At 33.7% G+C, this 72,089-nt stretch overlaps 1 protein-coding gene across 1 annotated transcript; it reads right to left on the bottom strand.

Moving 5' to 3' along the window:
- Nucleotides 1-36,853: 36,853 nt before the first annotated feature.
- On the bottom strand, nt 36,854-42,895 carry LOC126972046 (uncharacterized). The gene is made up of 4 exons (XM_050818622.1): nt 42,657-42,895; nt 41,827-42,019; nt 40,724-40,842; nt 36,854-38,036 (listed from the first exon to the last, which is right to left on the bottom strand). Exons 1-4 carry the CDS (start codon nt 42,864-42,866, stop codon nt 37,893-37,895), a joined length of 666 nt encoding a protein of 221 aa, XP_050674579.1. The 5' UTR covers nt 42,867-42,895; the 3' UTR covers nt 36,854-37,892.
- Nucleotides 42,896-72,089: the final 29,194 nt, after the last annotated feature.

The following is a 72,089-nucleotide window of genomic DNA, read 5'->3' as shown; positions in this document are numbered from 1 at the left end:
TTATTTAACTTTTCGTCATATAAAACAACTGTTGAAACGCTAATATTTATGTACATTGTGGTTTTTTATCTGAAGTAAACTCAGTCGTGTCTCTCAAACGCGTAGTGTATGTTCTACAGAGAAAATTCGTCATTGTTAATACAAGGATAGTATTTTCCTGAAATGCTAGATTACCGTGCCATTAGCTGTGGTTATTTGTATTGAAACGTCGGCTGCCTTTTCCATCTATTTCAACTTTAATCCATGTAGTTTGATAAATATATAAATTCCAGTTATAATAACATATGAACCCCAGTTTTTACCAGTGGGAGGCTCATTGCACAAGATGCTGGCTAGATTATAGATGCCACATCGGTGCCTATTTCTGCCGTAAAGCAGTAATGTGTAAGCATTACTGTGTTTCGGTCTGAAGGGCGCCGAAGCTAGTGAAATTACAGGGCAAATGAGACTTAACATCTTAAGTCTCAAGGTGACGTGCGCACTTGTAGTGCCGCTCAGAGTTTTTGAGGTTTTTCAAGAATCCTGAGTGGCACTGCATTGTAATGGTTCAGGGCGTATTAATTACCATCAGCTGAACGTCCTGCTCGACTCGTCTCGTTTTTTCATAAAAAAACCCATGTAATTTTATATTACGGCAAAATAATTCCTTACTACTTTTTCCTTTAATTCTTTCATAATAAGAATAAACACAAAATAGCTGTATTGATTGCACATTTTGGATTTATGTTAGCTGGTCCATGTGTCAACTCGTGAACGGGTGTTACTTATAGAGGTCAGGTAGACCTAGTGTTTTAGTTCATTAGTCATTGTATTTTTAAGATGCTATTTCTAATTATAACAATAATTACGACACGTTCACAAACCATCCTTACACAAACAATGAATTCAAGCTCTAAAGGTATGGTGATGCATCCCATATACGATAATTTATATATAAACTATTTATTCTTTATTAGTTTTGATAAAATATTTGATATTTAACACGCTTTTAACTTTGTAGACGATTAATATATTGGATGCAGCACCTTACAAACTAATTTATTATGTATGTTACAGACAATGTAAAATACTTTAACGATTGAAAAGAGTGCCCGTTGAGTTTCTTGTATGTTCTTCTCGCGAGCTCTACTATTTCCGAACATATGGTATGTTCAGTAATTTAAAAGAAATGTTTATAGTGATGATTCAAAAGCGTTTATTTGACTTTGACTTCACTTTAGGAAGTATTGACGACATAATTTGTCTAATTTGAAAAAGCTTAGTTTGTTCTATTATTTTTATTATTTCCTACATTCATTTCACCTTACAATCCATTCTAAGCTGTTATGTAGCTTTCATTTTTTAAATTTAATACGATTGAATGGTAAAAGGGATAATAAATCTAAACTAACACACAATTCGTGATACGTCGAGACATTGTTAGCGATCACACCCCATCTTACTTATGATGAAGGGTGACGCTTGAGATGTAACCACGGTTTGGACAATAGATCTGGGGGCAACAGGGCGATACATCACTGTCCTGTATATCCGGACAAAAATATCACTTAAATACCATTCATTGAACTCGTGAAATAGTTCTTTATGTAACAATGTATACTTTTTTTTGGGTGTTGGTTGTACTAATTGTCTTTAATAGTTCTGTTTCTTTCAAAAGGTTTCAAATTGTTATTGTTATTATAATAAATAATATTGTATATAATCTTCAACCAAATATAAATATTTTACAATTTTCACCTTCTACTCACCAGCACAAACACAGTCTACAAGCTAAGTCATCATTTTTCATACATGACATCGAACTTCTGCTCTCTCTTTTCCTTGGTCTTTCCTATGACCCCTATAACCAATGGGTTAGTGATACTGCCTACTGAGTTAAAGGTCCCAGGTTCGAATCCCGGTAGGTGCAGACATTTATATGATGAATATTAATGTTTGTTTCCGAGTCATGGATGTTAATTTGTATTTATGTATGTTTAAGTAAGTATTAAATATATCGTTGTCTTGCATCCGTAGTACAAGTACGTTTGGGGAAGATAATTTGTGTAAGAGCTTTTTAATATTATATTATAATATTTCCCTGCACGATGAGTATAATCAACTGATACTAATTATGAGGAATTGATTTTAAAGGAGTTAACTAAAACTAAATTTATAGTAATTTTTCGTCACATACATCCATCATACAAAGATAAGAAAGTCACCAATAATAATATAAAAAATATACAAAATAACACATTTGTTAAAACTATTTACAAAACCTCAATCACCTTACAAAATCCTATCAATTATTATTGATGTCAAATTCAAATCAATTCCTCCCAAAACAGATTAATTTTATTGTATTATTTGTGGTTTTAGAGTTCATTTGAAGGTATTATTGGGCTTCAAATGTATCATCTAAAATACCTCAAAACATTTTATTCATACGAATATTCTCACATTTTATTTCAATCTTATTTTATCTTTTTATAAGCATCCTACGTTTTGAAATCCGAACCATACACATATTTCAAACATCGCATAATAAAAATAAAACAAACGAATAACACCCTAATTACCATGAGATACCCAGTATCGGATATCCCATACGATACTCTGAAAAGCAACTGAATATTTTATAACGTAATTGCTAATTTTCTTTCAACATTTCATCTTATTTTTTTTTTGTTCATTGTTTAAATTCTGGATTATCCTCGTTTACCTGATGAATTATTATTGTTTTTTCTCTTGTTTCCTTCCGTAGCTTGTGCTCTAATTATTTCCCCTTCGATAAACAAAGGACTGTTCGTTACTTTTTTAATATGAAATGATGGAATGGCTGATTGAACGGTGGCTGAGTCGGAATAAATAGTCGCTTTTGTATTGTTATTTTGTTTGCGTTTTGTAGAGACGTAGGTAATTTGTTGGAATACTTTTGTCTAGTACAAAATGTTTGATTATGCTAAAAAATCAAGGGATGGGTATATCTTAAATAACTACATTAAAGTTATTCTATTTAAAACTGTAGACTTCGACTTGAGCTGAGTTGAAATAAATTGTCAAATCAAATCAAATCGTCAAATCAAATTGACGTACTTTTAACTAATACAAAATGATTGATCATGCTCTGTGAACGGCTGGATCACTTCGCGTTGCGTAGAGATGTCGCTTCATTGTGTGTCTTCTACCGCATTTATCACGGGGAGTGTTCCGAAAAGCTGTTTAACCTGATTCCTGCCGCCGAATTCCACCTTCGCACGACACGCCACAAGTTAGGATATCATCCCCACCATCTGGATGTGTGGCGATCCACCACATTGCGGTTTTCAAGGAGCTTTCTTCCACGTACTTCTAAGTTGTGGAACGAGCTTCCTGGTGCGGTGTTTCCAGGACGATACGACATGGGTACCTTCGAAAAAAGCGCGTACACCGTCCTTTAACGCCGGCAACGCTCCTGTGATACCTCTGGTGTTGCAAGAGAATGTGGGCGGCCGTGATCACGTAACACCAGGTGACTCGTACGATCGTTTGTCCTCTTTTCCATAAAAAAAACATAACATAGATTGTTAATAGTACATTAAATATTCGACAGATTAAACAAAGCTGTCAAATATTTGACAATCGCAAAAGCCATTACATTAGGCACAATGACAAGATCAGTATGCAAATAATACAATTTACATATTTAACATGTGATAGTCTGTGGCACGTGTCCGTTGACGTTTTACGCGGATTACATTTATTTTCAATATAAGTTGATTGGCTAAGCATTTGATGCATTTGAATTTGAAATGCGTTTAACTGATTGCTTTGCTTTTTGGTTTTTGAAGTGAATTTTTTTAAATCTCGCTGAGGACTTTATTGCGTCGGTTTTTAACGAGAGCAGAGTAAATAATATATAGCTGTTATTGCTTGGGCTTGCTCTAAACGCCATGATAATTGGAGTCCCTAAAACAATTCGTACGACTTGCAGTGAAGAATTTTCCCTTGGAAAGAGTGCGTGCTTCTATTGATAACTGGCCTCAACATTTAAAGCACTGTATTGCAGCCAATGGAGACAACTTCCGATGAGCTTTTTGTATTTTAAATTGTTATCTATGTTTTAAATTAACACACTGTAAAAGTTATAAATGTTATTTGCAATAGAATTTTTTTTTCTTTGTTTCAGTAATTATGGCAGGACTAGGTGTATTGTGTATTTTGATTCTTTATGATGAATAAAGTACAAAAAAGTTTTAATATTTATTATTCCATGATACTGTGTCACTCGATGATGTCACATTTTGCCCGTTTGTTTGACCCGCACTTACACGTCATCAATTATTCATGTTTTTTTTTTTCATCTTGTCGTATGTACCTATGTTGGACTATGTTTATTGCTATATTTTAATATGGTTGTAAAGAAGCTTTTTGCCACTTGTCAATGTATTGTAAAGTAAAATATTAGCTGAGCTGTTGCTCAAATGTTATACTATTAATATATATTTTTTACTTTCGCTTACAATTCCTATTTGAGAAAAATCTATAAAACCTTAAATATAGTGTTTTTCAATCATCCATGTGAACAAGACAGATAATTATTAAACAGACTGACAGACATTATTCTTTTTTAAACGAATATAATATATATATATTATATCCATAGAATCAGATACCCCATCTATCATTTACAGAAAGACAATGTCCCATAAATCAGTATAAAATGTTAATTTGTACACGAAAAGTGCGAATTAAATGTTTTTGTATTTTTTTTAATGTTAATTATTATATCCGTTTTAATAATTTAAAAATTTGCAATAATAAAGCGGTTATGTTAAAGCATAAATACGACCTTCATCCTTATCATCTACAACCGACTTAAAAAGGAGGAGGTTCTCAATTCGATTGGATTTTTTGTTTATTAATGTATTTACATCGATTACGCCGAGATTTATTATACGAATTACGTGGTTTTTGTTTAGTTTGATGCGAAATGTTTGCCAATTAGTTCCATAAAAATTAGACATCTTTTGGCCCAGTAGTTTTCATCATATGAATATTTTTGTTTTCGTGAATGATGTTATTATAGTTTGCGTACGGCATTTTAGGAATTTTCACTTATATTGATTATATATTATTACTAGCTGACCCAGCAAATGTTGTATTGCCATCATAGTTAACAATTGTAGTAAATCAGTTAAGTAACAAAGTTAAATAACTATAGGTAGCTAAAGTTAAGTTTGTTTTTACCTCCTGAGAAAGTCAGAAAGTTACAAAGATTTTAATTAGTTATTCATTTTAAACTATTCTTTCAATTTGATTACTGAATGACGGGGGACACATTAAAGAAAAAACAAAATTGTTGTTTTTATTTAATTCAAAATATTTTCATATTTATTCACCTTTTAAACCTTTTCTGGACTTCCACAAATAATTCAAGACCAAAATTAGCCAAATCGGTCTAGCTGTTATCGAGTTATAGCGAGACTAACGAAAAGCAAAGATTAACTATCATATATATAAATATAAAACCCGTGTCCCAATTGGTGGGTCTTAGCCTACTATTCAAAGCTAACAAACGTTCTTCACGATATTTCAGTGTCTCACAAGAACGTGAAATAGAGTTTCGAACAGCATTTTTTTCGGAGTCGATTATTTATTCCGTTCCCCTTTCATGGGATCTATATTGTCTGATATAATTATGACCTCATTTACCTAATATAATCTACAGAAACGCTACTGTAGTTTACAACACGACCTATTACAGGTAACTAAGAGGTGTATCAAGTCTTTATTAAGTTATTTTATACTTTTCAGTTTTTTGATGTCGATTTTTTTATACGTAAAAATAATTAAGAAATATGTTTTTGTTTCGTTTTTAACTCACTAACTTTTATTGCACATTTCCGATGGCTTTGGACTACGTTATTCCCGAATACTTACATCATTCCCTATTGACAGAAAAAAGTCTGTCGGGTAAGGTAGTACTATAAGATAATGAAATAAGCCAAACAGTTGAACATACAATACAATACCCATTTCATTTAATACTTTGTTCAATCGAATTTTCTTTTACTTAGAGGGGTCAAGCAAAAAAGCGATGACCACTGGCGCAAGATGTTGGAAGCAGTTTGTCTTCATTGGCGACAGGTTTATGGGTGGGGTGCGGTAAATAATATCACGGATATCATGCAACATTCATATAATTTTCGGGATACAGGCTGTTTCACATTTGGATTTCTATTATTTTCTTTGGTTACTGTGAGTGTTACACATTAAAAAAACAAAGGATTAAAACGCGTGAAATTGTAACTGTTTTTCATTAGATTTTTGTATAAAAGTTACATTTTTATTTTAGTTAACCCGACATTTCGAGACCTTTTCAGATCTCGTTTTCAGGGGGACTGCAGTCCAAATCTGATAATTTCACACAGTAATGCTTATGCATTACTGCTTCACGGTAGAAATAGGTGCCGTTGTGGTACCCATAATCTAGCCGGCATCCTGTGCAAAGCAGCCTCCCAGTGGTGCAAAGGAGCCTCCCACTGGTTAATTATAAAGTGAAACTTTTATAATATCATCTCAAATTTGATCGTCCATCTGTCACTGGTCTTATTACAATCGGCATAATTGTAGTAGGGGTGAAGTTGTACCATTAATTTCAACTACTGCTTTTAAGTCAGTTTGGCCGTGTGGTCTAAAGCGCCAGATTTAAGCGCGAGAGTAGGTTCGAACCCCACACCCCTTACTAAGGTTTTTTATCACATTATATTTTTATTTTATGAAAAATTATTATGCTGATATAAATATGTCATTTTGTGAAAAAAAAAAGTTTCACTTGTATCGTGGTTTCATAAATCTTATTTACAGATTTAGCACACCCTGTATGAAGCGATATAATTTCAACATCCTCCTGATAAAATTATCCTAGTATGGCGGACTCTAACGAGAGTTATTGAAGGGCCAGTAGACAATTTTGTCCAGGAAATTATTGACTGTGTTTTGTTTCTATCAATGTTTCGCCTTGGCATATAATCAAGTTTATCATTTAGTCACAAAGTGACCTCAAATGTAATTATATAATACTAGCTGACCCAGCAAACGTTGTATTGCCATATAAAGTAATTTAAAAAATTCAATAATTAAGATTAATTATTATTGGGGTAATTAAATAATTAATATTGAGGTATAGAAATAGATGCAACCGATTCACAGACCTACCAAATATATCTTACTACAATTATTATTGTATTCGATTGCCATCTTGCAGCCCTATAGCGGATTAGTTGATGGAACAGAATTATATATTATTTGCGAAACAAAAATAATTGTACATCGTAGACGGGCGAAAATTTGAGGTTGTATGTATTTTTCAATGCTGAATCATAATAAAATAAAAAGTAATTGTCAAAAAAGTAAAATAAATATATTTAGTGGTGGGTCTTTACCCTTATCATTTAGGGGTATGAAAAATTGATGTTGGCCGATTCTCAGACCTACCACTATGCACGCAATATATAATACAAATCGGTTGAGCCGTTTCGGAGGAGTTTGGTAACAAACACCGGGACACGAGAATTTTCGATATTAGATGTGTAATTTCCCAACAGCTAAGTACTAAATTCTTATTTTATTTTCTTATTAGTTACGTTAGGTAGAAATCTAAACAAATCGAAAAGTATATCCTTATAATTTTTTCCAAGTCCGTCTGAATGTATGTACCTTTAAGATTAGGGCATACTCCCAACTTAAGGGCAGGAAACGCATCCCTGGTTTTGCAGATGTCATTGGGCGATTGCCTCACCGCTTCCTATCTCGTAAGCGTCTTACCTGTTTGCCCCCTCTTATATAAAAAAATCTGTTCAGCCAGTGAAAAGACTGTTGGTACCAGCTTGTTTGCAAGGACAACAAAGGCATTTATTTTCTCAAAATTGATTCCTTTAGAATTATTTTTGATGTCATTTCTAATACTACCACAGCTTCAGAAACAAATGTCGCTCTGCGAGAGAAGAAGCGGCGCATGAAACCCTCCCAGCATTCTTTGTTTGCGCACTTTTTAATAAAATATACAATACAGTACTGTCATTGTTAGTGCTATAAAATAATTATAATCTAAAACCAGGCGGTCTGATCACTTAAATATTCAGCTGTGGAGTAGTAGGATTTACGGCAAACATAATGCCTAAACAGTGTCTAGGACTTTATTATTAAAGCTATTGTGAATCTTTTGTAAGGATAAAATAAAAGCGGCCAAGTGCGAGTCGGATTCGTCCATGAAGGGTTCCGTAGCAGCAAGTAACATAATATAAAAGTTCTTTTAGTTCGTTTTAACTTTGATAGTTAGTATGTTATATTAAGATAATTTTATAACGTATTAAGAAAACTACTTACTAGATCTCGTTCAAACCAATTTTCGGTGGAAGTTTCCATGGTAATGTACATCATATATTTTTTTTAGTTTTATCATTCTCTAATTTTAGAAGTTACAGGGGGGTGACACCCATTTCACCATTTTGGTCTATTCTATTCAGTTTAGAAAAAATGATTTTAGAAACCTCAAGAATAAGAACAATAAGACCTGCAATATATAAAGACCCCACACGTTTTGGGTTTGATGAAAAAATATTTTGAGTTTCAGTTCTAAGTATGGGGAACCATTTTTTTTTTCTATTTTGTGTGAAAATGTTAATGCAGTTCACAGAATACATCACTAACCAAGTTTCAACAGTATAGTTCTTATAGTTTCTTAAAATTTATTAAATGTTTTACAAAAAACGCTCAGATTGCAGATCGTATATACAGTCCGTAATATATATTTTTCTTTAAACTCATTGCAGAGCATTAGGTCCCCAAAGATGGTCCTTAAATTAGAAACAGTGTGAAAAACAAAAAAAAAATTGTAAAAAAGCGTATTTATTTATTCAATTCGCGGACTGACTTGGATTGTAAACGCTACAACCAATAGTACAATATTTGTGTTGATCATGAGGCTAAGCTGCAAATGGGCATTTATTTTACTGGTTTTCTTTTGTTTATTCAAAATATACATATTAAATTGAATAATTGTTCGGTTTAACTTTTAGAAAAATACTAATTCTATTAAATTATTTAAGAATAGAATGTTGCTATCGCTGAAAATTCAGAGATTTTAAACTCCAAAGTTTATTTTTGGGAAGCAACTTCCAAATTTTTTATTGGACATTTCAAATTATATATAAACATTCTATTCGGTTCAAATTTTTCTTTAACTCCATCTTTTTGTAACGTGTTTTTTGCGTAGGAATATTTTCATTGCGTTATGTTGTAATCGTCTCTCTAAGAAACCAATTTTTGTGGATATTGAGATATGACCGCGCCTTAAGCTTTGTATCTTTATTCATTATTATATCCGCTAGTATGTCTGTGTCTTGTTTATATAATATTGTGTATTCAAAAAATCCAAATATTCCATTGTTTATTTGTCATGTCTTTATAATTGTATTCTTTTGTGTTCTCAGTGATACTATTCTATATTCTAGAATATATCCAATATTGTAATTTTTTATATTTTATTTAACTTCATGTTTTACTATAGTGATGTATCTGTTTGTTTCCTTAATAAACAAATAAATAAATAACACCTCAGCTTTACAACAGTACAAGTGGTGTAAATACACACGAGAGACGAAAGTATCACCATAAAAAAAAAGAAAATCGGATCATAATATTCAATTACGCTCCCACCCGTGCGTTCATAATTTGATTAAATCTCTCTTTTACTTAAATTTGCCAGAAATAGTTACTGCATTTATTTGCGGGGAGATATTGCGGATTACCGAGTTTTGGGGTGAATAATATTTTGAGCAGTAATTCTATTACCGTTGTTATGTGTATAGTCTACTTGCTATGATCGATGCGTATTCAATCTATTGAATTACGCTTAAGGATAATTGGTGAATAATTTGTTATTTTTAAGTGGTTCCCATTACTAAACACAATATATTTATGCTAGACTCGAAAACACGTCTCTGGAGAATTAATACTTAGTACATCGTAAATCCGGAAAGCTCTGTAAAATCTTCTCGTCCCAAATACCGCAGTGTCTGAAGACGAAGGTTTTCATCCAGTCTGTGTTGCCAGTGATGACTTACGGTACGCAGACGTGGTCGCTAAATATGGGCCTTATGAGGAAGATCATGGTCACGCTGGGCAAAGAAGAAGACTATGCTCGGAGTTTCCCTGCGAGATCAGATCAGAAATGAGGAGATCCGCAGGAGAACCAAACTCAACGACATAGCCCAAATGATTGCGAAACTGAAGTGGCAGTGGGCAGGGCACATAGGTCGACGGAAAAATGGCCGGTGGGGCAGAAAAGTCCTTGAATGGCGACCACGTACCGGAAGACGTAGCAGAGCACGTCCGATGGTTTAAATCTAACCAAATCAAGTCAAAATCACTTTATTCATGTAGGTCAAGGAAATGACACTTATGAATGTCAAAAGATTTCTTTTCTTATATATAACTACCACCACTTCGGAAAAGATTGAGCTTTAATAAGAAGAAATGGCAAGAAACTTATTGCCTCTATTTTAAATCAATATTAATAATTACAGCTTCATCTTTTTTACAAATGATTTAAGTTACAATATATGTAAAGTGATGCAACAAAAAACTCAAACGTCAAAAAATTTACGCCTTACAAGAGTAAGGAAAACATTAATTAAATGTAAACTAATACATAAAATGGAGTTATTGAGTACAATAGATTCATCAATCCACACACACTGTAAATAGATAAAGGTATTTTGCGAGAATTATATTAGTGATAATAATAAAATAAATTTAATTTTAAAAACATGAAGCAACATTTCTGGTTATTGAATCATTCTACCACCACAAGTAACGCCCGGTCACTAGCGACACATGGGCTAGCAATCTCCTCCCTTGACCATATTTAAGAGAAGGCAACGACCCGTCCGATATCGCCGCCACAAGCAGTGACATTTAAGCGAGTATAATGAAATCTGTTTCGAGAACTACACCAAATAACAAAAAAAGAATATTCATCTACAAATTAAGCAATAGTTACTTACCAAATACCTCTACTTACGGCCGTACCAAATCTGCCCAAATGCTTAAGATATAACCAATCTACAATATTTACGCGGGATGTCTATAAGTAACCAGTGAGATCTATTGCATTCAGAAAATAATATTGACACACATTTACACAAATTATCTTGCCCCAAACTAGGCATAGCCTGTACTATCGGTACAAGACAATGATATCTATCTGTATATCTATATATATAAAAATGAATTGCTGTTCGTTAGTCTCGCTAAAACTCGAGAACGCTTGGACCGATTTGGCTAATTTTGGTATTGAATTATTTGTGGAAGTCCAAAGAAGGTTTAAAAGGTGAATAATAGGATAATGCTCGGAATTAAATAAAAACATCAAATTGGTTTTTCCTTTGATGCGTACCCCGTGGAATTTACTGACGCAACGGTTTGACAGTTATGCTGTGAAACAATTTTATTACAGCCACAGGGTGCATTACTACGAAGCAGTTCTTGATTTTATGATATATTATTGACAAATTAAAAAAAAAACATTATTTTATTTATTATATATAGAACAACGTCTGTCGGGTCAGCTAGTATTTAATACAATATACTTACTTAAACATACATAAATATATATAAACATCCATGACTCGGAAAGAAACATTCATATTCATCATATAAATGATGGGATTTGAACCCGGGACCTCTAGCTTAGTAGTCAGGTTCACTTACCATTCGGCTATATGGATGGTCATTAAGTTATCATTAATTTACTATTATCCAGATTCATAGTGCATGGATTGACGGACAAAAAACGAAGCATTAAAAACATAAATTTTTGCTATTTTTTTACGACCAAATAACTCTGTATATACTTGGTGTGACCGTTCATTCTTCCCAACTTCGCCGGACAGCCCATTAAAATGTTTGATAGATGACCAGAGGAGTAAGGAAGGCGTTTCTCTAAAAGTTAAATTATCATCCGTATCAATCATAGAGATGCTGTTGAGTCTAAGTTGTGTATTTTTAAAAGAAAATTGTCACAAGGAAATAGAAACAGGCATCATTTTTATTACAGTAAGGTGAGTAACAGCATAACAACATAACAACATTAGGCGATTATCTATTTAAAACAAAATTTATAGAAAGTCTGTAAATTTAGTTCACGAGCGATTTTTATGAAAATAAGGGATGAGGTGAGCAGGACGTTCAGTTAATGGTAACTGATTTTACTGCCTTGTAATGGGCAAGGCGTACTCTCAATTCTTGAAATACCCAAAAATTCTGAGCGGTACAATTGCGCTCGTCACCTTGAGACATAAGATGTTTAGTCTCATTTGCCCAGTAATTTCACTAGCTACGGCGCCCTTCAGAACCAAACACAACAATGTTGACACATTACTGCTTCACGGCAGAAATAGGTGCCAGTGACATTCATGTGGTATTCATGTATAACCTAAATTAATTGGCAATTTCATTTTGAATTTTGAAATCTGAATTACTCACGATATCATCACTGTAATTTTGATACAGATTAATAAATGGAACAGATTTTGAATGAGTTCGGTTATTCAATTGGAAAACTGACAAGAACCTTAAGTTTATTTATTTATACGAAATTATGCGTATATTTATAAAAAATAATGCGTGCGTACAAAGAACACATGACGGAAGTGAAACATGCATTGTCCATGAACCTCTAAACTGTACATGAAATCCTGGTACATATTGCTAGGATGACTCAGGATTTCAACCGTTATGAAAGACATTACTATCACCACTACAATATTTATGTTCTCCTGATGTCTATGTAGTAATACATCATTCGCATAACGTCAGAATATATTATTAAAGTATACTCGCATCATACATAAGACAATCTCTTCTACAGCTATGATCGCCTGGTATCAAAACACTGTTTAATGCTTCCTATCCCGTTTTCTCCCACGTTAAATTATGAATTTATGTGTCTCTGTCTATTTTTATTGTCGCGTTTTTCGTTTCATCGACTTTCAAATCACAAAGATGCTAAAGAAGTTCAATAAGTAGAGTTTTTCCAGTCATTCTCAGTTATAACGTTAAACATAGAATCCATAACTGGACGTAGTTCCTGAAAAACGTTCCAAGTTTAAGGAATTCGTGTTTTAAGTTTAATAAATATTTGTGCATTCCAAACATGCGGATTGGGCTACCAAGTCATGATGTCATTTAAAGCGTGTTACGGCTGCCATTTTTTGGCAATCCGTTAATATGAATCAAATGACCGGTTTTGTGTTCTTAACTCAATTTCGACATGATTGTGGCTTGAAACGTTTTTCTTAATTACGCCCAATTTTGAGTGTCATAAAATAAGTTAAATACGTAGTAAAAGAGAGTTTAAATCAATAAATTCTTGTGTGCGAATCTTTGTAATACCTTCCAATTAAAAGTTAACTAGCAAATAAAGCAAACTAGCGAATAAATCTACATTTTATTTCTTAATTAAGCCATTGCTTTCACCAATATCGTTTCTTATGGATTGTATTACAATCAAACTATATTTGTGCAGATTGTTTTGTAAAAAACAAAAATACATCATGCAAAAAATAAGTACGACTACACAAGACTGCTTCCTTTCATGCGTAAGAAACGATTTACAAAAATTGAGTGGTTAAAATATAACGTCATATAAATCTCGGATTCTATTTGCGATTCATAAATCATAAATACCTGAAGATGCGGTGTAAGGGTTGTAGAAGGCAATTTGTTATATGCCCACTCGTGCGAAAAGGATTCACGGATTGTGACGAGCGGTTTTAGCCTTTATTGTGTGGGATATAAGTGTTATATAATATGTGTACAATTTCTTGGTTTCGTTATTGTTACGCTCACGTGCTTTTGTTATACGATAAGGAAGTTGAAGACAATTTGGTTTGTGATTTTTTTGATGAATTATTTTCGATGGTATTGTAAACGTTTTATAAGTTTTATATTCGATACATTTCAGAAACTTGTTTTATGTTAACTATGAATATACTCGTTACAGTGCCGTTTTCAAGGAACTATCTTCCACGTAAATAAAGCTGTGGAATGAGCTTCCTTTTGCGGTGTTTCCGGGACGACACGACATCTGTACTTCCTTAAAAGCTCGCAACGCTCCTGTGATTCCTCTGGGGTTGCATGAGAATGTGAGCGGGGGTGATCAATTAACACCAGGTCATGCGTACGATCGTTTGTCCTCTGTTTACATAAAAATAATCATAAAAATTGTTATTTTAGTAATAAAAACACAAACATCCACGAATTCAATTCGTTTTCGAAGGTAAATATAAATAAATGATAATTTCAAGCGTTATTAAGCCCAATAGCAATCGTGCAACATATCGTAAACACAGATTGAAGCTTTACAATGTCCAATTAAAAAAGCGCACAATATTCGCTAATTAATTAACATTATTCTAAGCCTATCGTTACCCCTCACGGGGTCGGAATATCGTGGGGTAAATACAACACCATGGGGTAAAAATAGGTCATGCGAATATGTTGTTAATCTCTTTAATTAACATGGAAAATGTTCGATTTATCCATGGCTTTAATGATGTGTTAATCCTCAGCTCGAAAATTGAGGATTTTTCTTGTTGAAATATTGTACAATTTGAATTTATTCCCCAAGGGTTGTGAAATGAACGTATTTTTTTATTATTGTTTAATAAACAATGTGCTACCTTATATCGGTTTAATTAAAAACTAGCTGTTATCCACGACTTCGCCTGTGATTACCAGTATAACCTTATTAGATACTGTTTCAATGTTGCCACATACATTTTTACAAAATAATCATATATATCTCATAGTTAAGGCAGCCTTCTTAGAAAACGTTTCCGTTCGACAGTTTTTCACGAAAATGTATATTCATTTTTCGGGTAAATGTATATCCTATGGCATTTACAAATAATGTCTCTTTCTAATGGTAACAGAACTTTCAAAATCGGTTCAGTAGAATCAGATATTACCCTCTACAACCTCACAAACTTAACCTTAAATAAAGGGTGACAAATGCTACACATACTCCTTTTATATAAATAAGATATATGTACGAGTATTACTATTAACTGAGTCAGCTTTTAGCAGGTAATCACGGGCCGCACAGTTGTTTTTAACTCTTCATTTTATATTTTAATAATTTTTGTTACCTATTTCATTTAATTTAGTATTTTAATATTGTAATTAATACTGTGAATTGGACGTAGATTCTGAAAATCATTCCAAGCCACAAACATCTCATTGGAAGGAATTCGTGATTATAGTTTAATAAATATTAGTATATTCCATACACTTGGGTTGGGCTGCTAAGTCGTTATGTCATTAAAAGAGTGACAGTAGGGCTGCCATTGTTTGTCAGTCCGTGAATCACATGACCACTTTTGTGTTCTTAACTCGATTTTGACATGATTGTGGCTTCGAACGTTTTTCTGGAATTACATCCAATTGAAGGTGTGTGTTTTTTATTGCTATTAATTTGCTTTCTATTCTACTACCACATAATTGACTTCGATCAACTCGACTACAACATTCAAAATATATCATAAGAATTTTAGTTCAATATTACTTATATACCACTCAGAAAACTCCACAAAGAAATTGCATTTAAAAGTACCTTTAGCGCAGATTTACCAGCGACACTCATCAGAGAAACGCTCCACCTTTTAAAAATATACTTACTCTATTTGTTTTCCGAAAAAAGAAAATATGGATTTACTTCATTGACAACATGCTTGTCACTCTTTCTACTATTTCGGTATTGCATTATGTATACAAATTTTGTATGAACGATATGCATGTATAGATTGTTTTACGACATAAGCGGTGTTATTATAAAAAGAAAATTAAATATGGCTTAGACACGTGTTTTGTTAAACAGTGATCTAACTATAACAATGTCAGTAACCTAACAATAAGAACGTCTAAAATGGAGCTTATCTTTTTCTATTACAAAACAGTGTTTAGCTTGCGTTTATCTAAAACGTCATGTGTAAAGTGTACAGGAACAATTAAAACGGAACGAAACGCAATTTTTGTCAGCTGTCATCTATCTATCTTACCAGTGGGAGGCTCCTTTGCATAGGATGCCGGCTAGATTATGGGTACCACGACGGCGCCTATTTCTACCGTGAAGAAGTAATGTGTAAACATTATTGCGTTTTGGTCTGAAGGGCGCCGTAGCTAGTGAAATTACTGGGCAAATGAGACTTAACAACTTATGTCTCACGAGCGCAATTGTAATGCTGCTCAGAATTTTTGGGTTTTTTTAAGAATTCTGAGCTCCATTGTAATGGGCAGGAGGTATCAATTACCATCAGCTGAACGTCCTGCTCGTCTCGTACCTTATTGTCATAAAAAACGTATTCTTTAATTAATACTCGATTAATTATTGATGTGGCTTCGTCATACTTAGAAGAAGTGGCAATGATTTTGTAACTTACCGTCCGACAAACCCCACGCTGGCTTTTAGGACAGGAGCTTTTTACTTAGATTCGTGTGAACCGCTGTTTAAGGAATCACGTATTCTTCCATTTCCCTGTATGTAAATACGAAATATGTATCTTTGTCAAACAACATCACCATTTATTAAAAAAGCAAGAGATATTTATCTGAGAAATACAAGAAACGGTGACAGACTGGTGATTGCACACAATTTCATAATGCATCCTATGGAAAATGTAGCTATTACATGTGTATAAAAATATTTAACAAACTCCATCCAAGCTTACGCGTATTACCCGTCCAACGATTTAAAAAGGATCTTTTTACATGGCTTATAGATAAATGTTTTTATTCCACAAATGAAATGTTGACACATTAGGTTAAGAAAATTTATTGAATTAGGCGTTACTTTGCGGAAATCCATAATTATACAAATGATTTAAGTTTTTTCTTTAGTGTTAATTCCGCCAATATTTGTTTTTTAAAACAATTCGACACGTGTTTCGCCTCTACACGAGGCATCCTCAGGACGTGTTGTCTCGCCAAAATCTGGCACGAGACTAAAGTCTTGTGTTGTCTCGTGTTGTCTCGCCAAAATCTGGCACGAGACTAAAAGTCTAAAAGTCTGTATACATTAGGTTAAATTAAATTGACTTTAAAATATATATTAATTGTAGTCTTTAAATAATGACATTTAAAAATAATAATTATAATTTAAATTGACCTAAGTGCTTAAAATATAGAGTTTATTAATTTTAAATCAATTATAATAATAACTAGAATTTTGTTAATAACAATTTTGCATGCCAGAAATGGCCGATAACATTGATACATTAAAACTATTTACACCCATTGTTACATGTTTTCTAGCATAATAAAGGATTTATTTATTTTCCTTTAGTTGGAGAAACAAACCTACTTTAAAATCTTTATTTTTTCAATAAGTATCAATTATCCACACTAAATAAAGCAATATTACAATGCTTTTCATATCAAGAAAATTTAAAATTGAAGTACAAATAAGTACAATATGATCACGGCAGACATTTTCACGAAATCGTGCGATTTCCTAACCAAGTATTTGATTAGCTCAGGTGTTTTCTTGAAATTGTCGCCATTCACAACGTGATTACCATCCAAATGTTTTGTTACAGTGAAAATGAACCGAACCCATCTGTTTTAAACTTTTGAAGGGTCATTATATCGTTAAATAGAATAGCTGGAATATTATGTCTTTGGGGTTGATGTCGTTAAATCTCTTTGTAATAATGGTTTTCATTTAAAATTTTAATTGAATTTTAGACTCGTAAAGTTAATTTTCTTAGCTTTAATACGTCCATTGTTACTTTTAACATATGGCACCCATATATATGTATCCAAAGTTATGGTAGGTATATTCAGTAATTTTCACATTTTTACTAGTGGGAAGCTCCTTTGCACAGGATGCCGGATAGATTATTGGTACCACACGTCGTACAACTCTTTCAAGTTTTTTTATTACAAGATTTGTAATGTACCTAAATACTGAATTAAAAGAAACATTTATTATGTTACGACTAAAAGTTATATATATAAATAAAATTTTCTTTTCTGAAGATTTAAACTAACTTAAATTTAAACAATATATTTCAAGTCATCAAAACTGTCAGTCACGTGCTATAATTTGGCGAGTCAACATCTCCTGAGGATGCCTCGTGTATTGGCTAATACCGACAAGGACTATTAATAGAATTTATTGCAGACAGAAATAGTTTATAGAATATTCAATCTTCTTGTTACGTGTATTTTTTATATTTTTTATACTTACTGAAAAATAAAAAAAAAACAGAAATGAACGCTTCTAATAGAACAAAAAATATTTTCAGTGGATTTGTATAGAGAAACTCCATCTCCATTCTCCATTTTTGACACTAAGTTACTTTCTACTTTTTACTTCGGCTTAAATACTTTGTAGCTCAATGAAACGTCGTCCCATATCGTCCTAGCCCATCTCGATTTCAATCATTTCACTTTTACTAAAACTTCTCCAACTCTGTCGCCATCCTTATTCTTTCATTTTTCCTGTCCTTTCTTCTAACTTCTAGCATACTTCTCTCCATTTCGCGCTGACAAATTGAAAGTTTGTCACTTTGAGTTTTCGTAAGAGCCCAGGACTCGCAGCCGTAAGTGATTACTGGTAAAATACAGGCAACATTCAATAGTTTACTTTGAAGGTAACTTATAAGTATACAATGCATTAATTAATAATCATCAAACAGCAGACAAATTCCGTGATATCGTAGATATTAATTTCGCGAACGTTTTCACTTTGACCAGTCTAATCGAACAAACCGCACAACTTCACAAAGGTATCTAGAACAATACAATTTCAGAGGACAGCGAACAATAGAAGTTCATCAAAGAAGCCAAACAAGTAAGCTTGAGTGGTTCAAAACAAAACAGGATTTGTTTACAACATCATTTTCACCCCTATTGCGTTGTGATAAAAAACAAATGATTATTACTAAACTTGCGGATAATGTCACTTCACACATTTGGAAACGATGCGGTAAAAAACTTGCGGCAAACATTATTTGGTGTGGTTAATTTGTGAATTGTTAAGTGTATGATGATGTAATCTACTAGTGAGAAAATTTATTGAAGTAGGCGTTACTTTGCGGAAATCCATAATTATACAAATGATTTGAGTTTTCTTTAGTGTTAATTCCGCCAATATTTGTCTTTAAATAATTCGACACGTGTTTCGCCTCTACACGAGGCATCCTCAGGACGTGTTGTCTCGCCAAAATCTGGCACGAGACTGAATCAAGTGAGCCGGAAGCCGCTCTTGTTTAAAGACAAATATTGGCGGAATTAACACTAAAGAAAACTCAAATCATTTGTATACTAGTGAGGAGCTTATTAACACAGGATGCCAGCTACTCAAGAAGTCTACAAACCGTAGACTTGTATTGGGGAGGAAGTATCACTTAATAATATTTGAACGTCTTGATCTTCTGATTTTCTCATAAGATAATATGTTATTAATGTGACCAATTGGGTTCTTGTTAGCAAAAATTAAATTTATTATAAGCTATATATATACATATCGGAGCAACGCCTGTCACATGGTAAGAATCTTCGTGGTTGTCCATTGTTGTAGGCTTTTACTTTACTTTACAGCTGACATAAGAACGTGGTGTTCCCGGCATGCGCGTATGCACACAATCTTGCGCGTCTCGATGCTATCGTTCTTTTCTTACTGACTGCTCGGTACCCACTCTCTCCCGCACTCGCAGCGCACGCCTATTACACCCGAGCTAAGACGAATTCCAAATCATCTTTGTACGCGCTTCTTGTCTTGACGATCTTGATTCGACATATATAATGGCATTACTTATAGGTATGTACTATGTATCTTTGAATATGATTCTGACACACTTCAAGATGACTGATTTGTTTTAAATTTGCAGGATTTTTTTGCCAAATCACGATCACGAGAATAATAAATAATATCGGAACATTTTGAGTTGAACAAAAATTTGTGAATCGAAATGCAAAGAAACCTGTAGTAATTGTAAAAAAACACAGAAATATAATCCTCCCTTTAATAGTGGGAATAAAAGGTCTACTGGACAATTTCTTAGTATATTTTATTTAGTAAATAAGGTTAATATTAAGATATTTATCAGATTAAAGTAAGATTCTAATGAAAATGATATATCAGTTGAACATTGCAGAAAGTTTATTTAGTAACAACCGCCATTAATCCGCACACGCCAACCTGTGTGGAAGTGGCATATAACTGTGTTTTTAGTTCATTAAAGGTGCATGCGAGCGGAAACAGTCTCCGGCGGATGGCATTTCTGGGGCGGATTCACTTTGGCGGCGAGATCAATGAAGTGACACCAGGAACTGTGACAATATATTCATAATTCTGAAAGAATTTGGAGATGTTGTGTTTCAAAAATTTATTGAATAATATAGGAATTTGACGCTTGAATAATGCTTGTATATATATTATGAAGTGCTAGTATTCACTAGAACAGATGATAATTTTTTTATAATCTCTGATATCTGACGCAGAAAGAATAAAGCATGTTTCACGCAGCATACAACGGCATTTTGGGTAATAGTATGTATAATACGACTGTATAATAAACTACCAGCATCATTACCTGACCAAAACTTAAATATAAAAACTATTAAAAATAAAATTGAGGAATTTTTAGTAATGAAGAAATATTATTGGTGATTAGAATACTTTAGACATTTAAAGCTAACATTATTAATTAAACAATTTTTCATTTTTTACATTCTAATATATATTTTCATGGAAAATAGGTACACTTTTATGAATAATGTTGTTTGTTTTTCACTTGGAAGTTTATACTTAGAATAAGAATTATGCAATGCCTAATGTACCCACTCAATATACGCAAATAAATGACTTGATTTGATTTGATGAAGAAGAATCATAACAGCCTTGTCGACCTTTTAAATTCAAAATCCGGAAACCTCATAGATACGGTGCGGTCGAGGGTCGAACTGGGAGCTCTGTGGTGAGAGTCAATGGTTCAAACTATTGTGACACCGACGCTTCTTAAGTGTAGCAAGAATACTGGCAGCATTTTCGCGTTCGATTGGTGGTTTCATAGTATTTACCCAGATACATCCAGCCAGGATTATCCATCAGTAACTTAATCTTCGATACAACCTTGAAGTCTGTAATTACATGTATACGGAGCCAGTTCTGGAAAACACCCGTGCCAAGCTCAATTGGGACTGATCTATAATCATGGACAGAACTATCATTGCTAATAAGCCAAGTTGAAGCTGAATGTTCTGTTCGTCTCGTACCATATTGCCATAAAAAAGTTAGAACGTCAGGCATTTATTGTTGATATCACAGATGATAACCTCGTGAAAGCTGAGATAGATAAACTGTCGAAGTATCTAGAACTAGCATACGAGGTTAATGATATGCGGGATATTGATTCAACAATAATGGTAAAGGGTCATATAAGGAGGATAACCACCGGTGGAATTGTGGTGAACGTACGCCGGTCAGACTAATTTTTTTATCTAATATATAAAATTCTCATGTCGCGGTGTTTGTAGTTAAACTCCTTCGAAACGGCTTGACCGATTCTCATGAAATTTTGAGTGCATATTGGGTAGGTCTAAGAATCGGACAACATCTATTTTTCATCCCCCTAAATGTTAAGAGTGGTCCACGCCAAATGTTTTTTTAATATTTTTGACATTTTTTTTTAATTTGTTTGATTATGAGTCAGCATTAAAAAAATCACACAACTTCAAATTTTCATCCATCTACGATTAACAGTTACTTTTGTATCGCGATTTTAATATCGGCAATACAACGTTTGCTGGGTCAGCTAGTATTTATAGGTATATATATATATATATTTGTAATGTTTTTTTTGATACGTTATTTATATAAATGTACGAAATAAGATTATATTGTAATAAAGAGTATGATTATAAATTCAAAAATAACAGCAAAATTTACATCAAAATACCACATCTCATATTCATCCTACATTTTCTTTGATGTGCCGTTTCATAAACAATTAAATGTGGAATGAAAGCGTTCTTCCTCGGGGAATATCTTTGTCGGAATAATTCTCCAAGTTTTTTGCAGGATTGCAACGGTTCTAAATGAGTGCATGGTTTTTACCTTTTGATCATTTTCCCGGAAAATGACGAGTTTTATGTTGATTATTTCTGGATATTAAAACACATGTTTTATAATTATTAATAAATATAGTAGGGGTAGGAATACGTCATTTATTGACGATGCTTATGGCATAGTGTGACTCTGAATTAATAAGGTAGGGTTCCCCGGTTCGGATCTCCGGAAGTGAAAACATTTGAAGAAGGAAGAATGATCAATTATTAAATTATACGACTAGATGAGTCGTCAAGGCTATGGATTGCAGTTGATGAGCTGACATACACCTGACAGCAGTGGGAGGCTCCTTTGCACAGGATGCTGGCTTAATTATGGACACCGCAACGGCGCCTATTTGCAGCAGTAATGTGTAATCATTTCTGTGTTACGGTCTGAAGGGAACTATAGCTAGTGAAATTACTGGGCAAATGAGACTTAACATCTTACTTATGTCTCAAGATGACGAGCGCAATTGTAGTGCCGCTCAGAATTTTTGGGTTTTTCAATAATCCTGAGTGGCACTGAATTGTGATGGGTAGGGCGGATCAATTACCATCAGCTCTTGCTCGTCTTGTCCCTTATTTTCATTTTAAAAAAAAAACCGACCATTACGGGTCCTCAAGGCTATGGTTTGCAGTTGATGAGCTGACATTCGCGGAGATGGACGTCGAGGAAATCGGCAGACATTGCTTATTTATATTTTACCCAACAGAAACGGAAAAAAAGCATTGGGTACAATCCTATTTTAAAAACACGCCTAAGTAATGGCATGGTTTTAACTTTTTATTTTGATCTTCGTGGGGGTCTTCATAGGGGTCTTCGTAGGGTGGTCTTAGTGATTTAATAAAGTGTAATAAAAAAACAGGTGTTGTAAATTAGGCCACTTCTGTTCTCGTATTATCTTTCATAAAAATCGTCACCTTTCTGCTCCTAATAGTGATTTTCATAGTTATAACACTAGAAATAAGAAATTACTTGTAACTAAGTCTAGTAAGCTTCATAAAATACATAATAGCATTAAGGGTAATTTTTTATTAAAAAATGGCTCTGTCGTAGATCCTACTACTCCAAAGCTGAATATCTAAGTGATCGGACAGCCTTGGACTTGATTATGACAACTTTATGGTAATAACAACGACAGTTTTAAATTTTATTAAAAAGAGCGTAAAAAATAATGCTGGGAGAGTTTCATGCGCCGCTTCTTCTCACTCAGAGCGCCAACTGTTTCCCAGGCGGTTTTAGTGTTAGAAATGACATCAAAAATAATTGTAAGGGAATAAATTTTGAGAAAATAAATGCCTATTATGCCTTTTACACCTCATAAAAATATTTGAACTGATACAAAGTAGGAAATATTTATCCTAACACGTTTTTCCTACAAACTATAAAATTATATTACGAGCCTGATCGAGTCCATTCCTTGTCCAACCCTGATTTAGAGGCAGATTGTACCAATTTCCGTTCAACACATTTGTTATTCAATTTCGGATGTAGTGGGACCGCAAGGAAATGAAGGATAACCTTGTTTGTTCACTGAATGAGGTTTACTGGTTTGTGTGGCGCTTTCACAAATATTGTGTTGAAATTGCATCTTAACTGATTAATGGTAAATTCAATAGAGAAGTTTCAGGAAATAATATTAAATATCTGACTTTTAAGAATGTACAAAACTTGAGCAAAGAAAACTAATAGGACATGGGGTCTTCTGCTTTCCAGATCACCCAATGTCCCACCTGAGATATTATAGTCTTGTATATAGTGGTGAAATTTACCTTTGTATTCTAATGTTATTGTAGCTGTTTCTCATTAAAACACGGATAAAACTACATTTTTTAAATTGAAACCTAGCTAGATCGACTTTTCGCCCCCGAATTCCCCTGCATACAAAACTTTATGAAAATCGTTGGAGCCGTGTCCAACATTAGTTGATGACAAAAATTATATTATAGTACCTAGCTGTACTTAGCTTGTAACAAATGAATAAATAACAGTTGTACCTGAAATAAAAGGAAAGTAAAGTCAGCAGGTCCCCAAAAAGTAGTTAATCGTATTTAGAGACCGACTCAGAGCAGGAATTGCTTCATTTACTATTTTTATTTGAGTTTAGTGATGTGAGACGTATCGATAATTGAACTAAATAAAAATTAGTTACAAAACTAAGAACCGATTCAAGAGTTATTATGGCTATTATGTGTATTAAAGACATTAAAAGTTATTACTCGTGTTGTATATTTAATAAAAAAAATATTGGATTGTTTGTGCATAGCTTAAGGAAACATCTTGTAAACTTAGTTTATAAGTAGTACTTAAGTACTTAGTTTATAAATAGCTTAGTTTATAAATAATACCTATATATAACTTATTCTATATAAAACATAAAATTTATTATTTCTGTGCATGCTGTGGTTATTTGTAAGTAATCACTACATTTAGTACCTATTTTGTAGGTTTACTTTTTATTTTTGTGTGTATTATTATAAGTGTAATACATAAATAAATAAATATAAGATACCGGCTTTGATTGTACAAATACTTAACTTTTTGAACAATTAGTTATAAGTAACACTGTTTGTATGATTGTTTGTTGTCCTAAATAAAATAAAAAAATATAGCAATATTTTACAGAAGACGGCCAAGACGCTTCCAGCAATATTTCATTTGTTATAGTTAAGTAGGTGTTAGCTGACAGATTATCATATTAGTAGTGAATAATATTATGGAATCCGAATCGATATAGTAAGAAGACTAAAACGAACATTTTGAATGAATATGTCATAGTAAAAATACAACGACATAGCTCAACACCGTTTATCTATTTTAAGCAGTTAATTACTTAACGTGATAAAAGTAACTCTAATTTATATCATATACCTCAATAAAAAACAAAGTAGGTACTACCACTTCATTAAACATTAGAGCTATTTAGTCATAACCATACATACCCCTCTTCTTTAATATAATAAACTGAGTAACTGTGTACAAACACCTTTATGTCATATATGCACAGTATTTAATAATATAATTAATAAATTACTTACCCATCTACATCAGATTATCTGAGGGATAGACGATATTTATATTATAAGCATCAACCCGTAGTGGTAGCAAGAAAAGTTGTAAACTATCAGTTAGCAATTTTATTGCTTCAATAATTGGAATAAACTTATCGATAAAAACAAAATGAACGTACAACACTACGGATAATAAGGGCTATCGGTGTATTGAGATTAACTCGCTTTTATAGCACTGGGTTAGTGAGCATTAAATTTAACGATTGTTCTTCATAGTTGTGCAGCACTAAAACTTGCATGTTGGTTTTAATTATTAAGTTACATTGCGAGTTTATCTGACAATATTACATGCATCGTTTACATTTGGTTGTGTTATTATTATAATTGTATTTCATATAATTGCACTCAATATGATGGTCGTGATCCAATCCAAAGTTACCAGTGGGAAGCCTCCTTTGCACAGGATGCCGGCTAGATTTTGGGTACCATAATGGCGTCTATTTCTGCCGTGAAGCAGTAATGTGTAAACATAACAGTGTTTCAGTCTGAAGGGCGCCATAGCTAGTGATTTACTAGACAAATAATAATAATAAATCTTTATTTGTTGCAAAAAAAATACAATTTTGCTTAAAATTACCCTCGACCCCCAAAATAGGACGGAATGAGACTTAATATTGTCTCAAGGTGAAGAGCGCAATTGTTTTTTCAAGAATCCTGAGCGGCACTGCATTGTAATGGGCAAGGCGTATCAATTACCATCAGATGAACGTCCTGTTCGTTTCGTCCCTTATTTTCATAAAAAAACGTTTCTTACATTAGTAGAAAGTACAGATTGCATCTCAGTTTGTGATTTCTCTTCGAGAGATAGGATTGTTTTTTTGTAACCATTACTATATTTATTTCCTACTAGTTGACCCGACAGACGTTGTTCTGTATATAATAAATAAAATTTTTTTTTTATTAATTTGTAAATAATATTTCATATCATCAAGAATTATTTCGTAAAATATGCACCCTGTTGTTGTAATGAAATTGTTTCACAGCAGAACTGTCAAACCGTGCGTCAATAAATTCTCTCATAGAAAATATGTCCATACGAAACAAATATCGGACGACGGGGGACAAATCAAAGGAAAAACAAAATTGTTGTTTTTATTTAATTCCGAACACTTTAATATTTATTGACCTTTTAAACCATCCCTGGACTTCCACAAATATTTCAAGACAAAATTAGCCAAATCGGTATAGGCGTTCTCGAGTTTTAGCGAGACTAACGAACAGCAATTCATTTTTATATATATACTAGTGGACCCAACAGACGTTGTCCTGTACACACGTCTTAAATCTGAAAAATCGGTCCAGCCGTTAGGAGGAGTTCACTGACATACACATGAGCAGGAGAATTATATTATATGGACGGAATTGAGAATCTAAACCAATCTCAAATTCACTGAAACAAACAAAAAAATTATCAAAATCGGTACAGCCGTTTAGGAGGTAGTTTAATTGTGAATCTTAACCATTCTCGAATCCACCTGAAGACACACACCAATCTTAAATTCACTGGAACACACAAAAATATCATCAAAATTGGTGCAGCCGTTTAGGAGGTAGTTCAATTGTGAATCTAAACCATCCTCGAATCCCCTTGAACTCACACAAAAAATTTCATCAAAATTGGTCCAGCCGTCTAGGAGGAGTTCAGTGACATACACACGCACACAAGAAATATATATATATAAAGATTATTTGTTTTGTATGGACATAATATTTTCTATGAGAGAATTTACTGACGCATGTTTTGACAGTTCTGCTGTGAAACAAAATCCATTATAACAACAGGAGCATAATATTTTACGAAATAATTCTTGATGTTATGAAAAGAAACAAACAAATCCATATTAAATAGTATTTTATTTCTTTTGTACAGAACAATGTCTATCAGGTCAGATAGTTAAATTATACTAAATATACGATATACTTTTATTGCTAGTCATGCTTATCCTTTGGATACTTAATTTGTTCAAACAAAACAAATCTTATAACTATACTAGCTGACCCGACAGACGTTGTTCTGTAGATAATAATATTATATATATAAAACAGTATTTATATATTATATAAATACTGTTTTATAGGAATTTGCCAATAATATTTCAAAACATCAAGAATTATTTCGTAACATATGCTCGTTGTTGTTTTAATGAAATGCACAGCATGAACAGCAGAAATGTCAAACCGTGCGTCAATAAATTCTCTAACAGAAAATATGTCCATACAAATAGTGAAAATAAAATTATTTATGGATCCGAAATCGAAATAAAAACAATCCTCTCTCTCAAGTTGGACCAAACTGCACTCCATGAAGTAATCTCCATTTAAATCTGTTCATTAGTTTAGGAGTCCATCGCGGATAAAAAACGTGTCACGTAATTATATATTTATATTAGATTTACAATACTATGAGTACATAAAATTAAAACTATCATTACGTGGAAGCGTACCAAGAATACTGGCAGCATTTCCGCGTTGGATAGCTAGGCTGATACGTTGACCGAAATAGCTGCCAGCGCTTGGGTTTCCAGTAACCTTATTGAGGCGTGAAGATAGTATTTTGAAAATTATCCGCGTCTCTGGGCCCCACGGGCCAAGTGTCTCGACACCAAACAAATATCTAAACAACTACATGCGACTAATTTTGCTCATCATTAAGCCAGACACCGAAACAGCCAAATTACCTTTACACCCCATTACCCCATGATGAAAACCCTCGTTTTAATGACATGTATCACACACATACTTTAAAAAACAATTATCAGTTCCATCTACCCCCAAGCCTTGTGGCGACTAATTAGTCGCTCGAGTAAGCTTCCATCGCACGGTAGTCGCTAGCTTGATTAAAAACCGCCCGGAAATCAGAGTTGCTCTGAAAGAGTTTACTTGACCGAAATAATTGTGTGTCACGAATGAATGGTATTCTTTAATGGTCTTTCGATATAATATTATGATAGGTAACGTCGAGTTATGAAAGATCGGAGGAAATGAAGCTTAAAAGGGAAAAGTATCTCTATTTTATTGACGTTGAGTATTATTTTTGTACCCATATAGCCCAGTGGTTAGTGACCCTGCCTACTGAGCTAGAGGTTCATATCCCAGTAGGTGCAAATATTTAAAATGACGAATATGGATTTTAGTTGCCGTGTCATTGATGTATTCGCTGATATATCTTTAAGTAAGTATATTGTATTAAGTATATCAATATCTTATTCTCATAGTACAGGATATGCGTAGTGTAGGGCAAGATAATTTATGTAAGAGTGTGTCAATATTAATTATTTCAAAGATATAGTTTCCATTATCTGGATTGCCAGGTTTTCCAAGATTGTGCAGCTTCTCAACGCTCTCAGTTCAAATATCATCATCAACCATCTGCAGTTGAGTCTGGTCCTTCATTTTGTCTAATAAAGAGGTAAATTTGTTCAGCTGTTTTTTTATCACATCATCATGATCATCAGCCAGAAGACGATGACTATGGGCCTGATGAAAAAGCTCAAGGTCGCTCAAAGGGCAATGGAGATAGCTTGGAGTTTGAGATCGAATCAGAAGTGAGAAGATCAGCAGGAGAACCAACGTCATCAATATAGCCCTGATGATTGCAAAACTGAAGTGGCAGTGGGCAGGGCACATAGCTCGATGGACATATGGCCGTGGGGCAGTGAAGTCATCGAATGGCGACCACGTACCGGATGGTCCGATGATCTGGTAAGGATCGCCGGAGTAGGTTGTATGAGGGTAACGCAGGACCGTTCGTCATGGCGATTTTTGGGGGAAGCCAATGTCCAGCAGTGGACATCCTCTGGCTGAGATGATATGATGAGTGCCTACGTATTGACAGTAAGTAAGAGCCCTCGATTCTTTGATCCACGCTTTTCTTAGCCCACGTTAGACTTTCATAGATACAATGATTAAGGAAATAGTTTTGTTTGACATTCATTTTTTCAAAATATACGGAGCTACTGATAAATTGCAATTTTGGAATTTGAAATTATTTATTTGCCAATTAAGCCAGCTCACCACACCTCACACCCATTTAACCGTAACACTATTGCATCTATATTCTGCTTCAGAAATAAGTTTAGCAATAATCATAGTATGATGGTAAATATTGCGACCTTATGTTTTATTTTCTTTAATCCTTATTTTCCAGCTATGTACCGAACATAAAAGAAACCGAGATGAGAATGCAATTAATGCCGTAGAACCTATTGAAGATCAGGAACAGGTGCCTATAAAGTTCTTTGAATAAAGACACAAAATCGAATAATAAAATTAGAAAAGTGCCCATGGGACACGCCCTCCGAAGTCAGCTTTACGATCCTATTATAAAATGCTCTTTACGGGAGATTTTATTGCTAAAAGACTTAGGTAATTTCACGAGATGAGATCTGGAGTTAAATAGCTATTAAAACTTTTGAGCGGTTTGTGAATTTCGGTCACTGTTCGTAGGGTTTAAGGAATTAGATATAATTCGAAGTACTAACTTATCACGAAGTGGACTATCAATGTTATTTAGAGAAGATATGTGTCAGCAATAATATAATATTGATTACTTGATGTGTTAAAAAGCGCTATCAACGTCATGAACTGCCATAAGACATACCAATTAATTATAACATTTATTTAACTACATACTGTGTTGATAATGATATTTTATTTAATTATAATTAGAAATAACTATAATAGCATATTATATACAGTTCTTTAGTTAATTTGATTCGTGTAAATTTGTTGGCACTACAGTAGTGCCAACTAACGGTTGGTAGCATCATTACGCTAGACGGTCGTGTCCTATTTAAGCCAGAGCGCTCAGTTCGAGGGGACATCATCAAGGGTTCACAGAACACTAGCGTACACACACACATACACACACGCACACAGAGTTCTAGCTAGATCTGAATCACTGTAAAACCAATATATTGTAAATTGGTTTAGTTGTAAATATTAAATATCGGCGAAAACTGACTCCTATTTCCTCTCCCTCCTTTCCTTACCCGAGATCCCCCCCACACCCCTCTTATATTTATATTTATATATTATACACGTATATACATATCTATGTATTCATATACCTTAGTTTTAAGTTAGTTTTTAAGTTCTGGTCATTAGTCTTAAGTTAGGTTAAGTGATAGCAAATAGCCAGGTTTTCCCAGTTTCTTGGATTTTCCCCCACAAACCTTATGTATTAGTTTTAAGCATAATAAAGTTTTATCCCTTACGTAGATAGGGTTGTAGAAATAAATTTTCTGAGACCTACATATATAAGGCTTAGTTGTAAATTGCTAAAATAAGTAGATTAAAAGTGATTTTTATATATTTTATTACCAAATATAGAAATTTGTTAGTTTAATTCATAGTATTACGTCCTATAGTATACTATTATGGGGCAGTGTAGCATATATTAATACCATCTTTGTGCTGCAGATGAAGGTTATTGGCGCTAGTTATCACTTATATCCTAAAGGTTTACCGGTCGGTTTAGTTGTTCACTTAAAACTCTGCTGAAACCAATCCGCGAAGACTCTCGTTACGTGATGCCTCGTTAGGGGTAAAACACGTTTTGAATTGGTTTCATCAAAGTATTAAATTACCCTGTTGTTCGGTCGGGGATTCAGATTTTTTTTTCACTAACAGATAGTTAAAATATTTGAGTATTTGTTGCATCAATTTGCAGGGATTGTAATGAAATCATAATGGTTTTTCATATGTGCGTCGTTTCACGGAAAAACTACTGGATAGGTTTCAATTATCAGTCTTCTAAGTTGTATTCCTTACGCACTTGGCCCTTATCTGAACAAAATAATGCGAAACGTTCATTTAATATGACGTTATTAAACAAAGATTTTTATAATCAACTCAATATTGTGTGTACGCGGACAGAGTCGCGAGTATCAAGAAGTTATTTATAAAATACTGAAGCCGTCAATACTGAGTTAAGAGTATGAATGCGTTTCTTGCCATTTCTTACCATCAGATATCTACTTTTTGGAAGACATTAATGGTAAAATAAATGTAAAAACGCATCCCTACCTAAACTAATGCAAAAACATATTCTATTCACACATACTTTGCGTCGATAGTTCCGTGGTCACTTGGAAGAGAAGGCCAAACTGTACTTCAAGACAATACTTCACTATAAGCTTTTTTTTGCGCCAACACAGAGGGAAAGGGCTACCCTCCGGTATAACGTCGGGAGGGAGGTGGTGAATGCTCATGCATACTAAAGCAGCCTAAGTCTGTAAAAACCTAGGTGACTACCCACTAAACACCACCTGAATTTGGCTTTGGACAGGTGCCCTCTAAGCCTTCATCGAAGGCAACCTTCTCTTGGGGAGAGAGAGGCGCAAGCGGCACTCCCTATGGAGTATCCGCTGAGTTATAGTAAAGAAGGTGCTATCTAATCGGGACTCACATCCTGCGACTATATAAGGCGCAATCTCGGTCTCCCATGAAGTACTCTTCTCACCTCTGGGCAGGTGCTACCCAGTACCAGCTTCTTCGATTTGACCGATACAACGAAGAGCGGCTCGAATCGTCACCGATCAAGTCATCTCCGATCGGCTTGATGAAGATTTGGCGTTGCGTAGAGATATGGGTTCTCTTTGCATCTTCTACCGCATTTATCACGGGGAGTGCTCGGACGAGCTGTCCGGGTTGATTCCAGCAGCCGAATTCCACCACCGGACATTACGCCGTAATCAATTACCGGCTGCTGTTTTCCCGAACAAATACGACTTGGATTGACAATTGGAGGCAATCGCCCATGGACATCCGACACGTGAGTCTATTGACCGTTTGCCCCCACTTATATTTAAAAAAAACAATTTAATTGTAAATATATCTAGCAATACATATTTTTAAGTAACATTCTTTATATTTAGATTCGTCTGAAATGACGCGTATCTTACAGCGATTGAAAGCTATTATACGTGTACAGGTTTAGCAAATATTTGTTTTTATATTGAACCTTATTACAAGGCAACAAGAAGCTTATAGACAGGTTAGCACAATTGATATGCAATAAAAGGGGTATTCAATCAAAACGTATAAACAATAGATATAAAACGAGCGAACTGGAACACCCTCTAGGATTTGGCGGACTCAGCTTTCGTTATGCTTGTCATGACACTATACAGGGTGCTATATCTTTAACATTACAAGAGTTAATGGGGAGTGAGAAGTTTTTATTCGATTTTGATGTAATTAAATGCAATTGCGAATTATGTGCAAAGATACTGTTTATTTTAATCTATACAACGGAATTCATGACAAGGTTCCATACAAAAATCATTTTTTTTTATGACAGTATGGGACGAGACGAGCAGGACGTTCAGCTGATGGTAATTGATACGCCCTGCCCATTACAATGCAGTGCCGTTCAGGATTGCAATCGTCTGCTTGAGACATTGTAGTTAATTTCACTCGCTCTGCAGACCGAAAAAAAACACAATAACACTTGCACATTACTGCTTCACGGCAGAAATAGCACCGTAGTGGTACAAATAATCTAGCCAGCATCCTTTGCAAAGGAGCCTCCCACTGGTTTTAATTAATGGTGGTAATTTCACTAAATTACTGGGAAAATGAGACTCGACAACTTATGCATCAAGATGACGAGCGCAGTTGTAGTGCCGCTCAGAATTTTTGGGTTTTTCAAGAATCTTGAGCGGCACTGCATTATAATGGGCAGGGCGTATCAATTACCAACAGATGAAAGTCCTACTCGTCTCGTCCCTTATTTTCATAAAAAAAAATCTTTTAAATTACTGAGTTTACCATATGTTCGGAAGAAGTTGAGCTCGGGAGAACAACATATAAGAAACTCAACGGCCACTCTTTTCAAACAAATAGAGTATTTTACAATGGCTGTAATATACATAAATAATTAGTTTGTAAGGTGCTACATCCAAAATATTTTGAGTCGTGTTTAAATAATATAAATTATTTCATAAAAAGTAAAAAATAACTGTATAAATATAAACTATCGTATATAGACTGCATCAACCGTTAGAACTTGAATTCATTGTATGTGTAAAGATAAAAAAAAAACATTAGAATTTAAAACGTTTATAATAATTATTAAAGATCGGTTTGTTATCTTTATTAAAATATAATTGTACCAATACTATTAATAATCACTACAAAATTAAACTCTTGTGAAAACATAACATCCTGTATATCTGATATTTTACACGACGAATGACACTAGCACTGCCCGATACAAAATCAATCACACGGCTAGCGTCGCACCTGGTATCCGTCTGTCAATCCGATGCTATTTTTCAATACGGGTGTGATACGGGCTTTATGTTTGTAATAATGATCGCCTAAAATAAAGAGGATATAGTATTTATACTGCGTAATAAGAGGCAAGACGAGAATTTTTGGAGTCGGTGTCATCCAATATAGGTTTATTACATACATAGTTACAGGTGAGATGTGCTTGAGTCGTGAGGAGGCGAGAGGTGAGAGCGGGTCGCGGCGGAAGGACACCGATTCCAAAAATAACGATAATCGTATCTAGAATTAGATTAATTAATTAGATTGTATAAAAATACGCAATTATTTTTATACTTTTTGGTGCACATTATATCTATTGTTTTGGAATAGTGTTTTTTTGTTAATTTTTTTTTTCAATACGGGTGTGATATTTGTAATAATGATCGTTTAAAACAAAGAGGATGTAAATACTACGTAATAAGAGACGGGACTGTCTAAGTAAAAATTGAAATTTATTTTAGTAGGGAACGTGCAGTCATTTGACATTAGTTTGAAATAGTAGTAATTACAGTATCGCGATTGGTGACGAAGTATAATCCGTATAAGTTTGGAAAGCTAAGAGTATCTTCAAATGTAGTGGGTTTTGGCTATCTCCGTTTTTTACAAGATTATAGCAGTCATCTGTCAATCTATCAATGACTGCATCGAGCGAATCGCTTTTTTCTTAGAGAATTTCGCTAGTTAGAATAAAAATGACAGGGTGGTCGAAAAAACTGAAGCTTTATAGAATAAAGTATAGGAAATACATAGATGTTAAAAAAATATAAAGAAAATGTGAATGAATAATGAATAAAAATAAAATAAATGAATAATAAGAAAATGTGAATTTACACAATTTACTAGGCTCTGTAAAATGGCTTAGTCTTTTAAACTTGATTGTGTTTTATTTTATAATAAACTCCCTAAAGATATTCAAATATTATCAATTTAAGAATTTTAATTTATGTAATAAATAAAATAACATCTAAGGGCTATTATATTGTGAATTATTATTTGAATGTTTAACATATGTTAAACATATGAATGTTAACATGTTTCAATATTTATTAGTAATGAATATTGTTATACTCATTTGAATGCTATTGTAACTTTTGTACTTCATCCTGACTTGCATTAACTAACTTCTAAAGTTTTACAGTGAATAAAGATATTTTTGAATGTGTATTTTAATTTTACGTAATAAGGTAAAAATTGTATTTAAATTATTTTTTAAGAGATTAATAATTGACGTGTATTTTACAAACAATACCATAAATCGTATTTTATAGGATTTTTGTCTTTATGTCCGTGTAATAAATAGATCGAATTCTAATTTAGCATGAATATCAACAAGAGATCGGGACAACTTAATATATGTTACATATTTTCACGCTAGATGTAATGATAGTATATTTGCTGTTGCTAATAATAAATATTATACTTGTAAAATATAAAATACTCTTTATTTAGTTCTAATTCTCTATAGATTAATTCAAGCTTACATTCGTGTTTTAAATCGCGTATGGTTTCGTGCGAGACAACAATTTGTTATTACTTCAACATGATACCGTAAATTAAACTCAAATAACGATATATTGCACGCCGTACCGACTAACCGTTCTTCTGTTAGTTATTTTAACTAAATTGGTATTTTAAAACGCAATTTTTTTTTATGGAAGAGGAGACAAATGGTCGTACGGGTCACCTGGTGTTAAGTGATCACGACTGCCCACATTCTCTTGCAACAGTAAAAGAATCACAGGAGAATTGTCAGCATTTTGGAAGGCTCTTCGCACTTTCCTTTGAATTTGAACTTTGAATTGATCTCGTATTATCCCGGAAACACCGCATAAGGAAGCTAATTCCTAAACTTAGTTCTGCGTGGAAGAAAGTTCCTTGAAAATCGCATTGTGGGGGAACGCCATACATCCGGATGGTGGGAATGATATCGTGATTTGTGGCGTGTCATGTGAAAGTGAGATTCGGCGGCAGGAATCAGGTCAAACAGTTCTTTGAAAGCTTTCTTGCGCTGCTTCTTCTCTCTCAGAGCACGATTTGTTTCTGAAGCGGTAGTAGTGTCTTGTATATTAGAAATGACATCAAAAATGAATGAATCAATTTTGAGAAAAAAAAATGTCTTTCATGCCTTTTAAACACTTCCCATGAAAAATGCGAAGTCTCTACGCAACGCTACGTGATCGAGCCGTTCACAGAGCACTGGATCCTCGACAATTCAAACAGCTCGGTGTTCCACTTTCATTTTTGTGTTAACGTATAGTATATTTAATGTTATTGTATATATCACAACACAACATAGTTAATCTTCAATGAAAAAAAAAATTAACCTTTTGCAATAGCATGAGAATGACGCAGATAATATTTATTTGACGACGTGGTTTTGCGAGGGATGAAGTTTTCGCTAAACGCGTATTTTCACATTTGATGTTATGTCTGGTGGTGAGATTCAGCAATTGATATAAACCTGGTTAAACTCCTCAGTAATAAATGCGGTAGAATATGCAGAGATAACCTACATAACCTCCGCAACAAAGAATCAATACGATCGGAATGACTTGATCGTCGATGATTCGAGCCGCTCTTCGTTGTATGCGGTCATATTGAATAAGCTGGTACTGGGGAACGCCCGCCCAGAGGTGAGAACTGTTACTCCATGTGAGGCCGAATGTGCAATTTACAATATGCAGATTCACAAACTGAATAATAATAATAATTCTTATTACTATTTTATTGGTCAATATATTCTTGAAAATGTAATATAATATGTTCATAGGCACTTAAGTGAATTTGCTTAGAAACTGTCATAACCATAATGTTATCACCAGGAACAGACATAAACTTATAATGCCTACTACTTGGCTAGGTCGAGTAAGTTAGTCTTTTGTGGGGCGGTGCATTACATAATTCAAAAGAATTATAAAAAACGTTTGTGCGGTGAAGGTTACTATAAGATAAATGACTTTCTTTATGATACCACAGATTGGGAATGGACGACCGCCTCAGGCTATTAAATAATAAGTTTAATTGTACAATATTACTATGTAGACATATTTATTTAATGAAAAAAATAGCCCGCTGAGTTGCGCCTATTCTTCTCAGGTCTCAGGCATTCGTTTTGGAAAGGATGGTAGCTTTTGACTTTCAATAAGTGATGTCACATCCTATTTTGAATAAAAATATTTGAATTTGTACTTACTCATTAGGAAGACCAGTGTTATCATATCACCTATGGCTATGGTCAATATAATACTTGAGTGAATTACAGCTCTGCAATCTAATAATACCTCTACTTATATACTAGGATTAAGTAAATTATTTTTTCTTTCAATTGATTGACAGGTGACATCTTAATTAACACAACAAATATTATTAATAATATATTTCCTCATTAATATCAAAAAAGCAACTACATCTAATCACTTAAGTTAAGGATCTACAAAGCGTACTTAGACTTTGCTCAGACATTACTTAAGTAAGACTTAGCTAAGTATAAGCTCAACATGATCTTTGATTTGGTATTTTTAGTCATCTGACAGCTGAATTTATGACGAGATAAATCTAAGATAGCCCAATACAATCTTAATTATTCTTAAAACATAAAAGTTCATGTTCTTAATTTAGGTAAAATATATATATATATATATATCTGCAATGATGGCCCCACAATATGGACCGAAGATCTGGTCAAGATCGCAAGGAATACGTTGGGTGAGGGCAGCGCAGGACCATTCATCGTGGAAATCTTTGGAGGAGGCCTTTGTCCAGCAGTGGACGTATTCCGGCTGGTGATGATAATGATAATCTGCATGCGCTGACACTATCAAGTGTCTTCTTTATTATAATATGTAACTTCTACACAGCGACATTATCTCCGGACCTCGCTGGAACGTTTAGCCCCCTCCCGTTTCCTTTTCACTTCCTCCCGCTCGTCCTGTTGCGTCAGTACGGTTTGAAGTTTTATTACCATTAGGTACATGTCGTGATATTTTTGTGCTACCATTGCTTTGTTTTTGAAGTTTTCATTGTTATGTTTTGACTTTTGTTGTTAACAGTTATGTAGTTTTTGTTGTTCTGTGTCGCTATTAGTTATAATACAGCAAGAAACATATTTTTTTTTAAGTAATAATTCAAGTTCTACACAAATGGAACTTTAAGGCTTAGATGTATACAGAGTACTCAGACTTTTCTTAAGTAAAACTCAGTTGAGTGTAAGCTTAGCATAATATTTAATTTCGTTTTTATATTCATTTGACAACTGAAATTATATTGAGATTATACTAAGACAATGCAAGGGTCAAGTTAGCGTTTTGTCACACTCAGCTAAGTTTTAGGTACCAAAGTAAAGTCTGAGTAAGGTCTAAGTTAAGTATAAGCACATTCGATAGATCTCATCCTTAAATGTTTTATTGCAAGTCATCATCAGTAAGAGTTGAGGGCGTGGATGAATATATTTTCAACTTCGGTGAACATATCTTCGGTTGTTGCATCGGTCCTCGATACATCGAAAGGAATTCTACAACTGCTGCTAATTCATTCATGGTTATTTCCTGAAATAATAATGAAAAATTTTATTGGTAACGTTGGTTCTTAAAATCAATGATGAAAGTTAGGATTGCTTTGAAAAGAATGAGCCTATTGATGGTTACCTCATAGCCTATGTAACATTTCATAATTCTAATTAAAAAAAATTTAGCAAATTATAATTGAATACCACTTATACGTCAAAAACTACGCCACATTAAAAAATGCTTCAGACCTAAGGAGAACAGGCGCAAAATTAAGTATCTTAGCAGAAACCCCCTTATTTTTTGCAATAAAATTCGTTGCAATTAAATTTAATGCTAAAATATCTTGTTCATAAACATTTTTAAAAACTCTTTTGACTTTCGTATCTCATTTAGGAACTACTACTCGGTTGGGTCGAGTTAGTATGTCTTTTGTTGGGCGATGTATATGCTTCTACAATATGATCCCAGAAAATGTACAAAACAAATGTGTTACGAAATTTAGAAGAATTGTTAAAAAACGTGTGGGAAAGGTTATTATAGCATAAACGATTTTCTTAATGATACCACGGACTGGGAATAAAGCGAACACCCTCAGGCTCTTTAATTATAAATGTTTATTGTACGATATCACATTTTAATCCATATTTTATATAAAAAAAATCCCGCTGAGTTTCTTGCGCCCATTCTTCTCAGGTCTGAGGCAGTCTCTTTTGAATGGGTGGTAGTTTTTGACGTTCAATAAGTGATTTTAAATCCTATTTTGAATAAAAATATTTAAATTTGAATTTAAATTTGTTTTGTACATTATTACTTATTAGTACTTATTACTAAGTTTATAAAGTATTTAATGTAAAAGTTTAATTTACACTAAAGTTTATGTACCACGTGGGATTTAAACGCGCATCTCTCGGGATTCGCCACAATACTTTTACTAACTATGACACCTAATCCATCCACCTACCGTCTGGATGTCTAGCGCTCCGAACAGTGATGTTTTCAATGAACTTTCTTCACGTAAAATCAGGCTGTGGATTAATCTTCCTTGCGCGGTGTTTTCAGGACGTTATGACATGGGTGATTTCAAAAAAGCGTGTACACTTTTCTAAAAGCTCGGCAACGTTCCTGTTATTTCTCTGGTGTTGAAAGAGAATGTGCGCAGCGGTATACTTCTCCGAAGAGTTAAAAGAATGGGGAAGTCCCAAGCTTATGGGGGTCGTAAGAGGCAACTACATTTTATCATAGTTTAGTGTAAAGAGGGATGGAGAGGCGCGGCTACTTCAAACATGATACTCTTAGAAAAAGCACAGAGAGCTGTCTTTAAGTGATTTTTTAAAAATCTATTACATAGCCAACACATAAACTATATACAGACTTGGAACTTCTTTCTATCCGAGGTATATTTATTATAGATTCTAATACCAACAATAAATACAACATTTCCAAGTGGATTTAGCCAATTCTTACATACATATATATACAACAACTTAAAATGTTCTATTGAAATTGCTCCGCCCATCAGGTCACATTTAAAATACAGAGATGGAAACACACACTCACTTATGAAGATATGGAACGCACATACACACACACACTTTCGGATCATATTTGTAAACATAGCATGTAAATTGGTTGCCTACAGGACAGGCTATGCCTAGTGTAGGGACCAATTGCTATGTTATATTATGCGATAAAGTGTCTGTATATAATAAACAAATAAAATAAATAAATAAAAGAATAAAAGCTCTCCACCACAATAAAACAAGTATCCTCAAATAGATTTCCCCACAGAATCTCTCCCAGCACTTTGTGGTTTGGAGAGAGTATTGCTGAGAACAAAGATGAGAACACCAATAGAGACCTCCGTCTCCATCTCCATCCTTATCTACCAGGAGGAACACGTCCAGAAAATCGCCAGGGCAGCTTTGAAGTAACCTCACTGGAACACGCAAGTTTTTGTATGTTGTCAAAACTTGCACTTGGTTATATCAGCACTTCAGCTGTTCTCAGTACTCTGCCTGGCATGACTCTCTAGTCCATGTAGCAAAGGAGAAGGCCGATCTTATGGGTACTCTCTTTGTCTCACATTCAACTGTTAAAGACAATGTAAAGATCCCGAGGTGCCCGAACTGGAAGTTGCAACGGAAAACTTAAAAGTAAAATCCGTTTATCGACTGTTCAAGAATTTCTACCATTCTACTAAGAATGTGAGCTTTTAAACTTTACATATTATGTACTAGCTGACCCAGCAAATGTTGAATTTCCATATAAAGTAATATAAAAATCAATAATTAAAATTTTTGATGCATAAAAAAATAGATGAAGACCGATTCACAGACCCACCAGATACATCGTACATATAATTTATGGTACTATAATAATCATTATATTCGATTGCCATCTTGGAATTGCGTGTCTGTGGATGGCTTAGAATAATATTAAAATCGCGATACAAAAGTAAGTGTTGATCGTAGATGGGTGAAAATTTGAAGTTGTATGTATTTTTAAATGCTGAATCATAAATAAACAAATTAAAAAAAGATTAAAAAAAAAGGGTGATGAAAAATAGATGTTGTCCGATTCTCGACCCTAGCCGATATGCACACAAAGATTCAAGAAAATCGGTGGAGCCGTTTCGGAGGAGTTCAAGTACGTACACCGTGACACGAGAATTCTATATATAATATATTAGATATTAGTAAAATTATATATAAATACAAAATACTTACCGGTTCTCGTTTGTAAATTACGGTTGAAATTCGGCCCCATAGAAGTTGGAGCAAAAAATCACCCTCCTCTAACTGTAAATGGTGCAACAGCATTGGCGAATTATGTTGCTTGGCTCCACCTGTGTTAAAAAAAACACGAATAAAACTAAATTGTTATAACAAAAAATCATAAAAGTTGTATACAATAAATCTGACTATAAATATTTTTACAACTTGAAAAATTTTAACAAAAAACAACTAAAATAATGCGATGAAATCTACGCTGACACAGTCGTGTGCTAAGCTCGTATATGATATGTAGAAATAAACAAAATAATGAAATAAAATGAAATAAACCACACATTTACAGAAAATAACTAAATGAAAACAAAATATGTGCTTAATATTAATACTTAACTTACTACAAAAAAGCAATACTAAATATGGCACTATTCTTCCAAAACTGGAGTCTACTCAGTTATAACACTGATTTTAATAATTGTGATATTATGATAAATTAATACTTAAAAAATGTAACTATTAATAATTCTTATTATTTCTTACTGTTGATTTTAAGTTTAAAATTTTATTTTAATTCATTTTTGAATTTCTTTTTAGTTTATGTTTATGTTGATTGTTTATTGTTGATTTTAATTTGAATTTTGAATTTTATTTTAGATTTCATTTTATGTTTAATGTTGATTTTAAACTTAATTGCCAACTAGACATATTAGGTCTGCTCGCGGGGAGCGCGCAGAGATATTTTTTTCGTTAAATAAACACAGAGTAACACAAGCTACACGATATAAAAGCGCTAGCTCGTTTAAAAACAAAAGCGTTGACGTTCGTTTTTATAAACAAGCCCAAACACTTCAAAAGCAATAAATTTTATTTTGTAACCCGAGCCCGTTGACCTTGGCGTCGGTAAGATGACTGGCTCGAGCGCCACGCGCGGTGTGGCTGCTCCTCAGGAGTTAACATTTTGATGTTGATTTTAATTTAATTTGAATTGTGATGTTGATTTTAATTTAAATTTTATTAGGTATTGTAAATTGTGACTTAATATGGGCAAATGCCTGGAATAAAAACTTATTATTATTAAATAAACAATGATACTAACTTACTTATGTCTGTTTCATTGTTCCTCAAGTCCACCAACTGCCTATAGCAGCCACTCACTTTAAGAACACTCTTCGACCAGATGTCGAAGGGGTTCTCGGTATGGTACCTCTGCCGAAGTACATCCCCTGGCGACTTGTCCATTATCTCGTCAGCTATTTTGCCAAATTTCCTCTCTATCATCCACATTAAGGCAGCCTGAAAGGTTAATCTAAATTATAAGAACTTTGTTACTTTTAAGTGATATCGATTAAATATAAAAACTCAACTCTACGGAACTGATTAAAGTCGTTACCGTCTGATGGCAGTTGAATAAAATAAAAGAAAGCCCAGTAATTTTACTAGATATGGCGCCCTATAAACTCAAATAAAATAATGGTTGCACATTAAAACTAGCTAACTAACTATAAGACTATTAGGCCGGCAACGCTCCTGTAATTCCTCTGGTGTTGCAAGAGATTGTGGGTGGCGGTGATCACTTAACAACAGGTGACCCGTACGCTCGTTTGTCCTCCTATTCCATAAAAAAAAAGACTAGCTGACCCGACAAACGTTGGTCTATTTACAATAAAAAGAAGCTTTATTCATTAATTTGTCAAAAGCCATCGTTAAAATCCAAACACTGACTGTGTTCAGATTCCTTTTGTTTTAAAAACGGGTTGAAAAAGGTACGAAGAATCAAATATATTTTACGTTTATAGGATGTTAGAAACAGATATTATTAATTCTCTATACAGCACTTTACACAAATGAATATAAACATTTTGTTCGGTCCATAAAGGTCGCATTGTATAACATTACAAACGCTAAAAATTGTTAATATGAATTCCCTTACCTCATCAACTTCGCTAAAATCAACCCGATAACATGGCAGTGTATCAAAATTCTTGGTGAAATTCCCATCTGGTATTATCGCGACCACATACCATACTCCCACATTCTTTTTGGTATCAAAACCACCCCTATACCCTTCACAAGCCTCCGGAGTGATAGAAACACAGAAGACACTCTGAATTAGGAAATGTATTAGGAGTATGACTAACATCTTGAGTTAGAAACAGATTGTGTTAAAAGTGTAGGTGCACTGGCATTTATTTGGCGGAACTTATGCTGCCATAGAGCAAGTAAACTTTAGAAAGGATTGTTCTAATTTATACGTTGTTTTAGCGTTGAAGTTTATTGTTATGAGCTTGAAGATATACTTGGCTATTAACTTCAGGAGTTATAGCATTTTGTTATTTTTATTCATTTGCATAGGTTATCATGTTTTCAAGTGTTTTCTATTACAACTAACGCTGGTAATTCGATATAAATATTTATTTAAGTGGAATGTACTTGAATATTTTTTTGTAGAGGAATTAATGTGAGTCCTCTTAGATACCATGTGTAAAATTGGGCCAAAGATAAAATAGTGACCACTAATCTCAAATTTCCTCGCCTCTTCCTGCCTCGGATCCAACCCCTTAACTTCCAGCATCACGGCACTCGTAGCTCAATAGAAGTTCGTCACTTATGAATCGAAACTGTTACGTAAGACGTAACAATACAACAACTGGTTTTTCAGAGTGCAAAGTGACAGCACCTCTTCTTCGCAGTGTTCGGACGCGGCCTCTCGACTCGTGTGTGTGTCGCTAACACAAGCTGGTGGGCTACAAGATGAGGGTAGTTAGAACAAAATATAACATTAGCGGTCACTTCTATCCACCACCGACATTTGCACTTTGATTGAACATCAAGTATTTTATTTTTTCAACAAATAGATGTTAATACGTCTTGTTCTTTTAATTTTATTTCTTCATTTTAGTTTAATTGTTTTGTTGGCGTGCTATTGTTAATTCTAATCACAGATAGAGATTACATAATTGTGTTATATATGGATAATAGTTCTTCATTCTAGTTCATCTCTTTGAGTGTCTCTGGTTCTTTATTTACTCAAATTTGCGAGATGATCTATAAAAATAATTTTGCTCTATAAAAGTTAATCGATTGAAAAACTCTGGTAGAAATTTTAAATCCGCACTATAATTGGAGTTATCGGAAAAACTCACACCAAAAACAACCGTGCCCCGTAACTGCTATAACAAGGCAGTGGAACAAACATCCCAAAACTTATGGATCATGAATGATTCGAACGCTAAACGATTAAAGTTTAGGAGCGTTAAACTCAGGGACACGGTTTACAATCCCGTATTGTTCAAAAATATACTTAATCCCAAACATAAAGAATAAGATTTTTTTCTATATTTGAAAGAGCTATATATAATATCTCAACTTCCTAGTATGCAAGTATTAGGTGCAGGTATTCAACTGCTAAGGTGATCGTGTAAATGGTACCATAAAGCTGCATTTAGTGTCTACGTCGGTCATGCGTAGCTATAACAATTAAAATATATGAACGCGCACAGTCGAGCGATTAATCGCTACGCGCGTACAGCTACGTCGCGCTAATGAGAATCATCGGTCTAGCTCGTCGGTCCGGCGTACGTCAGTCCGCTGACGCGCTGTGGCGATAATGTACTGCAATTGTACACTCTCAATTAAAATTGCTGCAGCTGAACGTAAAACGCAACATGTTCAGCGCGTACGGATACGCGCTACGCTCGACCGACGTCAGCGCTGACTGACCGTCGGTCGAGTACAAAATGCAGCCTTACTGTACAGTTGAACAAACATGCAAGGAGTTAAGGATCATATGTTACTCTGACGATTTTCTTAGAGGTTAATGAATTGGAGGCGTAATCAGTCAAAGTGATCATTTAAACACTTAGATATATCCATTTGATATTCATATATTTAAGTAGTATTATTCTCTTAGAAGAAAAGTTATACATACTCAAACTAGAAGTTTAAGTAACGGATATTTGTAATAATAAGTTATTCCAGAGATGTGTCTGCTTTATCTATTTGATCTGATTTTCCCCAAAAACGCCAGTTTATAAGACATCATCTAAATTATTAGAGCTGAGCTGTTGAGAACAAACCGCTCTACAAATATGAGAGCTCCCTGTAGATGACAACTTTCAATTGCCTAATGTCTCTTGCTAACAAGATAATTGGATTCACACGAAACATAATATGACACAAGTTTTGACCTATTTCTGCTTGTATAAAGGTTTCTTTACTTTCAGTAGTTTGACAAGGTTACTTGATTAATTTTAAGTCATTTGATGAAACATTATCTTCACTGCAAATGTCTTTTTTGCGTTCTATACTCGGTTCTATATATCGGTCTCCGGTCTGTCGGTCGATCCCATATCAAGATGACAATTTCCAATTATTTCGCTTTCTGACCTCATCATCGGAGTCCTTTTTCTTTATAGATCTGTCCTTTTGTGAAACAAAACTCTTTCAATTGTAATTCTTATTTACTGAAGAAGATTTTTATGCAAAGGTAATATCAGATTCAACTGCAATAACGCTGCCAAGAATGTTTTTTGGATGGTTTTATTTAATGAAAATACGAAACGAGACGAGCAGGACGTTCAGCTGATAGTAATTGATACGCTCTGCCCATTTCAGTGCAGCGCCACTCAGGATTCTGGAAAATTCCAAAAATTCTGAGCGGCACCTCATTTGCGCTCGTCACCTTGAGACATAAGGTGTTCATGCACATTACTGCTTCACGTCAGAAATAGGCGCCGTTGTGGTACCTATAATTTAGCCAGCGTCCTGTGCAAAGGAGCCTCCCACTGGTAACTTTAAATAACCCGTTGTTATCTTATATCTCCATCGTTTATGGAACGAACGTTTTTATCTTTATTTTAAGCAGAAGTTAATTGTCTTTCGTAAAATAAACCAGTGCTCTGAAATGGGCGAATTTAAAATTTTTCGTATACAATAATAGAAGGTTGTATTTTACCTCTAATACGTAAATGATTCACTCTCTCAAGAAAACCCAGGGGATACTCATTAGAAATGCCAGTCTCATAAAAATATTCACCATTATCTGTCTTCGAGTCTTTTCAGCCATCTCAAGAAATATTCATCTTAGCAAAAATACGGTCATTGTTTAAAAAGAAAACCTACATACATTTACTTGAACAAAGGCAGTAAAAACGGTTTATGGACTTGTTATTGCCATCCCGGCGGACAGGTTGGATGGTAAAAGGGGTGAGTTAGTGGCGATTAAAACAACATAATATTAATAGCAAAGCAGTTCTTAATAAATACAGAATAAAAGAAAAATACCTCAATCTTTTTCTTTTAATCACTAAAACCCGCAATAAATATGTGCTAGTTATTATGCAAAATAATAGCAGATAAATAAAACATGGGCGTCAGGCGTTATTTTCATCATTGTTTGATCACTAACTGTCAAGTGATGATGAAAAGAGTTTAAAAAATCTAATGCAATCTGATTCCAAATCCAAATATTTTTTTTACTATCTTTAATGCACCCTTTGCTAACTGGTAATGCTTTTGTGAAGAATATAAAATATCGGTTCCAATAGAAACAAGAGACTATTTACGTTCACTAAGAAACAAAAATAACGATAAATTTAATGTTAAAATAATTAAGTAAATAATTTTAATCAATTATGAAAAAAAATCTATTGGTGTACTCGAATAAATTATTAATTTCGTATGCTCACAATTTTATTTAACATTTAATTCAAATATTTTTTGTACTATTAGAAATAACATCACCGCTTAATCCGTTGACTTGGGCTACCGAAAACTGAAGCGGTAGAAAACAGATTTTAATGTATCCTATGAAAATGTTCATTCAGAAATCTCCCTTTGAATTTTAATATTGAATTTGGATTGTAAGTTTATTAGCGTTGAAATGATAATAAATTTTGAGAGTACTCTCCGTTATTATAATATTATATTCGGTATCTTACTTAAAATATTGTTTCACGTAAGTATTCGTTGCGTTATGCTAATATCGAGGATACTTAATAAATTGAATATTTATACATTACATACATATTTACAGCTCGATCCATTTGACCGCGTGCAACGCAGAGTAACTCGAATTTTCAGGGACTCAGTGCTCTGTGACGGCTGGATCACTTGGCGTTACCTAGAGACGTCGCTTCATTGTGCGTCTTCTACCGCATTTATCACGGGGAGTGTTCTGAAGAGCTGTTTAACCTGAATCCTGCCGCCGAATTCCACCTTCGCACGACACGCCACTAATTAGGATGTCATCTGAACCATCCGGATGTGTGGAGGACCTCCACTGTGCGCTTTTCAAGGTTGTGGAATGAGCTTCCTTGTGCGGTGTTTCTGGAACGATACGACATGGGTACCTTCAAAAAAAGTGCGTACACCTTCCTTAAAGGTTGGCAACGCTCCTATGATTCCTCTGGTGTTGCAAAAGAATGTGGGCGGTGGTGATCACTTAACACCAGGTGACCCGTACGCTTATTGGTCCTCCTTTTTCCATAAACAAAAAAGTTTTTTTTTTACTCTTACGTTTGAATTGAAGGATGACAACGGATGGATATGGTATTCTAGCATCAAATATTTAGTGCTGACTCTAGCTGGTTCCAACTTGTCTCCAAAGTCCTATCCAATAATTTCAGATGTAATACACGATATTAATAAGTATAGTAAACTCATTTGCAACAAGCGGTTGGTTTTAATTTTTTCCGTGCCTTTCGAAAATAATATACCAAAACAGGTTTCACTCATTTGAGAATATTACTGCTGCATTTATGAAGTGGACTTATTTTGGCGGGAATCGTTGATAGTTCGTATTAACTCTCAGTCGGTTTTTAACATATTATTGTCGGATAGTCCTATTTCCTTGATATTTTTTAAGTCTTGCTACCATTATTTAGCGGTCTTTAAGATGATTGATAGAACGATGAACGATAAACGCAAAATATTTGCGCTGCTTAAGGAAGGGTTAGTCAATGTTATGTGTCCCAGAGGCTTAATGTGAGTCGTTCGACTGTCCAGAGAACTTGATTATCAAGAGACTGGTTACGTCAGTAGAAGGCCAGGGTCTGGAAAAAAACCGTGCACAGAAGCTGAATGACCACTTCCTGGTGAAAGAGGCATTGAGAAATCGCAAATCTTCTTATGTCGACCTCAAAAGGATTCTAGAGGAAGCCTTCTACTATCAGGAGGAGGCTTCTCGCCGCCAATATATGCAGTCGCCGTCAAGCCCGATGCCCTCCGCGAGCATAGAGTTGCTAGACTTAGCTTCGCTCGAAATGTGGACTCATCAGCGAGCTAAGGAATGTAATTGCTATACAGTGGGAGCGTATTCCACAAGTTACAATTAAGAACATCATCGATAGCATGAGCGCAAGCTGTCATCTTAGCAAGAAGGGACCACGCTCGATATTAAACTTTTACATTTTATTTTTATGTTAAAAAAACTTAAGTTAATAGCCTGCTTTTTATTTAATGAACAGATACGAAACTACCTACTTAGACTCTTGATAAATTTAAATTAATTTCATCGAAATGTAATGACTTAATTGACAGAAATTATTTTTTGTTTATTTATTTAAAGTATGGCGATGATTCAAGCTACATACAATTCATGAAATAATCTGAAGATGTCTGTAAAACAGGTTATTCACCTAGGTGCCCGTATTTTTTGCAAAAGAGTATATATAATATAGGACATACTATGAAAATAACTAAAGTAAACTAGTCGTACCGTATCTATGTCCGTTAATTATCTATTTTTTTAAGCGGATTCTGCAGAACTACGTCTATTAGCCAATCCTTGTCAATATTGCAATAACAATAATAACAGCTAAAACTTTACAGTAACATTTTGGTCTGTGTGGTAATTACTTGTTTTTAAATGATAAGTTTTCAAGCATTAAGTCTTTTATATCAAACATGATAAAAATTGTCTTTTGATTTCATTAAAGATAAGCTAGTTTCGATATCTCGCACCTACTCCCGTAACAGTTGGGGCAGTAAAGTCCTCGGATGGCGACCACGTACCGGAAGACGCAGTGTTGGTAGGCCCCCTAAAAGATGGACCAACGATCTGGTCAAGATCGCCGGAATACGTTGGATGAGGGCAGCGCAGGACTGATCGTCGTGGGAATCTTGGGGGAGGACTTTGTCCAGCAGTGGTCGTCTTTCAGCTGATGATGATGAAGCTAGTTTCAATAAAACAATTATTGCATTAACATGTATATACACCTCTTACGAAGTTTTATGAAATTAAGTGTATATTTACAATTCGATATTATTAACAATAATATAACATAAAAGATGAGTGACTTTATAAGGAAACATTTAAAAAAGGCTCGTGGAAATGTCAAAATATATATTCTTTGTGCTTTATATCCAAAATAGAAGTAATAAATCATACCCTTTCACGAGTTGTTAGCGTTTTATATCGTTTCAGAGTTTCGGCCTCATTAACTGGACGTATTAATGAGAGACCGTTAAGAACCCTTTCGATTTTATGAAGCGTCATTTTTATAATAACGTTCATTAGTTATGTTGTTAGTCGATTTTAATGTTGTGATATTTTGTTGGGAAGTGTAAGTGTTGTAAGTGATTGAACTGAAATAATTTTTAATTACTAAAAAGTAAATAGCGTTAATTATTTTGTGAACAATATATCTATTGAAAATAGCGTGAACCCTCTATCAATTCAAATTAATTATTACAACATAAATATAATAATAATAATGTGTAATAATAAGCACACGATAATTGTCCCAATAGTCGTTTCCGTTAACGGTCTTATAGCAATGAACCTTGACCATCATCTCAAGAGGCTCTCACTTAATAAATGGATAAAGGGTCAGTTACAGAAAGCAGATGTTTTGGGAACGGCACGCATCGTGCGGAAGTTCCTCAGTCTGTCGCCCTAACCACCGGCGGAATTGTCGTGAACCAACGCCTGCGGGACTCTTATTTTTTATATTAATATTTGTAATATTGTTTTTTATAAATCTATACTAATATTATAAAGCTGCAGTGTTTGTTTGTTTGTTTGTTTGTTTGTTTGAACGCGCTAATCTCTGGTACTACTGGTTCGATTTGAATGATTCTTTCAGTTTTGGGTAGTCCATTTATCGAGGAAGGCTATAGGTTTTTTTTTTTTCAATATTAGTGATCCGTAATAAAATTGCTATTTTGTAACACAAGGTGTAAAAACGAAAACCTATTTTTGCGCGCGCTGCAAAAACTATTGACAATAGAACAAAATGATGTACAGATGTATATAGGCAATATTTTATTACTTATAAAACTATCGCGTGAATTATACTTTATATGGCAAAACAACGTTTGCCGGGTCAGCTAGTATGTTATATATATAAATGTAGAAAGTAAGATGAAATTGTAATAAAGAGAATGTATAATAATTAAAAATATAAAGCATGCGTATTGTTTGATTTCCACATTTAAATTACAATTGTAATTGTGAAGCGACTGAAAAAGCTGAAGCATGCTAATACAGGGGTTTTCGCTCCGAATATGATTTTATCACATTCGGTGTCAAGACTCTTGGTCCGTGGGGTTCTAGCGCTATAAGGCTTTTTAAGGAAATAGCAAAATGATTAGTCGACATCACAGGAGACCGAAGACCTGGCAGCTACCTCGGACAAATAATTAGTCTAGCTATTCAAAGGATGTACGCTGCCAGTATCTTCGGAACGTTGCCTAAAGAGACTTAATAATATATTTTAGTTATCAAATTATATTTTTAAGGTTTTTAGATTTAGATTCTGCTTAAATTTGTAATTAATCATATTATTTATTTTAGTTAGTTATTTAATGAAATGTGCATCTAATTTAATGTAATACATTACGAGTCAATTATTATAATATTTGTAAGCTTTAATATAACATTATAAAATTGAATTATGATATGTAAAATGCATTAGTTTATTAGGTGTGAATTAAAAGGCATTTTTAAATGTTTATCTTTATTTTATTAATTTATTTATATCCACTGAAAATGATATCACTCAAAACCTCAAATATTTTTGGCCTAACATTAGATAATTAATCTAATTAACTAGACACTAATAAAATTTAAAACTATTATTTGTAGAATATTCTTTAAGATTTATGCGTCGATGCGTACTCGAACGGTTGGCTCAGCTGGAAAGAGCACTCGGACAGAACTCGGGAGGTCGCGGGTTTGAGTAACGCATCATTAATAAATCTTTATTACAAATTTAATCTGTATAATTAATCCCAAAACTGAGAGATATCACTTTAAAATTACAAATTGCTTAAAGTTGTTATAAGCAAGTGTTATATTATATACCGAAGCCAACGTCCACTATTTGCATTAATTAAAGTCAAACCTAACCTCAACGTTAAGCGAATCTAATGAGAAATAATACTACAATTATTACAATATTATTTTGAGGTGATAGCCGACAGACAGGACAGCGCATTCAATGCGCACTAGATCTCTGCTTTAGTTTGTAAGTTTATTAATTATATCAACTAATAAAGAATAAGTTTGTTACTAACATATATGTAATTTATTATTGTATTTCCTAACATAGGTTAAGAGTATTTCAATAACATTTATGTATGGACCTATTGTTGTCTAAAATAAATAAATAGAAATAAGGAGTGACAATAACAGAACATATTACAACGACATTTGGTAAACGTTATGAAGCTACATCAGTTCGTAAAGGAGCTATGAAATGGGTAGACGAACTGATAAGAAACTCCCAGCCAATCCCAGCCAACAAACAGCCAACCAACGTACTTATAAATGACCAGAGATTGGAACTTGTGGACACTACGGTCTTCTTGAGTATCACGTTAGATAAAAAGCTTCAGTGGGCTCCACATATTACCCATCTAGCAGATAGACTCAGCTCTGCGGCATATGCAGTTAGAAAGATAAGAGAGTACACGAATGTTGCGACCGCTAGATTAGTGTACTTTAGTTATTTTCACAGCATCATGACGTACGGTATATTACTATGGGGTCATGCTGCTGACATTGATATAGTGTTTGCACTGCAAAAGAGAGCTGTTCGTGCTATATATCAGCTTGGTTATAGACAGTCTCTCAAAGAAAAATTTAAAGAAATAAATATTATGACTGTTCATTGTCAGTACATTAATGAAAATTTAATATATGTTCACAAAAATCGTCACCTTTTTGCTCTTAATAGTGATTTTCATTATTATAACACTAGAAATAAGGGATTGCTTGTAACTAATTCTAGTAGGCTTCATAAGATACATAATAGCTTGCAGGGCAAATGTATACACTTCTACAATAAAGTCTCAGCCACTGTTCAGGCAATATCTATAAATAAATTTAAATGTTTTATAAAAAAATGGCTCTGTCGTAAATCCTATTACTCCACTGCTGAATATCTAAATGATCGGACAACCTGGGACTAGACTGTGATTATTTTATAGCGATAGAAATGACTGTATAATATTGTATATTTTTATTGAAAAGAGTGCAAAAAAAAGAATGCTGGGAGATTTTCTTGCGCCGCTTCTTCTCTCTCAGAGCGCCATTTGTTTCCGAAGCAGTAGTAGTATCTAGTAGTATAAGAAATGACATTAAAAAGAATTCTAAAGGAATAAATTTTGTGATAATAAATGCCAATTTATGCCTAATCTTTTCATTCATATAACAGCTTAGCCTACCAGGACTTAGCAGGCTTTTTTATAATACTCGGAATACTAATATATAAATACCAAACAAAAATATTTTTAGGAACTAAACTAATTTACATATTAATTTCTACATAAGTTTCAATTCTAAGCTGTCATTTTAAAATTTGTACAATTTTAGTGTTACAAACATTATATTTTTATCAGTGTTATATTTAGTCCTTAGTTTATGTTTTAATGAACGGTTTTTGGGTTTCCAAATAAATAAGTCAATCTTCTACTTTTAAACGAAATAGATCCTACTTACAGCTGGCTGGTTATTCAAATGAATCTATGTATACAGTATGGAAACAGCTTCTGTGAAATAAATGTAGGTACATACTTGTTAGCATATTATATAAGGCGTTGCCGTTTTGCCTAGCCGCCTTTGAATTGCGCTGCCCGCGGCCGTCAAAGAGATACACGTGCTGGCGGTGTCTCTTTGACTGCGGCGCTATTCAAAGGTAGGGAAGGACATCTTCTATCGACACTAAGCTTTTTTTAAAGGGATTTGTAATCGATAAATAATATGCTATTAAAGTCTATTTTGAAATTGTTCTGTAATGATTATTGTAAAAATACTACACCTACCTAGGTATTTAAAACTAAGCAGCTTCAGAATTTTTATTTATATAAATTATGAAGTAGTTTAGAGATAATGATCGTGAATAAGGAATAACTAAACAATAACAATTTATTAGTTATTTTTAATTTGAAAGACACCTATCAAAAATCGAACCAACTTACTTTTTTTTTTAATTTTTTTTATGAAAATAAGGGACGAGACGAGCAGGATGCACAGCTGATGGTAATGGATACGCCCTTTACAATGCAGTGCCGCTCAGGATTCTTGAAAAACCCCAAAAATTCTGCTGCGCTCGTCACCTTGAGACATAAGATGTTAGGTAAGTTGCTCAGTAATTTCAGCAGCTACAGCGTCCTTCAGACCGAAACACAGTAATGCTAACACATTACTGCTTCACGGCAGAAATAGGCGCCGTTGTGGTATCCATAATCTAGCCGGCATCCTGTGCAAAGGCGCCTCTCAATTATTCGCTGCTCAGGAAATCACTTAGAAAACAGTGGTTTCGTAAGTATTGAACTTACAAAAATAAACTATTTTTTTACAAAGCTTATCCATTCACAAATTTATTATTTGTTAAAAATATTAAAACATTCGAATAACACAAAACTACTAGTTTAAATTGCCTTGTTTAGATTGTTGGTTAGTAATTGTAAATAAAGTATCGATAAACTAGAATTGTGGGGTATGCCCTATTTACGCTTTTATTTATTTTCGCCATTTTATTTAAGTATTTGTAATTTGTTATTCAGTTTAACGCGAGCTTTCGGAATGTGTGTCCGATGTCTGGAGTGTCCAAGCGAGTGCTTTACGCAATCCGCGATTGTTTCAAGTTTTTGTTGAAAAAGTTATATTTATTAATTTAACTTTCTTAAAGTTCAAGTGAAATGTTTCAATCAATTTTCATTTCTTCGCTAATAATTATGTTATTGTTAAGAACATGTTTACGAGAAGAGAAGTAACAGCCCATACGCCGCGGTGAGCTACGTTGTCGCTCCCTGGGGTCGAAGTACGTAGTCTAAGCAGACTGCTTTTTTTTTTCTTATTCAATTTTGATAATTTTTAAGTTTCTTTGAAAATTTCTTTTTTATAATTTAGGGATTTTAATATAATTATTAATTTTACTATACTTCTGTAGACCAGTATGACTTGTATTTTCATTTATTTCATATAAGCTGTTTCCATACTGTATAAAAATGAAGCTGTGCGTTAGTCTCGCTAAAACTCAATAAGGCTCGACCGATTTAGATATTTTTTTGTTTCATTCGTTATGGTTCAAGATTGGATGTTAAATTAAAAATTGAAAAAAAAAAAGAATATATATATATACAAATAAATAGCTAATCCACCTGGCCACGCCATCATGCAAGAAAGGCTGGACTGATTTCGCTAATTCTTTTTGTGTTTCTTATTGACAGAAAAAGGTTCTTATGAAAGAAAGAAGAAGTACTCATTATATCACCGTCGATCTATTGATAATAATGGACGATTTGTCACTGTAAAGGTCAAAGCACGAGATGTATGTTTACAGAATTGTTGGATTATGCCATATTAACTCATATTTTCCAAATTGTTTAACGCTCATATCAACATATAATACTGTAACACCACCAAATCAATTAAGTAAACAAAGAATACCAGTTGAAGAATATCCCGATGTTTTTCCCTCAGACGCTCTGGGTCGCATACACACTGTGCATCCACATAACGATGAATATTTGGTTCGGTGTTAGTAAATGTTCTTGGTCCAACGTCGATCCGTCAATTTGTGTGCAACTTATTGTGAGGCATGTCAACTCTTACAGTTGCTTGTGAAGAATATGTAATGGGATAATACGCTTAAATATTCCGTCATTTCTTCATCATCGCATCAAATTTGAACATGTTTTGCCATCATCATATATCCACCTCGAATGGTTTTATATAAGGACAGCATGTCGCAGGATATTTTGCATCGAATTCGCTGTATTACTGCAAATCCAATATTGCAATTAACTGAAAAAATTAACAATGATGCACAAATTATGATACATGTGTTTAATGACCTCAAATAAAGTGTTAATGTGTTTAGGCATGTCATCGCCCAATCATGCATGATACCTATCACTGAAAATTTAAAAAAAAAATTAAAAATGGCTTAATGTAGAAAGTTGCCAATACTTTTATTGTTTTTCCAAGCAATCCCTTATCTCTAGTGTTATAATAATGAATATCACTATTAAGAGCAAAAACTGCACTTTTGTCCGGTGATTTCCGTCAGACTCTTCCGGTTATTCCACGATCAACTGCAGCTGATGAACTAAACGCGTGTTTGAAATCACCTAATTTGTGGCGATATGTAAGGACACTTAGAGTGACAGCTAATATGCGTGTACTTTTACAACAAGGTCAAAGTGTGGAAATGTTTTCAAAACAATTGTTAGATATTAGTATCCCGATGTTTTTTTTTTATGAAAATAAGGGACGAGACGGTCAAGACATTCAGTCGGTTGTGACTGATATGCCTTGCCCATGACAATGCAGTGCCGTACAGGATTCTTGAAAAACAAACAATTGGTTTTACAATTGCGCTCGTCACCTTGAGACATAAGATGTTAAATCTCAATTGCCCAGTAATTTCTCAACTACCGCGCTCTTCATTCCAACCACCTTCGAATTAAAGCAACTACAGTTTCCTGTGAGTCCGGCTTTTGCAATGACCATAAACATATCATAAACAAATCGCAAGGCCATACATTGGATATTTGCGGAATTCATTTAGAATTTGCACATGGTCAGTTGTATATTTATTTATTCTCCGAATCGTACGTTCAATAAATTACATTACAAACAATCTTTAAGTTAAATCTAAATTATAGTAATAATATTATAAAGCTGCAGTGTTTGTTTGTTTGTTTGAACGCGCTAATCTCTGGTACTACTGGTCCGATTTGAATGATTCTTTCAGTGTTGCGTAGTGCATTTATCGAGGAAGACGAAGAAAAACATAGCCTATAGGGCTATGTTTTTTTTTTTTTCAAAATTAGGGATCCGTAATAAAATTGCTATTTTGTAACACAAGGTGTACAATCGAAAACCTATTTTTGCGTGCGCTGCAAAAACTATTGACAATAGAACAAAATGATGTACAGGCTATAATATAGGCAATATTTTATTACTTATAAAGCTATCGCGTGAATTATACTTTATATGGCAAAACAACGTTTGCCGGGTCAGCTAGTAGATATATATTTCTATAACTATAATATACCACATTGACATGGTAGCAACACAGCTTCTATGTACAAATGGCGCCGAGAATATTTAACAAGATACCAACACATCACAGAACTTGAGTTGACGTGTTTTAAAAAGAAACTGTTTAATCTCCTACTGAAAAAATCGTAGTATTCTATAGAAGACTTCTTTTCAGATGCTTCATTCAATTAAAATTTTAAAATATCATTTTACTTAATTTAATTACTTTTTACCAATTTCAATTATTTAAATATCAATCTGATGACATTGTGTATATATATATATATTTTTTAATTGTTATTTAGTATTATTTATACGCCACAGCATGCGGACAAGTAATTGAGATCTTTTACTGTGATTTGTAATATCTTATGTATACACATGACTACAAATAAATGATCTTATCTAATCTTATCTTATTAAATTTTTTGAGTGAACGTATTACTTCCTTTCTCCTTTCCTTTTTCCCTAAGTTTTGTTCAGAATAAATAGCATTACGAAAAATTCATTTCGACAATAGACCGATATCGGATTCAATCAAGTCCAAATAGTTTGATAGCACCGCAAGTAACACGGACTCCCCTATGCTATGTATTACAGAGTGCTTCGTGTTGGATGCCACTCGTAAAACTTTACGAACTTTCACCCCCACAGCCTATCTGTGACAATCATCTATGACCATAGTGTAATGTAACCATAGATAAAATATCAAATATTCTAATTGAAATAAAAAAGGATTACTAATCATTAATGCTGTCGCAACATGAAGGTATGTAAAAGCGATCAGGAGAGTTGCTCAACTTGATTTAATTGTAAATTACTTGTGATTTAATTAATTTGTGAGTTAAATTTTAATTTTGATAGAATTGCGATTTAATTTTTTAAACGTCAAAATTTTACTCTTTAATGTACTTATTTCCTTCTTACTTATGAATGTTATTTGCCTAAACTTGAAGAAGCACTCAAATTGATTTTTTGTCTGTAATTTTTGTATGTATTAGTGTATATTTTGTTGGTGAAATAAATAAATAAAACTGAAATTCACGCCCATGAGCTATAACTATACCAATAGTAGGTCTAGTTTCCCATAACAATCTTTGATAAATACGTTTCATATAATATGAGGGAACAAGAGCGATAACCGGAACCGCAAATTGGAATAGGACATGAAATAATCTTCAATTCCAAACTTGCTTATTATTTTTAAAAACCCTTTATCTACGTGGACAAAGTCGCCGGCGTCAGCTAGTATTTATAATAAATACATATAGCATAAAACCCAAAGGAAACGGGATATTTGCAATAGATGTAAAAAAAATCAATAATTTTTTTTTAACCTTTGATCTTAGAATATATATTGTAGTCGCGGACACCAAACGAAAGTTGGTTTAAATCTGTCAAAAAAAATGTTTTTACAAGTTTATAGCTGACTATCACTCATTCCGAGATGAAACCCCTAATATTCCTGGATGTAGGATTATCACAATGTTTTCCTTCGAAAAACCGAAAGCGAGTTGAGGATGGAACCGGCGCATTTCAATAATTAATATATAATCGGCAGAGAATCTTACAAACTTTTACTTTTTATGTCTGAACATCAACATGGAAGGTAAATAAATACTCGTAATAGAAAACACACTGTTTGATATTACTCTGTGTCAACATCCCTGAGATTTCAATAAACGACATCCGATCTTTGATTACGTCGCTTCAAGACTTGTCGATAACTGTAACATACTGACGTCTTAATATAAGTCATTGAAACATAAAACGAATATCAAATTATTATGGTAATATAAAATTCTGATTTTTTACAACATATTGCTCTAAACAATTTGTTATGTTTTTAAAGTGATAACCCTCACTTTTAGGATTAATACACAAATAAAATTTGAAAACAAGATTTTATGACGATACGTCACTCTAAGGGTTAGCTCAGTTAACAGAAAATCGCCCGGAACGCGTGGGTTCAAGTCCCGCTTGGTTCATAAGATTTTGTTTTCAAATTTTATTTGTATATTCTTTTACGTATGCAATCGATTCTTTTATGGAAGAGGAGTACAAATGATGTTAAGTGATCACCGCCGCCCACATTCTTCTGCAATAGCAGATAACTTCTTGATCACGAATATTCGGTTGGAGAAAAAGTTTCTTCACATTTTATATGAAATGCCGATTTATATTCTTCATCATCAGCCTGAAGACGTCTACTGCTGTACAAATCTCACCCAAAGATTTCCACGACGATCGGTCCTGCGCTGACCTCATCCAACGTATTCCGGCGATCTTGACCAGATCGACCGTCCATCTTGTGGGGGGGCTACCAACACTACGTCTTCAGGTACGTGTTCGCCATTCGAGGACTTTACTGCCCCATCTGTTCGTCGAACTATGTGTTCTGCCCACTGCCACTTCAGTTTCCTGCGAATTCATCATTTCTCATTTGATCTCGCTAAGAAACTCTGAACAAAGCCTCTCCATTGCCCCCTTATTTATTTATTTATTTATTTATTGGTTCCCATACAACATACATGTATAAATAATTACAAAATAACGCTACTATAAGTAAATCATTATTAACATATACGTCAATTAAATGGAAACACTTATGATGGTAACACGTGATATTTAACTTAAATAAATGTAGAGTTATATAAAACAATAAATAATTTTATGTTACTATCACGACTTAGGAAAATGCATGTAACTTGTTAACTAAGATAAAATAATCATAAATTTAAAACACACAAACTAAAATTATATCCTACATATTATAAGTATAACATACAATAAAGCGAAACTGATACATATTTCAAAAAACATAAATATGAAGCACATAAAGATAAGCTAAGGCTCTAACAGGCCCAGAGTGTCTAAAATTAGGCGTCGAAAACTGCACAGACTATTAGAAAAAATATCAGCGCATTTCAAGTGAGTCTAGATTAAAATATTTTAATCTAGCTTCATAACTATGCAGTGATTTTCTAAGTTTGAAACGGTTACACAAAATTCTCAAAAAACGTTTTTTAACATTTTCCACGGTATCAATGTGGTTTTTATAAAAAGGTGACCATGCTACTGAACCATATTCTAAAATACTACGAACCAGAGATTTATATAATATAACAACACTATGTTGGCATTTGAAAGGTTTTGAAATGCGCAAGATAAAACCTAGCATCCGATTTGCTCTTTCAGCAGTAGTATCAATGTGTTCAATTAATGATAGTTTTTTATCAACAATGACACCTAAATCGCTAGTAAATTCTTTATGACTTAAAACTGAATTCGAAATGTGATAGGAAAAATTTACGCTATTTATCTTATTAGTGAATGTGGCAACATGACATTTGTCAACATTTAGTTTCATTAAATTATTATGGCACCAAGTACTGAGAGCAGAAAGGTCACGCTGTAGATTGAAACAGTCATCAATGTTTTAAATTTTTCTGTATAGTTTAAGATCATCTGCATAAAACAGATATCTACTATTGCAAGTAAAACATGATGAGACATCATTAATGAACAAAGCAAACAATAAAGGACCGAGATGAGACCCTTGATACCTCAAGTGGAGTTCCAGGCGTCAGAAAAAAATCCGTTGATAGCTACAATTTGTGTGCGATTTTTAATATATGACGTGATCCAACGCATTAAATTACCATGTATACCACATTCCATTAGCTTTATAAGTAAGAGCTCGTGGTTGACCTTATCAAACGCTTTTTGAAAGTCTGTATAAATAACATCTACTTGTCCCTTATCATCGATGGTCTCAAATAGATAGTCAATATATTCAGTTATGTTAGATGTTGTTGATTTACATGATACAAATCCGTGTTGTTCAGGAATCAGTATAGGTTTAATAAAGTTGTAAATATGTCTATATATAACGAATTCAAATATTTTCGCAAAGCAATTAAGTATACAAATAGGTCTGTAGTTACGAGCATCTGTCTTTTCACCAGATTTGTGAACAGGAATTACATGAGCAATTTTCCACTTTTTAGGAAAAGCTCCAGATGATAGGGATTTATGAAAAATAATAGAAAGGGGTGCAGAAAGTTCAACATGACATAATTTAACGAAATGTGACGGTATTCCATCCAGACCGGGTCCTTTATTCGGATTTAGGTTTTTCATAACTCTACTTACATAATCCATTTGAACAACAATACTGCTAAGACAGTCTAAATTACTATTATGGGCGTTAGTAACAAAATCACATGACATATTAGCCTCATACACAGTGTGAAAATAGTCTGCAAAAGTTTGACATATCTGGTTACCATCTGTAGCAGTCAATCTTATACATTGATATTTGTATATTCAAAGTTAATTTACAATTAATTGTCAAATATTACATGTGCCGTTTTTTTGTTCGATGACTTTTGCCATCTAGATAGTCACATGATCTCGTTCCTGTAGAAATATTGGGACTTGGGAAAAAAATCGCGAGAAGTAGTTTTGGCATTCCTTTCTTGACGGCTCAGTCGAATTAGTAAGTCTTTTATGGGGCGATGTCTTTTAGAGCGAGGAATGTTCAAAAAAAAATGTATTAAGAAATTCATAATAATTCATATTTCATAATAAGTCTTTTATGGGGCGATGTCTTTTACAACAAGATCCTAGAGGAATGTTCAAAACAAATGTATTAAGAAATTCATATTAATTGTTAAAAAATGTGTTTCTGGTAAAGATAATGGTAGTTTAATTTTCAATAAGTGATACTGCCTAAATTCGTAAGAAACCGAAACAGGTGGAAATCAGGAAAACAGGCATCTGTGACATTAAATTTCTCAGATTGAAAACACTGTTAACAACATTGTGCTTGCTACAGTTACTGACACTGCATTTGGTCCATAAGTCTCACAAAATTATTCGATATACAAAAGACTTTATGTCCAACCTATTATAGCCCACTGCTCTATTCTGCAGGTATTTGTTTTGCGGCAACCTATCGGTAATATATAACAAACTCCCTCAGAGCAAATTTTATCAAAAAAAAACAAATGTACTTTTTATTAGGGGAACTGTTCTGAAACTGTTACCTGTTACCAGGCACTGAATTCCAAAATTGCTCCACACACTACAAGTTTTTAAACTTAAACATAATTTTCTGCACAGATGTGTCATTTGTACAGTAGTAGCCCGTCTTCCGGCAGATGATGATGATGTGTAGTTTTCCTTCACAGTGTGATTTTCAAGACTCTCTTTCACATAGAATCAAATAGTAATTTCAAAAAGAAAACTTTGCTGTTTCAAGTACAGCAATGCTTCTATGATTGATCTGGCGTTGTCTGGTAGTGTTATAGGTATCGGTGATCACTTGCCAGCAGGTGACCCGTGGGCTTCTCGAACAGAAAAAGCAAAGTGTGTGTTATGTATGCACGCAAGAAGTTATACTTCTTTGGCCTAACAAAGCAAAAATCCGTAAAATTATTTATTCCCCGTGCTATTTATTCTACGTTTGTAGAAACAACAATATTGTAAAAATCTTGCAACGATGGCTTTGACAATTAATTATAAAATAACGAATACGGCTGTACGGTCTTGAACCCTTGCCTATCCTACTAATGGACGAAGAAACTAAAAAAGACGAATGTTGCAAACGTCAGAAAATTTTAGGAAACAACTTCACTCTGTTACTGTGCATCTTAAAATTTTACTCTCATCATTTTTTCATAACGCGCTTAAAGAATTATAACTTCAAAAAATGACTTTTATTAAAGACTGTGTTCATATATTGTAAATATTCTAAGGCAAACCTCTACTGTCCAATGAACTCAGCAATGAAAAAACTCACATTCATATTAAATAAGGATTAATAATAGAATTACTGTTTCATAAAGCAAGCTTATTGGGTGTGTCTACGATAGCACACGGCCACACCTAAGCTATGTAAATGTACAAATTCCCTCAGAGCAGTGCATCGCTTGTTATAATAAACAGGCCATCAGTTATACCACATCCGCTATTTGTCATTCGCTATTGTTACCATAAATTCTGTATTTTGTTGGATATAGTGTATGAAAAAATATAGGTAGATCATTCACCCGTTAGCAAAGTTAGTTTGCAAAATCGTGGTAAATATCCCGTTAAACTCTCGTTGTTTTATTGTATTCATCACGGATTATCCATACGGTTGGCTCAGTTGGTAAGAGACTTCGGTCGTAATCTTAGAGGCGCGGGTTTGAGTCCCGCCTCGTTCATCAACTTTTATTTTGATACAATAATTTTTTTTACAAATTAAATTTGTATATTTAATCCCTGGAGAGAGGGATATATCTTTAAATTACAAACCGTTAAATTTATGTTAATAGTTAGGTCTATCAAAGTAAACGTCAAAATCAAAGTTTTTTATTTGCCAGAAACATATGGCCGACTCAACCATGCTACCGCTCTTTATGACTCTTTTATCTGAGAATGTCTCGTTGGAATCATTTAATTGATATTACAAGAACACAATATATACTTCATGAAAAAATAACCGATGGTCAGACCTATCGTCGTATGCGTATTATTTTACGTGTAGCAATAAGGATGGACCAACAATTAGGATGATTTGAGTGAATGTATGAGAAAGCCATTGAAACAAGCAACAAGACCATGCAGGCACAATAAACCATCTTATAAACATAATAAGGATCAGAACTTGGTGAGGGTGCCGTACGGCACTCTCGGTATGGTGTCTCTGAAAAGTATAGTGCCCTGGGGCTAGCCGATTTGGGAAGTTTTAAGATTGTCAATGTTCCTTTTATTGATTTGGAATTCAAGAGAAATTTGGGAGCAGTGATCACGAAAAGCCAAGTATAAAATAATAGCCAAACTATAGAATATAATATTGCATTTATTAGATAATCGTTTTTACGTAGGCCCCACATTAAATTTGTTTGTTAAATTCTGTCAATTTGAAGCCTAAAGCTGTATATATATGATTTATTTCGTAATTTTCTAGATTTATAACAAATTCATTGCACAAATTTGTATAGTCTCTCTCTAGTATATCTAATTCCAAATTTCTACCCTATATGAACAAGCCAACACAATCATTCATATTTCTTATTAAATGGCAACGCATGGTTACCCTATTCTTCTAGGTGATAAATGCAATCGGTGCATCGTGGCACTCCCAGTTTTACACAATTTAGAAAGCGCGGAAATTTACATTATTGTTGCTTGAAATAACATTTCCTAACAGCTAAGTGCAGTCTTTTATATCTACCCTCATTATTATGCTTGGGAAATTTTTTTCTTATGACATTTAGGGACGCGGCATCCAGGACGTTCAGCTGATGGTAATTGAAACGCCCTGCCCATTACAATGCAGTGCCGCTCTTGAAACCCCCCTTTTAATAAGCCCATAAACGCTTCCACTTGAAGAAAATTCTTTGTTTTATTTTCGGAATAATAATTAGTTGTTCTTTAAAAAAATCGTATTTAAAGGAACTTATAGCAATGTACTAAAAAACATAATTTTTGTTTTTTTATTATCCCTATTAACATTATAAATGTGAATCTAAGTTTGTTTGTTACGCTTTTACGCCGGAGTTACTGAACCGATTTTAATGAAATTTGGTATAGACATTGTCTAGAGCTTGGGAAAGGACAAGGGCTACATTTTATCCCGGAAAAAGGTGTTTATCGTGTAATTTTATTATATATAACATCACTCGCTTACTTTTCGTTTTATATAAACTAACACTTAGTGAGAATATTTCAATATTTATTAGATTTTTATTATAAAAGTCACATGAGCGTCTAAAACATGTAGTTTTGCCTCTCCAGCACGAAAAGGGCGCTATTGCTACGTGAAAACTCGTAGCGAAAACGCAAAGTGATTTAAATTTCGAACCCCACGTGACCATTCATCCGGGAATTACTCCGCGTAAAAAAATAAACAATTCGATCCGTTGCGTTCCGAAACTCATTTTAGCCTAGCATATTATGTCATTGTCACAAAAATTTATTATCTTAATTGTTTCTCTTACTATATACCAATAACACTTTTCTCGCTAGTCGAGGTGAAACATACTCACACGAGAGCAAATATTTTTTTGTCTCGTGCCTTTAAATCACTCACTACCTCAGTAGTCTATATTAGAATCACTCGAATCACTCACTACAACGCCAATTCGTGATTAAAAGTCAGCACTCGCAGCAAATAATAATTTTGCTCACTTGTTGAAAAATAACTATTTTTGTATAATTCGTGTTATAAGTTTAAATATAAAAAGTTAGTTTATGAGGACAATGTCGCGGGAAATGTCAAGTTATATAGACATACGACAATTATTATGTTTGGTGAGTAACACATTAGTCACTGAGCTCCCAGCGGTGTTCGAAGTGAACAAATTACATAAAGTGCATTTTATTTTAGAATGTGTCGCAATTATTACAGGTGTGAAATATGTGTTAATTTATTTAACAACTCGTATTTCTAGTTTAAAATTTTTAAAATGGTGATTCATGCTAAATATATATGCTATACTAGGTAGCTCAATTATAATTTTCGTCTAACTTTTTTTTATGACAATAAGGGACGAGACAAGCAGGACATTCAGCCGATGGTAATTGATACGTCCTGCCCACTACAATGCAGTTCCGCAAATAATTCTTGAAAATCCCAATAATTCTGAGTGGCACTACTATTGCACTCTTCACCTATAGACATTAGATGTTAAGTCTTATATCCCAATAATTTCACTTACACGGCCACCCCCTTTCCTGGCGTATATGAGGTTTTAGAGAAGGGCGGTGATGTTCAAGTCGGAATTTACGAGACTTAGAAGAAAGTCGTGAAAGGAGTCATGCACTCGATTTATAAGTAATGAATAACTGCATATTTGTTTTTTTAATTTCTTGAATTTTGATTGAAAACGACCCGATTGATTTTTCTAAAAAATTACACTCTGTATTATTGGAACAATGGACTCTGTTGCTGATAAGCATCAAACTTTGCAAAGAAATGTAGGTATTACTAAAAATGAAAAGAAATACTACCGTTTCATTCCATGTTTATTATTAGTAAATCTTGGTATGACTCGTTCAACTCTCAGGTTGTGGCTACATCGACAGGTGTACTTCTCAGTTGACAATAACGTGCTCAACCCCAATAATTGCTTATTCGGGAATTGACTTGAGATGTCGCTCTATCAAATATTAAAAATTTGCAATTTTAAAAGTCACACCCCTCACTGGGATAAAAATAAACATATTAAATTTCTACTCTTAGGAACGTAAATCTTGGCATGTCTTGTTCAACTCTCAGGCCAATGAGTTTCTTGCTACTTCTTCTCATTAGCTCAACCCTTTACGAAGTAGCGGTAGATTCAATAAGAAAAAATATTTTTTTGACATTCATAAGTGTCATTTCTGTGACCCACATGAATAAATTTTGATTTTCATTTTTGATTTTATATTGATTTTGTGACGGAAAACGTCAAACGTCATGCTCATTCGAAACATTGAACAAATACGAACACCAGGAACTATGACAGCGTTAAAAACATATTTTAAATTATAAACAAAGATTACTTTTTAATTTATTATATTTTAAAATCATATTTCGAACAAACAAAGAAAAAAAAAATTTATTTCGTAGGTAAATCGCATTAAACTTGCAATATGTCCTTTTTTCCATACAACTCGTTCGGAAGGCAGATTTCCATATAGAAGAACGCGCAAGAAACTCTAAGGCTGCTCTTTTCAAAACAGAATGGTATTACAGATTTTTATTTTCAATTTAATTTAACAAATCATTTCATTTACAATATATGCAAAGTGATTCAACAAAATACACAAACATCAATTACTAAATGCCTTACACGAGTAAGTCAAAAAAATGTAAATTAATAAGTAAAAACATAGTTAAAGTTACTGAGTTCATTCTTGAAGTACAAACAGTAGATGCATTAATCAACACATACCGTTAATAAAAAAAGGCATTATGCGAGCATTTTTTTAGCTATTATATAAAAAAATATGTAATAACTTAAACTTAAAAAAAAGATTTCCCGGTGAGAGGATTATCCAACCACCACAAGCAGCGCCCGTTCACGAGCATGACGCATGGTCTAGCCATCGCCTCCCTCGACCATAATTTAGGGCAGGGAACGACCCGCCCCACGTCGCCGCCACAAGCTTTATATTCTGCAACCTTACAACTGGCTTAAAACAAAAAAAGCACTCATAAGATAGAAATTTTGCAAATTTATTAAGAAGTACCCTTCCTCCAAATTCTAAACCCATTATACAATCTTAACCAAACCCATCAGACACTGAAACTCCACTTAAACACTAACAAACCAACTTCAAAGGAAACTAATTCCCGCAAAAAGATCCAAATTAATTCTATAATTAGACCTGACAAATGCAACACTCCTTATTTTACACCTGGCTTGCTCCTTTGAGCCAGAGGGTGAACGCTCTTAAGGATTGAATTTTTAATCGACTTTTTAAAGGGTAATTATTTCGTAGAACTCGGTCCCTGGTTTTATCGTTTCAAATTAAGTTATTTGGATTAGAGAAAAGTGGGGCAAGAATTATTTTTTTGGATTGTGTCATAACAAAGTGTGCAAGAAAGAAGAACATATTTTACGGAGATACAGCAAGAAAGAAGCGGAAAGCGAATCTATTGGTACTGTAACCGATTTTGATTAACGAGTCGTAAATAGTCAGCCACGGTTTAAATTAGCTCCACACATTGACAAATCAAAATTGGTCACTAATTATCGGGTGGTTAGTTCTTTTTTTTTTTAAGAAAATAACAAAATAAATAAAATAAAAAAGGACGTTCAGCTGATGGTAATTATTACAATGCAGTTCCGCTCAAGATTCTTGAATAATCCAAAAATTCAGAGCGGCACTACAATCGCGCTCGTCACCTTGAGACATAAGATGTTAAGTCTCAATTCCCAAACTAAAATTCAAATATTTTTATTCAAAATAGTTTGTGACATCACTTCTTGAAGTCAAAAACTAACCCATTCCAAAACGAATGCCTCAGACCTGAGAAGAATGGGCGCAACAAACTCAGCGGGCTATTTTTTAAGGGCTTGTCTCTTGACAGTATTGTTTCTTTTATTAGGATTAAATGGGATTCATGAAGATTTGGATAATGTGAAGGTAAAAGACTCGAGGAATTTAAGCAGTTTTTAACCTATGTCAGAGCGAAAAATGGAACCTTCATCATTACTCTCAGTTTACCAGTGGGAGGCTCCTTTGCACAGGATGCTGGCTAGATTATGGGTACCACAACGGCGCCTATTTCTGCCGTGAAGCAGTAATGTGTAAACATTATTGTGTTTTGGTCTGAAGGGCGCGGTAGCTAGTCAAATTACTGGGCAAACGAGACTTAACATCTTATTTCTCAAGGAGACGAGCGCAGTTGTGGTGCCGATCAGAATTTTTGGGATTTTCAAGAATCCTGGGCGGCACGACATTGTACGTAAACCTGCTCGTCTCGCCCCTTACTGTCATTAAAAAAAAATCTCGGTTTGTGCCTCAACCAAAAGGGAAAGCTACTTGTACTTTTACACAAAAACTGGTTTGTTTGTTACATAATATATATGAATGAGTAACTCACATTAACGAACTACTTATGTTTCTAATAAGAATATTCATTTATGTAACATTTTCATTAAAACAACAATAGATAATAGTTTAGAAAAACTAAAAAAAAAATGATAAAACTTATAAATAATAAATTAACATACATAATATTTTGCAAATTGAAAAATGGAATAATTTTATCATATTAATGTATTGTCATTGGTCCTCGATGAAACCCTCGGCAAAATCGCGCCAAAATGAGTCGGTTACAAACAAAGATATATATGAAAAAAAAAAATATTAACACATATATATTTTACCCTATAATAGGCATAGCTTATACTTTAATTCATATACATCACGATAATAACATTAATAACTCGGAAACAAATTCATATTCATTATAAAAATGTTTGCACCTAACGGGACTCAAACCCGGCTACCCGTTAAAAAATTTTATTGACATATAATATATTCGTAGATATAGTCATTTTGCAACTAATACTTTTTTACAGTAATTTTCTTTTTCGCACCATAACAAAATTCTAATGAGCGTATACAATAGACTTTGAAGATTACTGCCCGGAAATAAGGTGTTAGTTTGAATGAATGTTTGAATCTTATCTGTATAAGTTAATATATACGTATATACAGCGCCGCTCAGACATTTTTGACAACCTCTTTAATGGGCAATTGTGAGTCAACTTACAGACTTAAATAATTTATACGTCTAGATAGAGCCTGTTGCTGCAAGACAACCGATGAAAACAGCCCAGGTTTTTTTACTTTAGTGTGCGTGACAGCTTGTCACGTCACGTCATACACTCGCGATTTGTGTGTTCGTGCATTGCTCAAAATACAGGTTAAATGTCAACCTCAATTTTATTCGAAGTTTTCTACGTCTATCTAGCCTTTCCGTTTTGGGAAACACTGATCGCGCACGATATGTTAGATCGGCGTGATTTTGGCGTTCGCGCAGCGTTCTGTCATTTTAAACCACTCCTAAGCTAGAGGTCCCGGGTTCGAATCCCGGTAGGTGCAATCATTTATATGATAAATATGGATGCATGTTTTCGAGTCATGGATGTTTATATGTATATTTAAGTAAGTATATTGTATTGAATATATCGTTATGTTGTACCTATAGTACAGACTATGCCTAGTTTGGGGCAAGATAATTTGTGTAAAGATGTGTATAGTGCCCTGGGGCACTGCCGATTTCGGAAGGCTAAACATATAAATGATCTTAGTCTAAAGATAATGAAAGATGAAGTAAAAGAAATAATAAAACGATTTATCAACAAGAAAATATGACATTTAAAGGAAGTGAAATAGCAGCACGAGAAAACGATACTTAAGATAGAGCTGTGAATAAAAGTGAGTCTATTAGAATTTTAGATTGGAGACAGGATGTTCCCAATTAAATACGCGTCGGTGGTGACAAATGACTGTCTTCCCCCGGGAGCGGCTCGGTTCTGGCACATAATTGTAAAACTGATGAATTATAACACTCTTGTTTTGTAAAGTTTATAGCAATGTCTAATTTTAAATGGAAAATACACAGGAGATTTAATAGCTGAAACTTGTGTACTAGTTTTAGTACTGATATTTTTTCTTTTTAAGGTTCCACACCCAAAGCGTAAAAATGGTAACAAAAATTGGTATAACACTGCACTGTCGGTCCGTCTGTCACCAGATTGTGTCTCATGAACGAACGCTCGTTTGTCCTCCTTTTCGATGGAAAAGAGGTACTCATTCACCATAATGGAACTTCTAAACTATGCGAAATTTGCAATACCTCCATGAGCAGAATTATTATAAGATGAAGAGACTAGATTATTATTATTAATATAATAAACAATGTACTTATGTATAAAATGCATGGTTTTTAATTCTAAATTACTTTCACGTATGGTATTTGCGTTAGCACAAATGATATTTATATCAATGTCAAAGTTAAATAAACTTTTAAAACGTCACTATGAGTATTTCTTTTAAATTGCTGATTCTACCATATGATCGGAAAAAGTGGATAACAATTAGGTATTGATATAATCTTACCTTTGGTATGATCTATAGTGGCTAGCGTATCCGATTTAAAAAAAAAAGTCAAGGCAAGTACCCCATGATCATAATTTGGAAGTGATGACTGCAAGCAGATGGGGCTTAATTTTGTCACGTTTTCGATCGAGGTTTTGAAGACGTTTCTTTTCAAATATGTTTACCTGCTGGTGTATCAGAAGTCTTCATTCAAGTCGCTGTACCGCTTTCATCTCCCACTGAGATACCACCATATTTCACCTTTTCAAGTGTCTTTTCTAGATATTCTTGTAACGTAGGACTAAAAAAATTATTTAGTTTTTCATTGGTGCTAATTCCACATTCTTAGTACCTTTTATAAATGAAACTCGTATAAACAATATGGCGAGAGATATCAGCAGAATAAAATATTTTAATTATTTTTTACTAGCACTAAAACCGTGTAAATGAAAAACTGTCCCGTTTTATGAAATCGTAAAAAAACTTGTCTCTTCCGCGAGTCGGCTGCCAACTTTAATGTGTTTGCATTGTTCAGATTTCATTATTACTTCATAGCATGAATTCATTTATTTTTTTTTACTGTAAAGTCATTACTTCACTTTTTGTTTTACTTTACAGTGCTTCTGTTACAGTTATTTATGCAACTCTTGTGTAATAAGGGGGTATTAAAACACGAATGGGTTTAGCACAAGAGGCGAAGCCGAGTGTGATGATATATCACATGAATAGTATCACATGAGTGTTTAAATACCTAATTATCAACAGTTGTATACAAGACTTTATCTACACCCATAATATGAATCTTCTATAAAAGTTTCTGAAACAGACAGCTTACTGCTAACATTAAAAAAGCCAGTCCCAGTAACCATAATATTATCGAAAGGAGTGTTATTATGAAAACGGATGATGTTATGTTGTACTGAATTTCATTACAACACTCGTTTGGATGATGTAATGGTTATTAGAGCATTGTTTGTTTTAATGTTGGAAATAACATGTCTGTTTAGAGGATTTAAAGCATGGCTGTGGATAAAAAATAAACGTGAATTTAACTAAGCCTATAATATAGTAACGTATTTTCTGTATCCTTTATTCATTGCAGTATGAGGAGTTTGTAGTATTGTGTAATAAGAGTCGTGTTGTAACTTAGCTTTGTAATTATTTTGTGTACCTTTTTTGATTTCTGGATAATATCCTTTTAACTAAAAGAGTTGTATAATTTTTATAAATTTATCTGATGAAAGTGCTAGCTTTAAGTTCTATAAATATTTATTATCGAAATACTATTTGTTTTGTTCCTATCTATACATACATATAAATAAAATTTTGAGTGTCTGTTTGTAATATTGAAATAAGCATTTTTTACTACATGTATATGAATAAATATACTGTACATACACCAAAATATTTTTTTTTTACAATTTCTGTCTGTCTGTCTGTTTCTACCGGCTAATCTCTGAAATGGCTAGAGCGATTTTGACGGGACTTTTATTGGCAGGTAGCTGATGTAATAAAGAGTAACTAAGGCTAACTTCTAGTAATGCTAAGAGAACTAGACGAAGAAAGCCGGAAGATAGGATTGGTTATGAACATTGAGAAGACTAAAGCTATGACAAACGATATAAAACACCCAATTACTATTAACAACAACACCATGAATATGTCAATGAATATAAACGTATTATATTATATTATTCAATGAATACAAACGTATTATATTTAATTATATTATTATAAATAAACATCTAGGCCAAATAATATCGCCGTCAGACCTCACTTCAAGGGAAATAGAAAGACGACTAGGCAATGCTTGGAAAAGGTACTGGAGTCTAAAAAAAGTGATGAAAAACAGTGAAATAAGCATGACCATCAAAAGGAAACTTTTCAACACCTGCATCCTCCCTGTTCTTACATACGGATGTCAAACATGGGCCCTTACAAAGGCACACGCTCGAAAATTAGAAGTCTCTCAAAACGCTATAGAGAGGAGCATGATGGAAAAAAGATTATCAGACATAATAAGAACATCAGCAATCAAAAAGCAAACGCAAACAAAGGATGTTTCTGATATAATAAGGAAACTTATATGGAAGTGGACGGGGCATACTATAAGAGGGCGAGAGAAATGGTGTCAAACTAATAACTAATCTCTACCAATGAACTGGTATCCGAGAGACAGAAAAAGAAACCGAGGTAGACCATTTAGGAGATGGGTGGACGAGATTAGAGCAGTTGCCGGTAGTTCATGGACTAGAACAGCTGAAAACAGGATTC

The sequence above is a fragment of the Leptidea sinapis genome, chromosome 2 (assembly GCF_905404315.1).
Source record: "Leptidea sinapis chromosome 2, ilLepSina1.1, whole genome shotgun sequence".
NCBI lineage: Eukaryota > Metazoa > Arthropoda > Insecta > Lepidoptera > Pieridae > Leptidea > Leptidea sinapis.
The sequence above is the reverse complement of the archived record's forward strand: the minus strand, read 5'-3'. Positions and strand labels throughout refer to the sequence as shown.

Coding starts and splice junctions, on each gene's coding strand:
- LOC126972046 (XM_050818622.1), bottom strand. CDS start 42,866: ATGTTAGTCATACTCCTAATACATTTCCTAATTCAGAGTGTCTTCTGT. Junction 42,020..42,656: donor ATTTTAGCGAAGTTGATGAG/GTAAGGGAATTC, acceptor TTAACCTTTCAG/GCTGCCTTAATGTGGATGAT. Junction 38,037..40,723: donor TAATTTACAAACGAGAACCG/GTAAGTATTTTG, acceptor TTATTATTTCAG/GAAATAACCATGAATGAATT.